Genomic DNA, 72,089 nt, shown 5'->3' on the forward strand with positions numbered 1-72,089 from the left:
TGAGCGTTAAGATGAAGCGTTGACACGACGAATGTGAACGATAAATGTCATGGTTTATGTAGTAATCGAACCCCACTATTTTGTGAGGCAATCAAGTATTATACCAAAGATCCACGCGAAGTCTTTGAAGTACTTTTCAAGTATACCCAAATATTCGTGAAACGTCAATTGTGGTTGCAGTTTTCGCTATCTAATTTTATAATTATTACATTCTAGCTCTTATGATACAGGTGTAACGTGTGGTTAGCGTCAGTTTCAGTTAGGCGAAGTACACTGAGGTTCATTTATGTAGCAGTGTCCAGGGCTACAATACTCACGAGTACCATCGTTTCATACTAGCTTATCGCGTCCAGTGTCACTAATATTCATGTCCTGTTGGCATAAACATCTGCAACATTTGAACGTATGCCTGAGCGTTCAACATTCCTACATATGTTTACCATCATTTCATAACGTGTCCCTTAATGAACAAATTACAACATGGTCACTTCCCTCCGGATGCTTCGCATAACGTTGATCCCCAAGGCACGGGGGATCTGCCGAATTTTTTTCGTGAACATAGGAGCACGAGTTTGTCCCAATTCTCTACGTTTGAAGTGGCGCAATAATAATAATAATAATAATAATAATAATAATAATAATAATAATAATAATAATAATAATAATAATAATAATAATAATAATAATAATATATGTTAGCAATAATGATAATAATCTTTTATTAGCATTTATAAAAACCATCTCAGAATTACAAAGTTGGCTTGCCAAAGCCTCATTGGGCCTGAAAGGCAGAACCGAATGACAGCAGACTACAAGACTTGATGCTTTCACGTAATACGAGAGGAGGAACACACAGACACTAAGATTTAATAGTCGCGAAGAAAAGTGGGTATGATACAAAGAACAGTCTCTTGGAGCACTTCGCCCACGTGTCCCTTTCTTAACACCAGATCATTATCTTGGCTTGGGCCCATGCACGACATACGCGAGGACGCGCGAGGCACTGTAGACGTCCACAGAGCGTCTCGCTGGTTTTCTTGGTAAAGATATTATCAGGAGCAATCTCTGCGGCAATATATATAGGACCACATAGATGCACACACGTTTTAGAGCGAAAGCTGTTGTGAGATCACAACACGGGTCGCGCGCAGCGCCGCTGTTGTCCGCCGGTGTCCGTATCACAAGAAATAAAAAAAAAAGTGCCGCCATATCCACGAAGTGAATGATGATGAATGGGTGAAGCTCCGGAAGTAAACCTGGTAAACGATGAATCTGCTGTACATTTTGTCCACTCGACTTCATTACAATGCTCCCCCTAGCGTACGTCACCGCCCTATATCGAACGATTGCCTTCCACCAATAACACGCGCCATATCTGACATCATTCCTATTTTATAACATCTCGCATCTTTCATCATCATCTACAAGTACCACCATCTACTTTATAAGATCGTGCATATTTTAATCATCAGCTACAAGTACCGCAATCTAGTGAACACTGCAAGAACTAAACGAGAGTTGTCTACATACAGGGGATAATACCGCCATCTAGTGAACTCTTGCCTTCCACCAATGACACGCGCAATATGTGGCATCATTTCTTTTTTATAACATCTCACATCTTTCATCATCAACTACAAGTACTGTCGTCTAGTTCATAACATCTTGCATCTCTTCATCATCAGCTACAGGTACTGCCATCCATTGAACACTGCAAGAACTAGACGAGAGGTGGCTACATACAGGGGACGCACAGCCCAAGCCTTAAAGAGCTTCGTCCCTAAAAATTAAAGGAAATTACCAAAGACGTGGTGACATATTGGGATTCAAACCAGGGTCCACTGACTGCCAGCCACGGATAATATGTACCGCTGAGCCACGCCGGTGCTTGAGAATAATTCGGAAACTTGCCTTAAGCAGGCTTGATGCCGCGAAAAGAATGACTTTTATATGAGTAATAAAGCGTTTTAGAACAGCAAAGGAACAAGCGGGCGTCACACAATGCCAATCACATAACAAGTGGGTCGCTCAATGATCCAACGCATTAGAAAAGCTAGTTCATAATTACGGCACATACCCGCTTCAGGCGTAATTCATCATTATCATCAGCCACTGAATGCAACACAGAATCGGCACAAAAATCGTTGCGTTTAGCGGATACAACACTTCTCCGAAGAATGACGAGCATAGCATAGTGAATGCCGGTCTACTACACAGAAATCATGATTACCTAGGACGTAGTGGGTACAAGCAAGTGTGCTTCTAGCATTTACCTAAGGAGAGTCTTATAAAGGCTCTGAAAGGCCGCTCTTCATGCTTTCGCTGTGACTACTAAGCGTTCCGCACAGGCCTGGCGATATTTATTTTTTTCGCGTATGTACCTACACAAAGTAAAGACGTGCTTGTACGGCAGTGCAAGATAAAATAAAACTGATACTGAGACGAGTAGCGTAACTCAGCTTGACATTCAATCATGCAATAATAGGACACATTTATAACGTATATTCAACTTACACTTCAGATTTGCGCACTGAGGTCAAAGGGGGGGGGGGGGAGTATAAGTAAGCGCAGCGCACCGGTTGGCATCGGGCGACCTATTAAATATATATATATATATATATATATATATATATATATATGTTTCATGACGTTTTTTGTCTGTGCTGCTGCTACTTCTCACGGCTGAGCTGCATGCGTTGCATTTCGAGGCTCATTGTCTCTCTCGTATTCGTGACCTAAATCAGAATGCGGGTGAGCGGAGGACGTCATGATTTTCCCAGAAACTATCCCGACGTTTATCTCGGTTGAAATAGCAGCTTGCGGAAAGGCTGAGCAACGGGCATGCCCACGTCTCAGAGCAATTTGGAGCTCAAAGTGCCGCTATAAAGTGGGGTTTTCGCAATAACCTTGTGTCTTTATTTCATTCTCGGTGACACAAAAGGAAATTATACGGAGATACAGTGCCTTCCGCGGCAAACATATCAGCGTGAAATCCGTGAATTGCTTGATGAAACTGCTTCTCTTCTCCACTTTATGCACTCCGCATACCATCCACCGTTTCTCTATAGGCCTCTACCATGTTAGTGCACAGTGGTGGACACCGTCGATATACTGAGGCACTTGTAAGACGTAGTGGCTTGCAGGTTTCGCCCAGTCCCAAGCTCATCACCACCCCCTATGATAATGTGTCAACTGCCACTGCAGCTGCCACGGCTGGTGTAGAGGGACGTGCGGAACGGCCGTGTAGCTGCAAAGCTACCTTCGAGCGCCGCGCGGTGGGAGGGCGGTGGCGATCTTTGGGCTGGACGGAGACGGGCTGAACGGTGCCCACCACTGTCCAAAAACATGGTATACGTCTATAAGCGGCCAACAATGGTGCTAAAAGAAACATAGCAGCGAATTGCGCAGTTGTCGCATGTGTCAGCTTTAACAACGGCGGCACAACGCCAGCCGATTAGTCCAATGAAGTCCATTAGCTCCATCATTCGCTCTTATATCTCATCCTCAGTTCACGGCTTAGACGTTAACAAGCACGGCGGTAAAAAAAAAAGTAAGCGCAGCAACGCCTCACTCCCAAACAGGCTATAGCCAAACAGCTGACACATGAATAATTACGCGTGGCCAACGCACTAGTCCAAAGAAAAATCTATTACTCAATCGCTGAACAGTCTCGGCCGTAACAAGGTCTCATCATTTCTTCTTCAGTCGTGAACTAAGAAGATTCTTGGGGCCTTTCTAAAGACAAAAAAAAACGAGAAAAAAAACACGTTAGAACTCTTAATGAAGTTTCACCACCTATCCATGTATATAGCTCTTCTCTCCGCGAAGGGTGGCGAATATAGTGCGGCTGTGCGTTTAACCACTCTGCTTTGCCCTGAATATATATATATTTTTTTTCTTTTTTTGAGCGTAAAGAACCTTATTGTCCGTTAATTATGCATGTTCGCGAAATGAGTGTTCGCAGTTTTTCGAGTTTGCCTTCCCTTTTCTATCCACGCGAGCACCATCTCGATTATAGGTAACCGGCATCTTGTGAAGCAAAACTCTTTAAATACCTTTTTAATTAATCCCATTGTATTGTTGCAGGCTGTGATCAGATTTCTTGGCATACGGCCATTTTTTATAAATCACAAAAGTTGCACGCAGATCGAGATATTCGGCATCGATTTTCGAGGGCAAAATCGAAACAGATCTCGCGCTCGAAGCGCCACAACTTCTTATTAGGATCAGAACTGCCCGTAACAGGGAAGTGACAAAATGTGAAGCGAGGCACGCCGCGGCTACCGTGGCCGCATGTTTTCGTGAAAAGCTGCCATGCTTCTCAAGCATGCCCTTATCGCCATATTTTTTGCGTGTAGTGCTTGTTGCTTACCCGTTCTATTTGTGCACACAAGAACAGCGATATCAACTTTGCAATGATATCTCATGTTTCTGACCACATTCTATTTGGTTCAAATTTTGTCACTTTCTATGATTGATTGATTTGTGCGGTTTAACGTCCTAAAACCCTCACATGATTATGAGAGACGCCATAGTGGAGGACTTCGGAAATTTGGACCACCTTGTATTCTTTAACGGTCACCCAAATCTGAGCACATGGGCCTACAACGTTTCCACCTCCATTGAAGGATGCAACGAAGTATTCACATCGAGGGAAGAAGTAAGTGTAGTCAGTTATATTGGCAACTTGAACAGTGTTCAGCTTGGACGTGTTTTGATGGCACAAATAGGCCCACAAGTTTTCTCAACGCAGCCGAAAGGTTTAACAGGTGCATTACGTTTCTCGGTGCAAGCTACTAAAAAGAAAAAAGTTCATAAAGCACACAACTGCGTTTAGGCTTCCTATTCGGAGCTCTATTCGGTATTAGGCAGTTTTATAAGATGGTACACAAAGTTTTTCATTAGAGTTAATCACCTCTGCGCATGCGTCACACCCTATCCTCGTGGGTACCCTTCAGTAACGAAGATAACGTGTCGCACAAAGCAGAAGCTATCTCAGCGTGTCCTATTCTGAAGCTGCTCATTCTTTCAAGACAGTAGTAGCAAAACCTTACAGAAGCATGTGAGAGCACAGAAAGCACGAAATGGGCCATATAGCGCTAAAAAAAAACCTTTCTACATTTAACATTAGGGGAGTGCAAATTGGGAAAAGTGCCGGCATTAGAGCTCCCCCTCTCCACTCAGTAAGTAAGTACGAGGGCAAAGAACTAAACCCAGTCTTCCCTCTCTTAGCCCCTCCAGAACAGCAAATCGTGAAATAAGAGGAGAAAAGTGAGAAGGAAATTCAAGCGAAGATTCTCTGTTACTTGAGTGTAAATCAAGCTGTGTGAAAACGCCAAGGCACAGAAGTAAAATTCGCTAACAAGGACGATTGGTGGTTCACATGAGCGAAGGTTTCGAAAACCATGACGCCTGTTCTATTCGCGTGTCATGATCCCAGTATCTATGTGGTAATGAAGCAAGGAACACTTCAGCCCTATATCAGCATAACTTTTCAAAGACAGTTACGGTACTAGTAGGGAATAGTTTTGAAACATAATTAAATTTGCGGAGGATATCAGCAAGAGAAGACTGATAGACAGGTGGCGGAAATTGGGGGAACACATAAAATAAAAGATTTTATGGTAACAGTGAAAAATAGGGAGATGGAGAATAGTCAGAATTGACCGCTTGGTACAAACTACATAACACATACAGGACCGATAAAAGGCTTCGTGACACCAGCCATTACCACAATTCAAAGAAAATGCTGCTAATATCCATCTACCCATTCGAAAACACCCGTATCTAGTGTTTCTCGGCTCCAAAACTGTTTTCGATACGTGCACTAATCACAGTCTCTGTGGTGAAAAAGAAAACTATTTTTTTGCTCGACCATACTTCGTGACATATTTTGATGGCACTCGTATGATGGTCTATACCACAGTTTTTTTTTTCAGAATTAAGAACTGAGAATTGCCCCGCCATGGCGATCTAGTGGCTAAGGTACTCGGCTGCTGACCCACAGGTCGCGGGATTGAATCCCAGCTCCGGCCCGTGGGCTCCGATTTCGGTGCACGTTACAAAACTCAGGTGGTCGAAATTTTCTTAGCCCTCCACTACGACGTCTCACATATACATATGGTGGTTTTGGGACGTTAAACCCCACATATCAATCATAATCAGGACTGAGAATTCATTCAATGAAGAAAAAGAAGTGCGAAAGTATCACGCGCCTGCGTCTTCTTCCTCTGCCACGTAATCGCGAGGCATCGATCCAGTGAGCGTGCTGATTTCGTTTGCAAGCGCTGACGTTTCTTTCTGCTTGGTTTCTTAAGGCGTGCACACCAGGAGTTTGCTAATCTAATTAATGTTACTACGGAAGCCGTACATACCTTGAAAAAAGTCATCCGTAGACGCTCATATGAAACACAAATTTGTCCTTGGATGACCCAAGGTTTATTAGGGGCGCTTAAGGCTAAAGAGTACTGGCGTCATAAGTGGAAACATGATAAGCACAATGCTCATCTACTACATGAGTATAAAACTGCTCGTAACAAGTTGGTAGCCATGTCACGTAAATGTAAAAAAGACTATTATTCGAAGCTTATTTAGCAAGCTTCCGGTAACTTGCGAAAAACTTGGCAAATAATAAACGAAGCAATCGGGCATACTCGTGCTGAAAAAACGCTGCCCGACAATGTCACTGAGGACACTGTCAACGACTTTAATACTTATTTTACAAATTTTGGTCCTTCGTTAGCCAAAATGCTGCCTATTCCTAACAAAGCGCTGTATGAACCAACATCCTTACCAAATAGCTTCGTTATAAACAACATAGAGATTAAGGAAATTCTGCTTATTGTGAGTAAACTAGTCTTTAGCAAAGCACCGAGTCCTGACGAGATTCCAGCACGCGTTATAAAAGAGAACATTGATTTAATTGGATAAGTATCATGTAACCTATTCAACCACTCGTTATATGCCGGTCAATACCCATCAATACTCAAGATAGCCAAAGTCACCCCTGTTTACAAAGAGGGAGATAGGTCCGATCCTTCTTGCTACCGCACGATATCTGTACTAAGTGTACTTAACAATATCTTCGAAAAAATAATTTCGAAAGGTATGCTTTCTTTTTTGAACGAATATCATGTGTTATGTCCGCAACAACATGGCTTCCGGCCAATGCGCTCTACAAGTGCAGCAGTGCTCACACTAAGCCAAGTTTTAAATACTGCCCTCCAAGATAACAAATTCGCCGCAGTGGTTTTTCTGGACCTCAGAAAAGCGTTCGACACAGTAAACTATGACATCTTACTTTACAAATTAGGTAGATATGGTTTTCGCAACACTATGTCGAATTTTTTCCAGAGTTACCCTCAAGGTCGACAACAGATGGTAATTATCAGTAACATTACTTCTTCTCTTCAGTCCATTCAAACAGGTGTGCCACAAGGTTCCGTATTAGGTCCGTTACTTTACTTGCTATACATAAATGACTTGCCTCTAGTACTAACAACTGCCGAGATGCTTATGTATGCTGATAGCACTGCCCTAATTATTACCGGCAAAAATCTGTCAGACATAGCAAAACAGATGAACACTGAACTAGCTAAGCTTGCCGATTGGTTTACAGCTAACAGGCTTACCATCAATGCCAAAAAAATATATATATATGTTAATCCACTCCCGTAGAAATCCTACTCCACATGATATACAACTCTACATCAATAATTGCTCCCTGGAATGTACTGATTCTTTTACTTACCTAGGTGTTGTTCTAGACAGCTGTTTAAATTGGCAGAGTCAAATAAAAGCAGTCAGCTCGCGATTAGCTTCGAGTTGTTACGTCCTTTTGCAAGCACGTGAATATTTTGACACTACAATTTTGCACACTTTGTATTTTACTTTAGTTAACTGCCACCTTTTGTACTGCGTAGAGTCCTGGGGTTCGATGTATGACTCTTATCTTGAGCCAATACGACGGCAGCAAAAACGGGCTATACGTACGATTACTTTCTCACCTTACTACGAACATAGCAAACCACTTTTTTTTAGGTTAAAGATCTTACCATTTGATTTTGTGCAGGAACTAAAATTAGCTACATGTACTAACGGTATCGTTAGGAACAATGAACCATTTCCAATTTCATTACTGTGTATTCCCCGACGCCAAACGAGGAACCAAACTTTTAAAAACTTCAATATATCGCCCACAGAAAAACGCCTATAGCAAACGTCTACTACAATATACCGGAGTGAATGTTTGGAATGGCATACCGCGTTATATAAAGAATACCCAGAACTTTTCCAGATCATTGAAAAAATACTCTTTTGAAGCAATTTTCTCTGCTTGAGTTGACTGATACATTAGGTTGTAATTTTTCATTATGTATATATCTTGCCCTTTATGTGCATAGTGTTTTCTTTGAAAGATGTTCCCTTTGAAAGATGTTTCAATTGCCTTGTTCTCTTTATTAAGCCATACAAGAGAACTACTATTGATACTTGAAACTACAAGTATCATTCTTCAGTTCTGTATGCCACTAATCACCAAATATTTGTGTTTACTACCAGTTATGTACTTTCCCCTTTTTCTGTGTTCAATCAAATTTAAGTGACTGTTGTTCGCAGATAAACACTACTTCTTGTATGATGATATCAAAATTGAATTGTTTGCTTTTGTTTATTTGTAATTACAACTATTACAGTTTCAGTTATGTATACTTTTAATGGGACCCGCACTAGCCTTTGGCTATGGGACCATACAGTTTGTGCTTATTTTGTATGACATATGAGTGCAATAAAGATCATTCATTCATTCATTCATTCATATGACCAAAATTTTCGTTTTCGTGACCACAGTAGCAATTCGGGGAGCTGTATTGATGTAATAGTGCAAGAAGCTGTTTGCATATGCTACTCCCAGTCGAGAGTCTGTGTAATAACCTCTCTAACTGCTGTAGGAGAGAGATCTTGAGTCGTCAAAATACTCACACAATCTCGATTTCATCTCAGGGTGTAATATAAGCAAAATTATTCTGAGAGAATTCGTGAAACGCAAGCAGGGAATAGATCGATACGGAGATTTGAACACCGGCAATGAAAAATCAAACGACGAGACGACGAGATGCAAGATGCCTGAACGTATATGTAATACCTTATTAGCTTAAGCGGGATAAAAACTACTTGTCGCCAGAGGGAATCCCAGTAATTAATCGACGCTTTCTTTGAATGAACTTGTTATAGATGGAAATGAAGTCATCATCATCATCAATGCTATGATTCAAGTGTCAGGAAACAAGCCGCGAAATCCATCCATCCATCCATCCATCCATCCATCCATCCATCCGTCCGTCCATCCGTCCGTCCATCCGTCCGTCTGTCTGTCTGTCCGTCCGTCCATCCGTCCATCTATCCATCCATGCTGTCTGTCTGTCTGTCTGTCTGTCTGTCTGTCTGTCTGTCTGTCTGTCTGTCTGTCTGTCTGTCTGTCTGTCTGTCTGTCTGTCTGTCTGTCTGTCTGTCTGTCTGTCTGTATTGCGAAAACGTTGTTCTTGGTCAAACTCGCACGCGTAATTTTTCGTTCGAAGTTCAAAAAAGTTGCGAACTTACGATATCTGCAGCTTGCTGCTGCCAAAGCATTATTTCCCGGGTATTTTATTCCCATAAAAAAATGTTGCTATCATGGAGGCTAGCACATGCTGCGATGCGAAAATGGTGTGTCAGAACTTTCAACGGGTTACGAAAGGACTCTAGTGATAGCATATTCCAATGTATACAGGGAGAATGGCGGGCAACAGAGGCCGGAAGGCACAGAAACAAAACTGAAAGAAAGCAAAAAGATGTACAAGCATAAAGCCACAGCCAAACACGCACACTCCAAGTGGCTCTTAAGCTTTTTCTTTATATAAATCTTGGATCTTAATGCAAAATCGTATGCTTACATTCCTTCCTAAAATTCCTAATCGCTGTGAAAACTTAGTGGTCAAGCTATTGCTCTGATCAGCTCACGGAGGTGGGTTCAGTTACCGGTCGGGGCCACCATATTTCGACGAGGACGACGTGCAAAAAACACCCATGTACTTTTGCGCGTTGAAGAGCCCCAGGGAGATAACTTTGTATTTTTTTAAACTCAACGTTATCAGAGATTTTAAAGAGTTTTTTTTTTTTATACCACAGCACAGGATGTGCCCTTACTCTCGCTTGTACCGCAATTTCCAATGCGGTGCCGTTATTGTGCTTATGAAACATCGCACCAGTCGCAGCCTGTGGGGAGCTTCTTAGAATTGTTAGGTAATTCTGCTACACCTATTTTGGAAGTACACACAGGTACGGTATAGTAGTGAAATGTTGTGTTATCTCGCTGGCACCGGCCCTTGTATGGCTCTTTCAGTAGCTGTATATACGGACTGCATGGTTTATGATGGCTGTTTATAGATAGGACTCTATTCGGAGTTTATTTCTCGTAAATTTACTATCCTCCGAATGACGGCGTTTAATTTCGAATTATGAGATGTTGCTATGTCTTCTTATAGAGTTTATTTCAAATGAAAAGCCGTTACATAGTTGTGCATACATAACCTTGTTTCTACACCCCCCCCCCCCTCTTTCTTGTTTCAGATGCTGCTTCTTTTCTCTGCTCATGAGGTCCAAAGTGTACTTTTGGGGGGCAGTCGCTAGGTAAGCTGCTTGTAAACTTTTTCTCCCAGCCATATTCATCTTATCGATGGAAAATAAACGACTATTGTTCCCAGCGCTCCGAAACCTTAGAATCAATTATATGAGTACACGAAAACACGCGGACATATTAGGTGCGTTTTAGATGTATACGGAGGGTTCGAACGCACAAACACATATATAACGATAGGCACCAATATTTTAATAAACCTTTGTTCGTATTACACCCTAAAGGTTGTTGTAATAAGCACAAGCATACTTTAAGATGTTGCTACCACTGACGGAGGAGTGCTTCATTCGATTGTTGATACTCAGCTTTGAAAATGCCCTTTGAATGTTGAAAACGCCCAGTTAAAATTCGAGTTTCTCGGGTAACATTGATCTGACAAAAACTATATTGGCAAACGTTTATCGACTTCTTTGAATTCACCCAAAAAACACGGAGTCCAGTAGCAGAAAAACTTTACACGCTGTCAGTAGTTCACAGATGCCATTTTTAAACTCTACTATAGTGTTTCTTTCTTTTCTAACTTTAATTAAACGTTGTTTGTTGACCCTAAACTTGCAGTGCTTTTTAAATAACAATTCCTCATATGCGTGCGCTGAAATATCATAAGTCCAAAATTAGTACAGCTGCCAATTGCACCGTTTCAGGGCACCTGAGGCGCGGCTATACCTACCAATATCGCTATATACTAGATGCCGTGTGTCGGCGTGCCACGTGTGAATGGATTGTTTCACTACTTTTCGTATTTTGTGCTTCGCATTTCTGACTGAACTATAGTCATGCTTCATATTCCTCAAGCGTCTGTGGTTGCTCTGAAAATAATTATGATGTTGTATTAGCAAATATTACACCACCATTCAGCCCAACATTTTTAAGTTTTCTCCGTGGCTGTGTAGTCCCGTTCGCAATGTTTTGTTTACTCTATAGAAAGTTAACTCTTAGTCGGGAAGCTATTAGAAGCAATGTGCTTTGTTTTGTAGTTACAGTGAGGGCCCTGCAGCATTTCTGTCAAAAAAGGTGTTACAGTGGTTAACTGCTGCGAACTGACACATACTTAGAGGCCTTCAGCATGCTTGCCGAAATTTCACTCCCCGTGATTGTTGACCGAATTCTTGCGGAAAAACCTCAGTCATTTTAGCAAGGGAGCGTTGTCTTTGCGTGAAAACAAATCTACACGCACAAGCGTTTTTTGTTTTGTTTTTCATCCCTCCCACCATAGGAATGCTGCCGCCACTAACGAGAGTGAAGCCCTTCACGACATCGTACTTAGTAAAAGAGCTCTACTGTCCCTCAGTCACTGCGGCTGGTCGCACGACTGTCAGAGGGTTTGCTATCAATCAAATACCGATTTCACGAGGCCACGTTCGCATCACCAGGTCAATAGCATCTCGATAACAGCTACATGTAGTCACCAGCGGAATTCAGTGCCAACGTACAAGTAGGGTCATCCTTGATCGCAGCGAAATACATAAGAATAAAGGGATGCAGAAGAAGCTGAAAATAAACTATAGAAAGAAATATAGTACACATTAAAGAACCGTAGAGATAGATACATAGCTGCCATTTTGTCTCTCGCATGGCTTGACTATATATATATATATAAGGAAAACAAGTGTATATACTTAAGCCCTCGTTTTTCGTGTTTTTACACAATATTAATGAGATCTAACAGACAATAATGCCAAGCAAAGTATAGAGGAAGTCATTAGGCCAATTGTAATGTAAATGAGAAGAAAGAAAAGTGGGTGAAAAGATAACTTGCCGTGGGCAGGATCCGAACCTGCGACCTTCGAATAACGCGTTAGATGCTCTACCACTGATCTACCACGACCGCTATCCCCCCAGCCACTTTATTGGGTATCTATGTCAATTTAACCTTGGGAGTGTCAGTCAGCGCCACCAGTAGCCATGGCGGTGAGTGTGGCACACTCTTTATGAGCCTGTTTGGCGTCACGTAGCACGTGAACTTCTTACTAACAGGCAGCTGACCAAAAGTCCCCCGTATACAACCTAAAGGCGCCAAGTCTGTCAGTACGAGACCCACGTTAATGAATAAGGGAAACAAATGTATATACTTAAGGGCTCATTTTTAATGTTCTTACACAATATTAATGAGATCTAACAGACAATAATGGCAAGGAAGGTATAGAGAAAGTTATTAGGCCAATTGTAATGTAAATGACAAGAATATGATATATATATTCTCTCTCTCTCTCTCTTTATCTATATATATAAATATATATATATATATATATATATATATATATATATATATATATATATATATATATATATATATATATATATATAGAGAGAGAGAGAGAGAGAGAGAGAGAGAGAGAGAGAGAGAGAGAATATATATATATCAGACAGAGATTTATCGCGATTATTGGGAGCACAATAAACAACTCCTTTAGTGCTAGTGCATACATCTGATTTTTACCTATCCGAAGCTTCTTCTTGGCCCCTTTAACGCTTAGCGATTCCCCCGACATTTAGAGCATGTTCAATTCTCTCTATCTTATACCTTCCTACATTGGATACCTAACACTTAATAATCAACTTCGAAAGCTCTGTTAGTTTTATTTTTTCTGTTGTGTTTGGGCTTTCATGCTTCGACAATCCTAATGAGGTTCTTCGTCTCCTGGGACAGCTTACAAGTGTCCTGTCTGACTACCCTGCTTCCATGGACAGGATAGTTGGAGAAGAGGAAGAGTTTTACAAAGATCTGCAGAGTAGCCGGGACGACCACGACCATATACTGTGAGAACTAGCAGTACGCCAGATGACATCCCACGAGCAAGGACAAAAGAAGACAGGAGAGCTTTGGAAGGAATGCAAGGAGGTAAAACTGCTGGTGAGGATCAGGTAACATAAGATCTGCTGAAAGACGAAGGACAGATTGTGTTATGAAACCGGCCACGCTGTTTACGAAGTGTCTTCTGACGAGGAGGGTACCAGGATCTTGGAAGTTACTAACATCCCCTTAATTTATAAGAAAGGGGACGATGAGGACTTGAAAAATTACTGGTCGATAAGCTTGCTTTCAGTCGTATACAAGCAATTCACAAAAGTAATTTCTAACAAAAATAAGACAGCATTGGCACTCAATCAACAAAAGGATCAAGTAAGATTTCGGACGGGCTACTCAACAATCAACCACATTCATACTTCAACCATGTGATAAAGAAATGCTCAGAATACAACCAATTCTTATACGTAGCCCTCGTAGATTATGAGAAGGGATTTGATTAGGTAGAGATATTGACGCGATAGCGTTAGATAGCTCGTGTCGTAGAAACTCTCCAACGGTGTTGGCCCCGCTGGCTGTAAGCGAGAAATCATCTGTGCGTCTGTGACCAAAAAATCAAGTTACCAAGATAGGCGCGGGAGGGCGCTAATTTCTAACAAAATTAAGACAGCATTAACTAGCACTCAATCAACAAAAGGTTCAAGTAGGATTTCGGACAGGCTATTCAACAATCAAGCACATTTATACTATCAATCAGGTAATAAAGTAATGCTCAGAATACAACCGATCCTTATACATAGCCTTCGTAGATTATGAGAAGGCATTTGATTAAGTAGAGATATCAGCAGTCACGCAGGCACTGCGGAACCACGGCGCTGACGAAGCATATATAAACGTTCGGGAAAAAATCTTTAGAGAATCATTTTCCACCATAGTTCCCCGTAAAGAAAGCGACAGAATACCAATAATCAAGGGTGTAAGACAAGGCGATACGATCTCCCCAATGCTATTTAACGCGTACTTACAGGAGGTTTTCAGAGGCCTAGGACGGGAAGAGTTAGAGATAAGAGTTAATGGAGAATACATTAGTAACCACTTTCCCAAAGTTAGTAACCTGAGCTTCACCGATGACATTGGATTGCTCAGTAACTCAGGGGACGAATTGCAATTCATCAATACTGAATTAGACAAGGAGAGCAGAAAAGTAAGTCTTAAAATTAATTTGTAGAAATGAAAGCGATGCACAGCAACCTTGGATGAAAACAGCACCTCGAGATGTGTAGCAGTGCCCTTTAGGTTGTAAAAGAGTACGTCTAACAAAGGCATTTGGGTAACCACGGAACCGAACAACGTGATTGAAGTAACTCGAAGTATAACAATGGGATGGGGCACATTCGGGAAGCATTCTCAAATCATGAATGGTAGATTGCTACTATCCATCAAGAAGAACGTATATAACAGCTGCAACTTTACAGTACTTACCTACAGAGCAGGTACCTGGAGACTTACAAAGAAGGTTCAGCTTGAATTGAGGATGACACAGCAAGCGATGAATAGGAAAATGATAGGCGTAACTTTAAGAAACAAGAAGAGAGCAGAGTGGGTCAGGAAACAAACCGGGAATACGGAGATCATAGTTGAAATCAAGAAGAAGAAATGGACATGGGCTGGACATGTAGCGTGTAGGCAATGGCATGCAGAATAACCGCTGGTCATTAAGGTAGATTGACGTGATTCCGAGAAAAGGCAAGCGGGTGAGGTGGAGACAGGAAGTTTGCGGGTATAAAGGGACAGCAGCAAGCACATCCTCGAGTTGCCTGATGGAACATGGCAGAGGGCTTTGTCCTGCAGTGGTCGTAATCAAACTCATGATGATGAAACAATTTTCTGTTACATAAAACAAAACTTCAATTTTCTTGGTGCGTACATCCGGCGCTTATTTTGCAAAAGAGTTGTGCAAATATTGAAAGTTTCGCCATCCTGGGAGTTTGTTCTCAATCCGACCATGGCGCCAGACTGTACTTGTTAGTGTTCCATGATTCTAATTTTAAAAGCCTTAAAGGAAAAGCAGCGGGCATAAACTGTTCCCTGCGAAATAGCTGCAAGACAGGATGGCGTACAGTCTGTTGCACATATATGAGCGCTAGGGGTGGGGGGGGGGGGGGGCGCTGCCTTACATAAAGCAGCCCAGACCCCCAGCCCCCGCGTACTCTCCTCGTCGTAGGTATCGCCACATTCCAGCTGGCTGCCACACGCATTAGGCAGGACGAAAGAAATAGCTATTCGCACTCTGGTGTCTGTGGAGCCAACATGTTTGTTTCCAGATAGAACGGAGTGACCATGCATATGCAAACGCCAAAGTGACTACGCAAGGATCTTCAATTCCGTTTTTGCTACTTTCACATGCGCGCATGGTATATTTTCACTAAGACAAAAGCTAAACGCCCGACATCGGAATTTGCCGCATCTATTCGCAAGTCTTCAGTTTTGTCACTGCCATTATGAGAGGACATTCTAGACTCCTAATACACCATGAGAAGAACGAAGACACACAGGAAAAGGGCGTCACTGCGCTTCTTATAGTTCTTCTCTTGGTGTTTTAGGTATATAAAATAAACCTCTCCCTGTTTACAAACAGTGTGACGTCACTGCGAGCACCACACCCACATTCCCTCCCTAGGCGCAGGGGCTATTTGGCAAGAAAGTTCCACTGATGGTATCTTTAAGCATATCAGGGCTGTTTGTGTCTGCACTCCTCCGGAAGAAATTTTGGCGAATCGTTGTTTTCTAAAGCCACTAAAATTAAGGGTCACTGCCTATGATGCATAATTCTGTTAGGCTAACATGTGGCGATTTGCTCGTCGTATAAGACAGCCATTAAAACAAATAATTTTCTTCTTCGAAAGCGAACGTTCTGCATGTTGACGGTGACGGATGCTATGAGAAGTACTGACATGGTATGAACGTAAACGTGTACTCAGTTTTCGTCGCCACATGTGTACTGCACTTTTAAACGAGGTACGGCATTGGCGGCAGCATGGTTTTCCGCTGCCGTACGAAAGGTCAGGGACAAGATTCTCACTCATGACACCTTGCGAAATTCTGATTGAAGATGAATGGAAAACAACAACAAGAAAACACTTTTTTGCCGTCCGTTAGGCTGAGGTTAACAAATCCTCTTGAAAATTAAAACGAAGTTGTCAGCGACGTTACTCAGAGCCCACTGAAAATTTATGCAATTTTGAACTCCATAACTTAATTATATACGCAATTTTTTGCGCAGTTACCCCGTTGCATCTGTCGCTGACAACGTATCTGCATACTGCCTCATTGCTCCTTCAGACCTGTCAAACAAACTTGTAGTGCGCATCGTCACTTCTTAAGTATCCAGCCTTAAAGGTACGAAGTGTATGTGAAATGAGAATCTCTGTTGTTTAATTGAAGATATATGATGCCTCCGATAATACGAGTCATACCTTTATTGGGTTTTCGCACTCGCCGATGCGAAGCGTATATGCGGTAAATATGCTTATATTTCATGCGTAGTCCCATCTTTCAGCCCCGAGATCATGTAATTTTTTTCTTCGGCACGCAGCGAAAACGCTGAGATGTTGACTGAAATTTCGAATCGTGAAGTTCCGTCGAAAACCGATTCACAATGAGTGCCACTGTTGTCGCAAACAAAACACATTGTTATTCACACTCCACACACCGGACACAATATTCTCAGTTTCACTGTCCCTAAAGGTGACCCAATATTGACAATACCTTGCAATGCAGACTATTCGTCACAATCAACACTGCACATTTTCGAAAACAATGCCGCTGTTCCACGCACAGGCAGCCACTTGTGTTGACTTCTTCAATATAAACACCCAGCCAGCATGGCAAATACTTTATCACGCTGTTTACCACATATCTAGGTGTTCTCTGACACATACTACAGCTAATTTTGCCTCCGTAACATGGTGTTTAACCTTAAAAAAAAACTTACCCCAAACATCGCACGACTGCACTCCGCTCAACCACCATCGCGGATACGTGTTTTGCTAACCACACCTTGCATGTGCGCCAGTGACGTCACGCTGTGACGTACCCCGGTTGATGTATATTTTCCCCCACAATGACGTAACAACTAGTCTAGCAACAAGTATTTCTATGTCACCGTCCCCATCTTACCACCACCCTGTTTCAGTTAAAAAAAAAAAAAGAACGAGTCCCGTGGCAATGGACAGTTTGCAGCCATTCTGAGCGTACTTACTAAGCCCTCTGTCACTGTGTTACGCACGGCGTACGCTCTCATAGTACAACAGCGCTCATGCATCTATTTGGGAGGATACAACAGAATACTCCGTGTATATAGGATGAAGGCGACATTTGCGCCATTCTGAGCGTACTTACTAAGCCCTTTGTCACTGTGTTACGCACGGCGTACGCTCTCATAGTACAACAGCGCTCATGCATCTATTTGGGAGGATACAACAGAATACTCCGTGTATATAGGATGAAGGCGACATTTGCGCCATTCTGAGCGTACTTACTAAGCCCTTTGTCACTGTGTTACGCACGGCGTACGCTCTCATAGTACAACAGCGCTCATGCATCTATTTGGGAGGATACAACAGAATACTCCGTGTATATAGGATGAAGGCGACATTTGCGCCATTCTGAGCGTACTTACTAAGCCCTTTGTCACTGTGTTAAGCACGGCGTACGCTCTCATAGGACAACAGCGCCCATGCATCTATTTGGGAGGATACAACAGAATACTACGTGTATATAGGATGAAGGCGACATTTGCACATCGTGAAGTTATTCTTGGTGAGTGTAACTATAGGTGTCCTGAATCCCAATTTGAAAAATGTCATAAATGCTCTAGGAAGAGCAATCTCCCACCTCATAAAGATAATCACCGAAATAATGTTTAAATACTAATTATGAATGAATTTATTTCGAGCACAGTGTTCGTAGTTTGATCCGTCTTGTTTTCCTTTTTCTGATAGTGCATACTCCTAAGGGGTCTGGCCAATTCGGGGATGGTACAAAGCGGACGCTAATTTGTTACTACGATCAGCAAATAAATGATTAAATAAATAAATAAATAAAAAGAAAAGACAGATTGAAATGAAAGGTGACTTACAAAAAGGTGTCTCGAAAATCGCCCAGAAAAACTAAGTTTCTCACTGCTCAGCAAACCCGTCTGGGGAAATGCCCAAGAAGAAATAACTCAAAGAAAATACGTCTGCGGAATCAAAACATTTTATTCAGTTAGCCTAAACCATAGATCGAGAATGCTTTTCCCTCACTATGGAAAGCGGTGACAGGATAAAAAAAAGTGCGGTCGATTTCCTCATCTAATTTCCACAATGACCTCAATGTGGAGGTCCCTAGGCGAGCCCTCTGATTGAATAAACTTTATTTAATGTGAGTCCAGCAGTTTCTTCGGGAGAAGCGTGAAAAAAGAGAGTGACCCCTGTCCCGTCTTACCCTCTGTCGATGATTACTGCACTGTAAAGCTTTAAGATAGCAAGGTATCCGACAATGCATCTCGTAAAAGTTTGTTCTGTTTATTTGATTCCAAAACATGTTTACGTACCAAAGAAACAGTAAGTGTCAATACTTAAAAAAATAGCTATAGTCATGGTTTCAAAAAACTGTTTAGAAGTTGCACGTTTTCTGAACCTGGCAGTAGTTATGTACGTAGAAATCACTGTCATTGTGGGCCGCTCTCACTAACCTGTCTTCCATCCAGTGTTGCCAGGTTTGACTACCTCGCGCCAATTTGGCTACTTTTCTTCCGGTGGTAGCAAAAAATGGTCTTGGCTATTTACTTGGCTCCTTTTTGGCTACTTTAATTTCTCTATGATGAAAGCAATATTATCCATTCCTGTTGACGTCAAAGCCGCTATTGTTTCAGCATATGTTACCAAACATGGCAGTCCAAGCATGCTTCTAGTTTTAAAAACTGAATTTAGCACTACGCAGATAATGACCTTTATTGACAAGGATGATGTAGTGTTCTAAGCAGGTGCAACGGTCAGCGGTGGCGTTCACAATGTGAATAAAAAAAAACTACATTTTAATAAACTGCCAGTAGAACAGGCTACAGGAGCACGCGCACGCACACACACACGCACGCATACACACACACATCAGTTACGAAGCGGCTTGCTTAATTGTATACAGCATGGTTTAAGGTTGTAATACGAATGAAAGTGTTTTGTATTCAAGCATTAGGGATATTTATGTACATGTGTTTGTGCATTAAAGCCATCTAGGTATTTCATATACACTCAGTGTGTTCACATGCTTTATTGTTAGATATCATTTCATTGAAGATTTTGGAGTCTTCAGCATAATAATAATAATAGGTTTCCATTTACCGTCAGGATAGTGAAGAAGACTGGAAGAAAAAGCTGAGGAGCAGCTTGACTAGCTCTGGCTGCCCAAAAGTAATCTTTCGCTAGCTTACAGCAGTGCAGAACAGCAGTTTTATTAACAGCATTACTGAGCTGGAAGGTAGAAAAATGAAAAGGTGGAGAAACAGGATTATCAGCAACTATGCAATATATTTTCACCGGAAATAAAATTATCAGGCACAGATTGCAATCACTTATTGCACAATATTACACTGCATTTCAAGGAAATGTAAATTGACAATAAATAAACTTAATTGTCAAACTTTCTCGAGAAACGTAAACTACAAAACATTTCCTGCAAAGTAAAAAAAAAAGTGAGCTCTGAAAAGACAGAGCCCTAATTATAACTCATACTGCTAACGGGTACTGCGAATTATTTCCCCGGGGTACTTCAACATTCATCAAAATCTAAGTGCTGTTGCGAGCACTATGACAGGAAACACATAAGCACGTGGCCAGTAGCCTGGAAGCCAATGTTGGGCACTTCCCGATGGACACTAATGCAAATGGTTCGAAAAATTTGGCCTGGTTGCACTGAATGTTGGCACTCCCCCCTTGCTAGTGCTGAAGCAAAACAGCACCTGACCGCGTGTTATCTTCTCGTGATTATAAGGCAAGGAAACTAAGCAGAGTACGACAACAGCCATTTATCTGCTCATCCACTACTTTGTTCACATGTGTGTGTTCATCACAACACAATAGTTCTTTCGGTTACAAGGCACTAACAGTTAAACATTCCACCTGTTGTAAAAGCAGATGCATGGTAGGAGTGACAACGATGTACGAAAAAGTATTACCCCTTCCACCTTATTTTTAATAAACCTGTGAGAGAATCGATCAAATTGTGGTTGCAGGCCATTCACCATGCACTTTCGTGTTTTGTCTTGTACTGCTTGTAATAGTACTCTGTGGCTCAACAGCACCTGAGCGCGTGTTATCTTCTCGTGATTATAAGGCAGGAAAACTAAGCAGAGTACCACAACAGCCATTCATCTGTTTATCCGCTACTTTGTTCACATGTGTGTGTTCATCACAACACAACAGTTCCTTCGATTACAAGGCCTTAACTGTTATACATTCCACCTGTTGTAAAAGTAGATACATGGTGGAAGTGACAACGATGTACCGAAAAGTGTTACCCCTTCCACTTCATTTTTAATAGACCTGTGATAGAATCGATCAAACTGTGGTTAGAGGCTTTTCACCATGCACTTTCGTGTTTCCCCTTGTAGTGCTTGTAATAGTACTCTGGTGCTCTTGCTCTGGGCCTCCATCGAAATATGGCCACGATCACCAGGAATAAAACTCATTTACTCAAGCTCAGCAACGTGACTTTGATAATGATTACATTATGATGGACTGGCAGCACAAACACACAGATAAAAGCAAAAATATAAAACCATAGGTCTAGCTCACAACTATACCTTTTATTTCAAAAAGAACAATTGGGAGTCGAACCATGTATGTTTCCCGCATGCACAAACAGAAAGAGCACACTACTATAGTGTAAAAAAAATAAATTAAAACCGTCGAGATCAAAGCCGAACGACAAGTCTAAAAATTTATACTCGCAATTGTGCAACATCACCAATAGTTCATTGATACATGAACCAGATTACCTCCCGATATAGTATGTCTCATTGAGTATATTTGATACGGTAGTAATTACACATGTCAGGTTTTAATTAGTCAGTTGCTATTAATTTCAGCGCAATCGCTGGTGCTTTCATGCATGTCGAAATGCACTATGCTGGTTGTATATTAATCTATTTAGAATGATGAAAACCATTCAAGGATGTTCTGATACACAAAGGTGTGGCTTGTGACCAGTACTAATATGTAGAAGAGTTTATAATAGGGAAACCTGGTCACAGCGAACATGATAAGAATAGCGTGTGTTAGTACAATGGTAAAACATTGCTTTGATACTGCAGACCAAAGGTGAAACTATGAATGCATGCGATCACATAAATTAAGAAAGGAAGTTAAAAATAATGTCTGATAGTCCTGTGGCACATATAACAAAGTTTATGCTGCAATAGATGGAGAACATTAGACTATGTGCAGTGGTACTGTGATACTGCATCATGTAATTGGACGAGTGCCTAATAAACGAGTGCACCACAATGCTTCAGTACAGTTTAGGTTCCAAAGTATTGTTTCAGAAACTTCACAGTTAGCCCAAATGAGTATTACAGCATCCAAACTTAATTGTGGTAACCCAGTTACTATTCCACATTGCACTTTCAAAAACTGAAGCAACAGGAGTCAGTCCTTTGCTTGCTTTGAGAGAGCCGGAACAGCTATCAAAATTCTGTGGTGCGCTGCAGATATATGGCAATTTGGAGATTATTTTCATCAGTGACAATGAGAAGGATGATGTCAAGAATTGTTGCCAGGTTCCTTTTGTGAAGCAGTTTAGGTTTGCATCGTTTTTACGCTGCTGTGTCACCACAGGTGACATATAAAAGAATACCACACCACATCTGCATACCATGTCGATCTACATTTCCAACATGTTGGCAATAGTTTTATTCAGGTGCATTGAAGGCCAGTCAGTGGCGCTGCAGATATATGGCAGTTTGGAGATTATTTTCATCAGTGACAATGAGAAGGATAATGTCAAAGATTGTTGCCAGGTTCCTTCTGTGAAGCAGCTTAGGTTTGCATCGTTTTTACGCTGCTGTGTCACCACAGGTGACATATAGAAGAATACCATACCACACCTGCATACCATGACGATCTACATTTCCAATATGTTGGAAATAGTTTTATTCAAGTGCATTGAAGGCCAGTGAGTGGTAAATTGTTTTCTTGTGGTGGCTTCTCTAGCTACATTGCAGGGTGCCTTAGGTTAGCTCTATCATAAAAGTGGTACTTTGATCGGAGAACTGTGGTGCATCATGTCGGAGCCTGATTACTTTACAAAAATTTCGCTACCATAGTGGCACTACCTTGGGCAGATCTTTTTCTTTGAAATCACAGTCATGTTGCTTCGTAGCAATGGTACTGTAATCCTGGTGGCTTTATCAGTGGTCTTGTGTATCATGGACAGTCCTATTACGTTTAGACATAATCAGCGACGTCATTATTGTGATGCAGGCTTTAAAATACCGGGAAAAGGTGCAAGAAACCGAATGCCCAGCAGTGACATTGTTACGCAGGGGCTACAAGCATCTCTACATAGTGCTAAAGGCACAATGAGAATGTAGTTGCATAGACTGTAGACTGTTAACAAGTTCTTATTTATGAGAATGTCATTTCATAAGTGAACTGAGGACAATGTACAGTTTCATATTCGGACAACTCCACCAGTTTTGCCTTGTAGGTACTTTACAAGGCTTTTTAGTTTTAAATCGGTCTGGTGTTGCTCAGTGAAGTCACCTGTGCTGACAATTGCAACAATAGTGTCGCAATCTTGTTCGTTTCGGTGCAGACATTTGCATCACAGTTTCTCCATCCAAATTTGTACACTATACCAGACTACCCAAAGTCCTGCCAATTTGAGACATAGAGGCCCCTTACCTTTGAAGGTCTTCTATATAGGCGAGGTTAGAACTTTGGTAAAGATAGTAGGCATTGTGTTCTCTTCCGATACGGCTGGCTTTGGCTTTCGATAGCAGTAGACTTGTATAAGCACAGACCATTTCAAGGTTTACTGTCCCCTGCATAAACATGGCACTGAGCCATATGCTTCTTGAGTTGGTGTAATATTGTTTCAGCAAGATACATGAAGACAGCTGGAAACATTGTCTTATCTTCATAAATGCTCCAATCTGTGGTGTTTTGGAAGTAAACTTGAAGTTGGATATTATTGTAACTGCAGAGCTATGGCAATCAAGGATAAGTTTTTTATCAATTGTCTAGACCAACCAAACAGGCCTTTGACTTTATACACTTCCGTGTTGTTGAAGAACTGCAACAGGATGTGTATAGTCAGAGCTCTTTTTTGTACCTGGGAAGACCCTCATCAGTATTGGCAGATTGTTCTAGAAATCCTGCACTTATCCTGTACTTCTATTGTCCCCAAAAATAATGAATGGTTGGTGACATGCTTTCAAAAGTATATATGATGTGCGTCAATGAATTCTACACAGTACTCTGAGAAACACCCACATGCCCTGTGTGCCTTGCTCAAGAAGCTCGGCCATTCACTATGCTAATGCTATGTGCTACTAGATATGGAAACATTTTGAAATTGAATAATTCAGCTATACATAAGCCTGCTTGCTCTAACATGCTTACTCATGCCTTCTTACACTCTTTATTAGTGGTTTACATCCATACTCATGACTGCTACCATTGAAGAGTACCAATTGCTCATGTTTATACTCAGGCATTCTCAGACTAATCAGTACTCACTAAGGTCTAGCTCACGCTCATTGGTACTCGCTCGTGTTCATGCATGTAAGTTGCCCTACCCGTCACACGACTAAACTACCCTATCCTTTCACTTCAATATCACTATGATCTGGATAATTTTGACTTGTTCAATTGTTTATATATGGATACAAGTAATTTGTGACGATATAAATCTAAATTTTAACTACTTGGCACTTCTTTCCTATTATGAAGGTTGTTACAGTTTGAAATCAAAACTGTTTTGTGTATTTTATGTTGTCCGAGTGTAGGTGTTTGTATGAAGGTAATGTGAATATTTTTTTTTTGTATTCAGTGTGTTTAGTTCAATATATTATTTTGAAAAATACAATGATGATATGATGTCTATAGGAACAGTATTCTGCTCAAGGTTTCTGTTATGCTGTTAGTTTGAATATTGAGTAACGTAGCATGACATTTATCATTCAATTCTTCACAATGTATACACTCTTGCAGTATGATAGTTGTGAAGTGTTAATTTATCTGTTTTGTTTGCCATGGTTCAGTAGCTGCTCCGACTTTTTCTTCTATTTTTGTTATGAAGTTGTGAACTAGTGAAGTTGTTCTAAACATAACTGTGTACAGGATTCCCCTTCAGGGGGAAAGGTTAATTGCAGCACCCACCCACTCTATCATGTCCATGTATAGGGCTCACATTGCACCCACCCTCTTGCCCACCTGCCACTTGTGCACATGCCTATGGTTCCCAAGACAGGTTTTTTTCACAGTCCTTTTCATAATACAAGTCAGAATAAACTTCAATTCATGTGATTTGTGGTTATGCCTTCTCTCATTTGTGATTGCCCCGCCGTGGTTGTCTAGTGGCTAAGGTACTCGGCTGCTGACCCGCAGGTCGCGGGTTCAAATCCCGGCTGCGGCGGCTGCATTACCGATAGAGGCGGAAATGTTGTAGGCCCGTGTGCTCAGATTTGGGTGCACGTTAAAGAACCCCAGGTGGTCAAAATTTCCGAAGCCCTCCACTACGGCGTCTCTCATAATCATATGGTGGTTTTGGGACGTTAAACCTCACATATCAAATCTCATTTGTGATTACATACACTCATACTGGTGTTTACTCACATTCTCATCATGCACTCGTACTAAGTCATGCCTTTTGAGTGAGAGTGACCGAGTGTACTCATGTAACCAAGCTCTGCTTCCAAGCAACAGAATATAAGTTAGAAAACAGCCCAAGTGGCCTGAATATAATTTTTTTGTTATGAGACGTTTTGGAATTGCAGTGTAAATAAAAAAGTACCAGTACCTGCATATTATAAGGCATGGGTTATTAAACTGCAGTCATTTATTAATGAAAAAAAGGAATCACTTTTGTTGCCACCCATCATGTGAAACCAACAAACCCAAACTGTTTATTTATTTATTTTTTATTTATTGTACCTCGAAGGCCCTCTACAGAGGGCTTTACATAAGGGTGTGTGCAAACAATATAGAGTTAATCGAAAAATTATTCTATTGCATTCCTAAATTTATCTGTTTTGGAATGGTCGATGACACTTAAGCGAAGATCGTTCTAGGGCCTGGCCGCCTGAGCAAAAAAGGAATGATGGTGCCATCTGGTGCAAGCAGGAGGTGGGCAGATAGCCTTGTGGGGCTGAAGTACGATGGGCTGGTTGAATGGGGCAGCTGTAATGAATCACATGATACATTTCTTGATACAAGGACAGTCTAGAAATCTTACAGCATAGGTCTAGGTTAGGCAAACCTGCATTACTTCTAAGGGCAGTGACACTGGTATGATATGAGTAATCTGAATAGATGAATCTAACTGTGCGGTTTTAAACTAGTTTGATGAACTTAGCTGACTTTGTGATGGGTCCCAAATGGCACATGCATATTATAATTTTGGGCAAATGAGGGTCTTGGTAGGCTAGTAATTTGACTGATGGAGAGGCAAGGTGTATGTTACAACAAAAGTAACCAAGAGCTCTGTTAGCAGTGTTAGCCATTTCACTTATCTGAGAAGAGCAGTTTAGAATGTGTAAAATGTCAACACTGAGATATTTATTACAGCTAAGGGAAGAAACTGTGGAGCCATTAACAATATAGACAGCATTAAAAAAGTTCTGGTGTCTGTGAAATGAAACAACTGCAGTTTTATAAGTATTTAAAACTATGAGCCATTTGCAACACCACTCGACAAGTTTTAGTAGGTTACGCTGGAAGGTGACTCTATCTGAAACGTTAGTAATGGGTTGGTACAAAACACAGTCATCAGCAAAGAGGCAAATGTTCGATTAAATATTACCGAGCAAGTCATTATTGTAATAAAGTAACAGGAGGAGGACCAGAAATGTACTTGTTGCACAACGGAGATTGTTAGAAAAGAATGAGGATGTATCATTAGCTTTTGAGCTCTACGTCATCTGATCTAATCTCGCACGGTATGAATTGCATGACGTGGTACACTTGAGTGCCCTCACATAAATATAAGTATGCTAAGCTTTTCGCAGCTTCTTTAAAACAGCCTTACGAGTCATCTTGTCACAGACCTCCATGACACCTATTTTAAGGATTGCTTCGGTATCAAATATTAGCAATCTCACATCGATTATTTAGGGCTCAATTGGTATCATAATCTTGTCTGTGGACAGCTTGGGCATGAAAGTTATCATGTATGCAGGAACATACTTCTGTCGTCAATGTCTCATGAAGCTACTCATATACCATTTAACTTGATATGACCATTTCAGCATTTCAATACAATAACACTTGTTTGATTTGAATGCACTAGGTAATATGAGTATTACAAGATAAATAAGCTTTCCCATGCACTATGTTAATGAAATGGGCCCAAGATTATTAGCTGCACCTCTTTACTTGGCTTATGAATTATTGGAACCCATGCAGTTTATCAATGATGTAAGCAACTGTCTTGCGTCCTAGCATTTTGATCAGGTTTGTGGCATTGTCGCTTCGCGCCGGCGCTGCGCACTTCAATGGAGCAGCCCGAGGCACTGCTTTAAAGGAGTGCCGTTTCTCGGGGGGGGGGGGGGGGGGAATTAAGTTCTGTGTTTGTCTGTTTCGACCTAAATGCCTATAACCTCGCGATACATGGCCTGATCCTCATCAGCGTGCCTCCCTTTTTAGACGAAACGCTTCCTAACTGATTCATCGAGTTTGAATGCGGAAACGTCATGTTCTAACAAGCTGAAGCGCAGGCACGTTCACTCACGGCGATGTCACGCATAACGCAACCTAGTGCAGATGGGCTGACTACATGCTAGATACAGCAGCTTTAGCGAATATAAACAATCATGCAGGTTAAGGCTCCTCTGTAGCATTTCTAACATCCACGACCACAACCATGCAACTCCCGCCGCTGAAGAACAGAACCCAACAGTGCACTTCCTATTGAAACTACATACGCAAAAGTACATGTTTTGTGTCGTCTGCTGATGATAGTCGCCACCGAACACCTCTGTTTCACCGAACGGTTGCCAGCACTTGGCGAACATCACGTCGGCCAATCAGCGTGCTCATGCATTCAGCTCGTGCGGCCCCATCGTGCATAGACTCCGTCTACAGACCGGCTGGAAACCGAAACGGTCCAGAAAAACGGAGCGGAACCGGGCGTGAGCCGTACCGTGTTAGGATCATTACACAGGCTTGTCACAGAGCTGCTTTGCATCTAATATTTCAGAAGATTCACACCAGTAAAGAAAAGCTTAAAAAATTATGAAATAATTGGAATACAAAAGAAAATTGAATGCAAAATACAAAGTACAATACACAAAGAAATATTAAAAGCGATAGTAATAGTAAAATACAAGGCAATAGTGATAACAACATGCAAGCACATTTAAAGTACTAGATATATGGGAGTAAAATAAAATAGAAAGCATAATACAAAGTACAATATACAAAACAATACAATATAATAATTGTTAAAGTTTAACGTCCCAAAATTACGATATGATATTGAAAGACGCCGTAGTCGAAAGCCCAAGAAATTTCGACTATCTGGGTTTCCTTAATGTGCACCAAAATCTCAGCACATGGGGCTTAAGCACTTTCATCCCAAATGCGGCCGCCACGGCTGGAATTCGATCCCATGAGCTCCGGGTTAGCAGTCAAGTGCCTGATTAATCAAGCCTGATGGGGTGACTAAATAGCCGATGCATACTGTAACTGTAAGTGGACAGGAAGGAGCCCTAATGGCGAAAATCAAAACGAAATAGACTTTATAATGAGTGCACACCCAGGCATCGTGCAGGATGTGGAAGTGGTTGGCAAGGTACGATGCAGTGACCGTAGAATGGTACGGTCTCGAATTCGTATAGACTTAAAGAAGGAACAACAGAAACTGATACGCAAGAAGCCAATCAATGAGCTAGCACTGAGAAGGAAAGTACCGGAATTCAGAGTCTCGCTTCATAACAGGTACTCGGCTCTTATTGAGGAAACCAACCTTAGCGTAGATACAATAAATAATAATCTGACGAGTATCATTACAGAGTGTGCAGTGGAAGTTGGAGGCACGGTAGTTAGACAGGACACTGGCAAGCTTTCCTAGGAAATAAAGAACCTCATTAAGAAGCGTCAAAGCATGAAAGTCTCAAGTACAACAGACAAAATGGAACTGGCAGAGCTTTCAAAGTTGATTAATAAGCGTAAGGTATCCTATGTAAGAAGGTATAACATGGAAAGAATTGAACACGCTCTGAAAAACGGAGGAAGCGTCAAAGCAGTGAAGAGGAAACTTAGGATAGGCAAAAATCGGATGTATGCGCTAAGAGACAAAGAAGGCAAGAAAACTACCAATATGAATAGGATAGTTAAAATAGCAGAGGAGATTTACAGAGATCTGTAGAGTAGCCGGGATAACCACGACTTCAATTCTATAAGAACTAGAAGTGACTCGACACCCCACCAGTAATGATAAAAGAAGTCAGAAAAGCCTTGGAGAGCATGCAAAGAGGCAATGCTGCTGGTGAGGATCAAATAACATCAAATATGCAGAAAGATGGCGGACGGATTGTGTTAGAAAAATAAGCCACCCTGCTTACGAGGTGTCTCCTGACGGGAAGAGTACCCGAGTCTTGGAAGAATGCTAACATCATCGTATTGCATAAGAAAAGAGATGACAAGGGCGAAGAATTATAGGCCGATCAGCTTGCTCTTCGTAGTATACAAGCTATTTACAAAGGTAATTGCTAACAGAGTTAGGGAAATATTAAAATTCAATCAACCAAAGGAACAAGCAGGATTTCGAACCGAACAGGCTACTCAATATTGACCACATTCATACTATCAATCAGGTAATAGAGAAATGCCAAGAATATAGCCAACCACTATACGTAGCCTTCATAGATTACGAGAAGGCATTTGATTCAGTAGAAATATCAGGAGTCATGCAGACACTGCGGATTCAGGGTGTCGATGAAGCATATATAAACATCTTGACGGAAACCTACAGGGGATCCACTGCTACCATAGTACTTCATCAAGAAAGCAACAGAATAGCAATAAAGAAGGGTGTAAGGCAGGGAGATACAATCTCCCTAATGCTATTTACCACGTGCTTACAGGAGGTTTTCAGAGGCCTAGAATGTTAACAGTTAGGAATGAGAGTCAATGAAGAGTACCTTAGTAACCTGCACTTCACTTATGACATTGCATTGCTGAGTAACTCAGGGGACGAATTGCAACTCATGATTACGGAGTTAGACAAAGAAAGCAGAAAGGTGGGTCTTAAAATTAATCTGCAGAAAACGAAAGTAATGTACAACAACCTCGGAAAAGAGCGGCGCTTCGAGATAGGTAATAGTGCACTTCAAGTTGTAAAAGACTATGTCTACTTAGAGCAGGTAATAACTGCGGAGCGGAACAACAAGACTGAAGTAACCAGAAGAATAAGAATGGGGTGGAGCACATTTGACAAGCACTCTCAAATTACGACAGGTAGATTGCCACTATCCCTAAAGAGAAAAGTATATAACAGGTGTATCTTGCCGGTACTTAGCTATGGAGCAGAAACCTGGAGACCTACAAAGAGGGTTCAGCTTAAATTGAGTACGACACAGTGAGCAATGGAAAGAAAAATGGTAGGTGTAACCTTAAGAGACAAGAAAACAGCTGAGTGGATTAGGGAGCAAACGGGGTTTAAGGATATCATAGTTGAAATCAATGATGATGTGTGGTGCTTTGTGGCGCAAGGGCCAATTGATGGCCAAAGAGCGCCATTTCGATAAGTAGGGATGAGACATTGAAATGTTGCGTGGCTGTATAGGGGCCTTAAAATTCCTCGCGATAATGCGGGTAAAAACATAAGTATTAAGATCATGACAGTGGCGTGATATGCATATTAAAAGGGGTGACAAGGATTTTGATAATAAAAACATGTAAAAATTTTTGGCACTAGCACACGTGCCTCATCAGCGCCCTTGTGTTCAAGGGCTGCGAGGCAAGTGCTTTTAAATGTAATCACTGCAGCAGCAACCTCTCTTGAGAGGTCACGCTACGCAATGCCTAGGTATATTACATAGTAAAAATTGACATCTCTTAAAAAAGCTAACAATGATTTATGGGTGAAAAGTGGTTCCCTACCGACAAACATTGCGGGGTGTAACGGTATATGTTGTCGGTAGGGTAATGGAAAGTGTTGTCTTCTTAGAGTGTCTAACTGTTTACATTGGATTAAAACGTGAAGAACTGTCAATGCCTCACCACAATTGTCACACAGTGGTGGATCACCACCGGACAAAAGATGTGTGTGTGTCGTGTATGTGTGTCCTATCCTGAGTCTTGTTAGTGTTACCTCTGTTAGACGAGATTTGGATACTGGTGGCCAATGTCCAAGGTGTGGCTTGATAACGTGTAGTTTGTTTTGTGTGTGTTTATCCCACTTGCTCTGCCAGTAGTCCCTGAGGTTTCGTTTGAGAGACGGCTTCAGATCAAGGACCGGGATTGATATGGGTGTAGGGGCAGTGTTTTTGTGGACGGATGCAGCGAGCTGATCCGCCCTCACGTTGCCTTGGATCTCACGGTGCCCTGGCACCCAGCACACTACAACATGTTGGTTGAGTGTGTAGAGTGTGCAAAAAATGGAGTAAAGTGAGACAAGGACAGGGTTTTTTTGTTTTTTAAGACTGTGCAGAGCCGTTACCACACTGAGAGAGTCTGTATAAATTACTGCTTTTTGTATTTGTCATTGTTTGATGTGTTTAGCTGCCCCAAGTATCGCTAAGCTTCCGCTGTGAAGATACTTGTGCCTGGATGTAGAGGGCCAGCATCCGAAAAGGAAGGGCCAACAGCAGCGTAGGACACAGGGGAGTTGGTCTTAGAGGCATCTGTAAAGAACTCAGGACGTGTGTATTTGTGTTGAAGTTCCAGGAAATATGTTCGGATATGGGCAATGGGCACATGTTTTGTAACTTCTAGAAAAGACACATCGCAGTCTATAGTCTGCCATTGCCACGGTGGCGGGTATGCTACAGGAGCCATTAAACTGTGTTCAAGTGAGACTCCAGTTTCCTCAGCTAGACTCTTCAGGCGAACTGAGAAGGGCTGCCTCATCGAAGGCCTGTTTTGAAACAGAATTGAGCTCGACAAATCATTAATAGTAGAGTATGAGGGGTGCTTCTTGTCTGCTTTTACCTTAAGGAAATAAACGAAGGACGTGTAAGTTCTCTGCAGATGAAGCGACCACTCATTTGACTCAACATAAAGGCTTTCTACGGGGCTGGTGCGAAAAGCACCCGTAGAAAGGCGGATGCCCAAATGGTGCACGGGGTCCAGCATCTTCAAGGCACTTTGAGTAGCAGACTGATAGACAACGGCCCCATAATCTAAGCGGGTGCGAATGAGGCTTTTATACAGGTTCATGAAATATTGCCTGTCACTACCCCACGTAGCACGTGAACACACTTTTATAACACTCATGGCTTTTAAACATTTTGTTTTTAAATACTTGATGTGTGGTACGAATGTCAACTTGTTGTCCAAGATTAAGCCTAAGAACTTATGCTCCGCATTGACAGACAGACGTTGACCGTTCAGTTCAATGTCAGGTTCTGAGTGCACGCCTCTCTTTCGGGAGAACAAAACACATGCTTTTTTCTGGGTTCAGCCGGAATCCGTTTTCCTCTGCCCATTTGGAGACCTTGTTTAAACATAACTGAACCTGCCGCTCACACATTGCTAGGTTGCATGACTTAAAGCCAAGCTGGACGTCATCGACATATGTGGAATAGAACATGTTGCGGGGGATGGACAGGTGCAAGGAATTCATTTTAATAATAAAAAGTGTACAACTAAGTACACCACCTTGCGGTACTCCCGTTTCTTGCACAAATGTTTGGGAGAGAGTACTGCCCACACGGACGCGGAATTTCCGATTGGACAAGTAACTCTCGATTATGGAAAGCATTCTACCGCGCACACCCAGGTGAGACAAGTCTCTTAATATCCCAAAACGCCATGTTGTGTCGTAAGCCTTCTCGATATCGAGAAACACTGAGAGGAAGTATTGTTTGTGGACAAAAGCGTCTCGGATCTGTGCCTCGATACGCACCAAATGGTCGGTGGTGGATCTACCCTCTCGAAACCCACACTGGTGCTGGTCGAGCAGATTGTGTGTTTCAAGGAAATGTAAAAGTCGGCGGTTTATCATTTTTTCGAAAAGTTTACAAACGCAGCTGGTTAGTGCAATGGGCCTATAACTTGAAACTGAGGAAGGGTCCTTGCCCTGTTTCAAAATAGGGATAACAATAGCCTCTTTCCAGGAAGCAGGGATGGTGCCTGAAAGCCAGATAGCATTGTATAAAGAGAGTAAAGTTTTTCGCGTTTCGAGCGGCAAGTTTTTCAACATTTCATATGTGACACGGTCGTAGCCTGGAGCGGAATTATTGCAAGAGTTTAGTGATGTTTGTAGTTCAGCTAAATTGAAAGGTTGGTTGTATTTCTCGTAATTTGTGCACTTGGATTCTAGTTTCTGCTTTTCTATCTTTGCTTTGTGTCTTTGGAAAGCTTCAGTGTAGTGTGACGAGCTAGACACCTGCTCGTAGTGTGCACCGAGGAAGTTCGCTTGATCTTCCAGGCTATCACCCAGTGTGTTTACGAGTGGGAGTGAGTGTACTTGTCTTCCTGCTACCCTACGAACCATGTTCCAGACTTTGGCCTCTTGTGTATATGAATTTATCCCTGATAAAAACTTGTGCCAGCTTTCTTTTCTGGCCTGCCGACGCGTTCTCCTGCCACGAGATTTTATTTTCTTAAAGCTCTCAAGGTTTTCCGCTGTCGGCGAGTTCCGCAGCAACCTCTATGCCCTGTTCTGTTCCTTTCGCGCATTCTGACACTCAGTGTTCCACCACGGAACGTGTCGTTTGCCGGGCAGTCTAGATGTTTGTGGAATGGACTTGGTTGCTGTGTCAGTAAGAAAAGCCGTGAAGTACTGCACAGCTTCATCTATGCCTAACCCGCATATGTCAGTCCAATTTAGGTGAGTAAGCTTTTGAAATCGTTCCCAGTTGGCTTTGTTTACCAGCCATATGGGAACATGTGGAGGACATTCATTTATTATTGGTGTACTCAAAACTAAAGGGAAATGGTCACTTCCGTATGGATTATTTATGACTTTCCACTGAAGTAATGCTACAAGTGAAGGAGATGCGATACTGAGGTCTATGGAAGAGTAAGTTTTGTTGGCAAGGTTATAGTATGTTGCCTCTTTCCTATTCAACAGACAAGCACCCGATGAAATGAGGAATTGTTCAATGAGACGACCTCGGGCATCACAGCGAGAGTCACCTTACAGACCATTATGTGCGTTCAGGTCCCCAAGGACCAGATAAGGTTCAGGTAGTTCGTCTATTAAAGACTGGAATTGAAGTTTTTCGAGACGATGGTGCGGAGGTATGTACAAAGAGCAAACAGTGACAAGTTTGTTTAGAATAACTGCTCGGACAGCCACCGCCTCGAGAGAAGTTTGAAGGGGTAATTGTGTGCATGCTATACCTTGGCTTACTATAACCGCTACACCACCGGATGGTAGCATGGCATCATCTCTATCCTTTCAGAAGATTATGTAGTTACGTAAAAAGTTTGTGTTAGTTCGTTTTAAGTCTGTCTCCTGTACACACAGCACTCTTGGATTGTGTTCATGGAGGAGTTCTTGTAAGTCATCGAGGTTTCGAAGAAGGCCTCGGATGTTCCACTGTAATATTTCTGTCTGCATATTTAAACAAGAGAGATGCTGCTGTGTGTACAAAGAGTATCCTGTGTTGGAGTGAGCTCGTTAATTCAGGTGGCAGGACGGTCGTCCGGCCCCGTTATTGGTTTTTTATTTTTCTTAACGCGCTCCAAGGAGGCGCGCCGCTCTTTTGGTACCAAGGGTACCGTTGTATCCATTGCCTCCCCAGAGGCACTGGTTGCCCGCACATGCGAGCTGGTGGTTCGGATTTTAGGCCTCGCCTGGTGAGGGGAGGCCTTGAGACCAGAGGACCCTGGAGTCTCCGGCCTCAATTCGCTAGGCGGCGGAGTAGACTGAACTACTGCCGCCTTGGGGGCAGGTGCCACAGCCGTCAGCTCGCTCTGCGCTGGCCGAAGGAGTGACGAGGGCTGGTGCGGCGTTGCCCCCTGACGCGCCGCATCAGCATATGTAGCGCCATAAAATGGCGACACTCTTCGTCTTGCTTCCTTGAATGTGACATTTTCTTTAATTTTAAATGTGATAATTTCTTTTTCTTTTTTCAAAAATGAGCAAGACCGTGAGTATGCGGCATGATTTCCGCCACAGTTCACACAGTGTGATGGTTCTTCGCAATTGTCAGAGTTGTGGCCTGACACTCCACATTGTGCACAAGTTTGGTGACCACGACAGCTTTGTGAGCCATGGCCATACTTCTGGCATTTAAAACAACGACGTGGGTTAGGTATGTATGGTCTGATCGACGTGTTAGTGTACCCTGTTTGAATACTTTCTGGCAGATTACTGGAAGCGAACGTGAGTATTAGGTGTTTTGTTGGTGTTACCTTGTTGTCTCTTCTAATGGTGATCCTTTGTACATTGGTCACATTCTGACTCTTCCACCCCTCCAGAAGTTCCTCTTCAGTCAAGCCGAGCAAATCAGCATCAGATACTACTCCACAGGTTGTGTTCATGGATCTGTGTGGCGTTATAGTGATGGGAGTGTCACCAAAAGTTGAAAGATTCTGTAGCTTTTCAAACTGTTCTTTTTCTCGAACTTCAAGGAGGAGGTCTTCGATGGCCATTTTGGTAACTTTGTACCCGGCTCCTAGAGTTTCTGTGAGACATCTGGCTACTACAAAGAGGGATACAGTTCTGGCTTGCTTGCTGCTTATCTCACTATGTATAACATGAAAATGGGGGAAGTTCTCAGTTGATCGGTTGAAAAATCCTAAGTCTTCGGTGCGTACGCGCTTTAAGGCGTTACGATCACTTAATAATGGAAATGCTCTATGCATGCCAGTTTAATTTTCTTCAGAAGCGTTGGCGGCCACCCACCACGGAGCCCAACGAGGGGACGCTACAAGTTTGCGGGTGCTAAAACCTGCAGACGCCAGCCGTACAACGCTACTATAACCCAATGCGCCTAGACCAAGGTAGGCTATTTGCACACTGTTAACCCTAGCCGCCAGGAAGTTTGGAAGTAAACAGAAGAGAGGAGAAGACAGGACAGATAAAAAGTGAGAGATAAAGACGAAGATGTAGGGAAAGAGAGATAGGAAAAGGCGACTGCCGATTTCCCCTGGGTGGGTCAGCCCAGGGGTGCCGTCTACGTGAAGCCGGGGCCAAAGGGGTGTGTTGCCTCTGCCGGGGGGCCTTAAAGGTCCAATCACCCAGCGTCGGCTCAACCCCCAGGATCCCCTTTTCCCCGGACACGGCAAAGCCACGCACGGCTAGGCGTGGGAGGGAGTAGAAACTCCCCCGTTAGCTCAGGTCCGTGGTGTCGCTACACACCAAACGCCTACTTGCGCAGGCGCCCCTGCGTGGATAGTTGAAATCAAGAAGAGGAAGTGGGCATGCGCCGGTCGTGTAGCGCAAAGACAGGATAACGGGTGGTCATTACGGGTAACTAACTGGATTCCCAGAGAAGGCAAGCGGGTTAGGGGGAGACAGAATGTTAGGTGGGCAGATGAGATAAAGAAGCTTGCGGGTATAAATTGGCAGCAGCAAACGCAGGACTGAGTTAACTGGCGGAACATGGGGAAGGTTTTTGTCTTGCAGTGGACGTAGTCAGGCTGGTGATGATAATGATGTTGACTGTAACTGTGAGAGAACAAATGTTTGATATGCGAGTTTACGTGTAGTTACGGGAGTTCCATGGAGATTCCATCTAAGATAACCTAATGTCAAGGTGCTTTAGCTGTTACTTTCTGTATATGACTGAACCACCAGAGATTATTAAAAAAATGAACACCGAGGTAGTAGTAGGAACAGGCAGGGGACACTATGGTGCTGTTCAGTGAATAATTGAAGGACGAGTTGGTCTTCTTGCGGCTGAATGAGATTAACTTGCACTTATCTATGGTAAGTGACATTTGCCATAGTTTGCACCAAGCGGTTACTTTGTCTACATCCCTTTGAAATTCTAGGTGATCTGCGGGTGAGCAGATTTTGCGGTAGATGATGCAGTCACCTGCGAACAAACTAATCTTTGATGAAATGTTAGATGGAAGGTCATTAATGTAAATGAGGAAAAACAAGGGGCCAAGGACGCTGCCTTGTGGTACAACAGATAATACATCGCTCAATGGAGATAAGAGATCGTTAGCAACTGTGAATTGCTTGCAACATTACAAAAAATTTATTAACCATGATGTGCTATTAAACGTGAATGGGCTACTCGGTCAAATATGTCTTTGAAAAGTCTACAACGCAACATGCCTGAATGATTTCTGCAGCAGTTCGTATTCTGCTGCAGTTCGTTAGTAAATTCTAGTAATTGTGTTTTGCACAAGAAACCTTTCTCAAAACGATGCTAGGTAGTGAAAAAGAACTCATTATTGTTGAGATGCTGCGCAACGTTTGACGCGACTATGTGTTCGAGGTTCTTGCATGCCACTGATGTCAAAGATATGGGTCCATAGTTGCATGGGTTAGTTTTGTCACCCGATTCGAAAATGGGGATAAAATTGCAAATCTTCGAGTCTGCTGGAATTTCTCCTGTTGTGAGTGATTGACGTAAAATGTGAAAAAGAATGGGGCTTGAATGACTAACAGTGTTCTTTAGAATTTTTGTATTTATATTATCTACACTAGAGCATGATGATATTTTAAGGTTGTTTATGCATGCAGCAATACCGGTCGTGCGAATTTATATGGGGCTCACGTATGAATAGATGTCATATGCTTGTGTTGGAAAAGTGGAATGGTCTTCTCGTGTGAACACCGAAGAAAATAAGTTGTTGAAGATAAGTAGGTATTCTTCTCCATTTTTTTAAGCACCGGTGTTATCTAACAAGTAAATGTGAGCTGGCGGGTCAGCGGGCGATATAGCTTTCCGGAATTTTTTCAGGTTGTTCGTAATAAGCGATTAAAGGTCATGAGAATAGTACTTATACTTGGTTTTACGGTTCCCTTCACAATATATTTTATCAGCGGCTTTGTGTTTCTGCCATAAAGCTGGTATGTCAAAGCATTTTGCCACGTAGAAAGGTCGCTTTTTCCTGTTTTTCATTGTGCGGAATGGTTTGTTAAACGAGGGTTTAGATGGGTTCATGTGAAATGAATGTAATGGCCTTATGTGCATTTGCATTAGTTTGTTCAAATTATCTTTAGATTTGAGCCAGTTGTCACTCGCCGAATGCTGAGAAAAACTCGGAAGGAACGTGTTGCAAGAACTCTGCAAGCTGAGTGTTGTAGTCTGCACCATGATAATCAAAGACACATTATTTATTGTTTCAAGCGTGCATGAGAGAGCGATAATCTTAAAATTAAGTAATGCATACTGCTGAATGATACTGAACCGGTTTCCCATATTGTTACAACGCGATGCAATTGTTCTGAGCTGAACAGTGAAACCGCTAGAATCGGTACCACGAGAATCAGCTGATAAGGAAGCACGGCAGCTTTTCAAGCCGGCAATATTGACTTCGACAGCACGAATCGTTGTAGACAGTGTCTTTAGTTCAATGTCTACAGACGCCTGTCCTTGTTTCAACTCCCGCAAATCGCTTCGAATGCCATCTTGGTTTGATATATTCCTTTGTATGGTTTCCAGCACTTTTGTTCCAGATAAAATTGGGTCCGGGATTAGTTTCCACGTCCCCGGCAAGCATTAAAAGCAGGCCTTTAAGTAACACGCAATACTTTCTTGACATATTTCTATAGCTAATAACTACTGCCTCGGGCATGACAGCAAAAAAAGGCAGCCATTCTTGCTTTTTAGGCAAGTGCAATGATCAAGGTAACTGACCTGGAACAGTATGAATGGTAAGCGCTCCATTGTCGACGTGGTGTCTTTCCCCAGAGGGGCATTCACGGGCAGCAGTTTATATTCCCTACGGCTGATGCTGATAGCGGTATCGGCGGTGGCAAACGACCAAAGTTGCCAGCCGAAAAACTGGTTATCACTCAATTGATTCTTTCGGTGCAGCTAAAGTCCCTGTACCTTCGGAGAAGTACAGCAATCTCTTGATCTACGCCGCTTCCTCCTCTCCACGCCTCTGATAGGGCGGCTGCAGTCACGTGGTAGCGCGCTTCCCTTTTCTCGGTATTTTGTTTCCTTCGCCTCTCGGCGCCATGTTGAAAGCTCCAACGTTCCATTTGCTGTGTATTCGCCCGATGTGATATGCACGAATCGTGAAGCGCATGTGTGCGTCTCACTCGTTTTGTCGCGATGCCGGGTTGCTGTGCGTTTGGCTGCCATAACCGTGACACCCAGGGAAAAAAGTTTTTTGCCATTCCGCGCGGAAAAGAGAATGCAGGTCGTCGCAAAGTCTGGCTCCACAGAATAGGTCGAGTAAACTTCGAGCCGAGATTGGCGTGGCTTTGTGAGGTAAGTGCTTGTGCGTTTTTACTTTTGACAGGCGCTTTGCTTTGCCGTGTGACATATGTGGTTTATTACTTATTCAATGTCACGGAAAAGTTTGTGTAATTTGTCATGCACCAAGACAGTCACTTGCTCGAGCAAGGGACTGTCTTGAACACCAGATGGTCGAAATTTCCGAAGCCCCCACTAGGGTGTGCCTCAATCATATCGCGGTTTTGGCCCGCATATTATTAACTCTGAAAGAACGAGTGTCATGCACTGCAACACTATGTTGTGTTTCACACATTCTACAAACCTTTCACTGTGATATGCAGATGGAAGGGCAAAGACAGAGCAAGCATCAGAATGAAAATGCGATAGCAAAAAAAAAAAACTGCGCGCAGAGTTCATCGAAGGCCATGCATTTACGTGCAGCTCCTCCATCATACTGTGTAATTTCACGAACCACTTCTGGGCGACAGTCAGAACTTTCTGCAAATTCGGAACATGAGCGGGGCTTTATTTCAGCGGACCACCGCTCATTGGCCGACGTGTCATCATGAATTAGCGCGTCAAACATTCAGCGCATAAATTTCAAAACGCTGCGGCAATTGCAGCAGAGGCCTCTTTGACGCGCAGTATATGAAAGCAATAAATATTCAATTAAAGCGCAGCCATGGGCTTATTTTAATAAACGTTTGTTCATGTTTAGAACGTTCTCCGACGCTTATGGTGTTTAGCTGCTGTGATAAGATTTCCACCTAACTTGTTTTCTTTTTAGGATCACTTTGAAAAAAGTGAGTTTGACCCACTTATTCTCAACAAACTTGGAGTCAAGAAGTTGAAGAAGAATGCGACACCATTGATATTCTGCACAGGAAGCAACCCCAACCGAGAAAGCCACCAGCTCAACGTAAGCTGACACGTTGCAATTCCTTATATATGTTGTGCAGGTGATACATCACGTGCTAGAACCTCAGAGTTAGGAGAGTCAAGCTGAGAAAGTAAGGGCAATATTCCAGAGCTAAATGCACAAGCATTATCATATAAATTATTTTTAAGCTTCTAAATACACCCTTTCCATCTGTGTCCTAGGTACTAACGTGTCTGCTACTACCTCAGCTGATTTGCATCTCCATATATCAGACAATGGTTACTGCTCAACACTCACACTTGCCTTTTATCTCACAACATGTATCCTTCATGCAGGCGCTGCGCAAATGGGGGTTCACAATGGCCTGAACCCTTCATCACCACAAAGTAAGAGGAGTTGTTTACTCTGTACATGACAGAAAGTTAACGTGCTGTCCTCTTTCTATGATCTTTGTAGCATTACTGGCTCCTGTTCTGACTCTGGCCAACCTCAGTATTCTTTCCTCGGTAGCTTCTCAGATTGAAGGTAGACTTTCTTATCCTTGAATTTGTACTGGGATTAAAGATAAATTTTTTCTTTCATTGAACCTAAAATTGAACCAGTAATTTTTTGTTTCATTTTTGGTGTAATAAGCCTAACTGACATATATCACCTGTGCTGTACTTTTGCAAAACATTTCGTATTGCATAAAAGTACGGAAATAAAAACATGTTTCAAAAAGGTATGCTCGTTAAGTGAAATTTTTATTCGAGCTGCAGCCGCTGAAGATGCCTGTTTGAAATTCGGCACTTCAATAGAACGAGGGGGTTAATGTCGTTGGTTTTAGCATATTGGTTTTAAATCTTTCTTGCCTCTTATTATTGGCAGAAAACATATGGTTTAATAACTTCATTTATTGTCAGTTAACATATAAGCGTTATGCATACGACAATGGGTGCAAGCTGTTCCGCACAGGCCAAACATCCCAGAACGGCGCATGCGCGCCATTGGGCAGGCAGGCAAAGGAGATAATAATGATACATGTTGTTTTTTGAGTCCACGATATGATTATGAGGCGCGCCGTTGTGTAGGGCTGTTTTGACCATCTGGTGTTCTTGAACGTGCACTGACATCACACAGGGCCTTTAGCATTTCACCTCTATTGAATTGCCGGGACCGAACACGCGACCTTCGGGTCAACAGGCGAGCGCCGCTACATCACCGCAGCGGGCAGGAGAAATAACATATAAAAAAAAACGTCAGGGAGTTTTGACATTCATGGGAATTGCAGACATTGCTGCAGTTATATATGATAGAGATAGTTTACAAGCACGGGAACTATTCCTTCCCAAACGGCGTGGCTTGACATCACAACTGCCACGTAAATATTTCTTACCGATGCAATAAATAGCGCGTCATGTTTACAGTATTTTATCTCAACCTTTTTTAAGTAAACCCACTTACCAATATCCGCGCCAGATATACAAGAAAACGCTTCGAAAAGAACCGTGAATGGCGTGCAGTTTGCTACAAATTGTACATCATTTGCAGCTCTCCTGACGCACTATAAGTGAGTTAGATGGTGTGCACACCCACACCAACTGGGAAAATGAACGCAGAAATAAAAAAAATCATTACACACAGCCGTATGCGAGACATGGCACGTGGCCACGGCTCGACTAGAAAGGCTGTGGCTAAAAGCGCGCAACCGGCCTGAAAGCTTCACGCATCCACATGAAGCGTTCGAGGCGGCGCCACCGTCGCTCGCGAAAGGCGCGCAGGAGAGGAGGCGGCTGAGGGGAGAGCAGTTGGCGCTACTTTTACGAAGTAGAAGGACTTTAAGAGCAGCTGATGCGCCCTATCCACGGGTTGGCCAGTATTTTGTAGAAGACAGGGGAAGACCTGGTTCATTGCCGACGAAATGAACGGGGAGCCAACCACAAGGGCAACCAGGAACAGTATGAATGGTAAGCGCTCCATTGTCGACGCGGTGTCATGCCCCAGAGGGGCATTCACGGGCAGCAGTTTATATTCCCTACGGTCAGTGCTGATAGTGGTATCGGTGGTGGCAAATGACCGCAGTTGCCAGCCAAAGAACTGGTTTTCACTCAGTTAATCCTGTCAGTACAGCTGATGTGTCCTATCCATAGGTTGGTGAGTATTTTGTAGAGGATAGGAGAAGACCTGGTCCGTTGCCGACGAAGGGAGCGAGGAGCCAACCACAAGGGCAACCTGGAACAGTATGAATGGTAAGCGCTCCATTGTCGACGTGGTGTCATGCCCCAGAGGGGCATTCACGGGAAGCAGTTTATATTCCCTACGGTCAGTGCTGACAGTGGTATCGGCTGTGGCAAATGACCGCAGTTGCCAGCCGAAGAACTGGTTTTCACTCAGTTTATCCTGTCAGTACAGCTGATGCGTCCTATTCACGGGTCGGCCAGTATTTTCTAGAGGACAGGGGAAGACCTGGTTCATTGCCGACGAAGGGAGCGGGGAGCCAACCACAAGGACAACATATTCGCACAGCGCAAGAATACGAGTAGTTACGACGTAACTACAGAAGAAGTGACAAGGACAAAAACAGGGCTTCTGTGCAAGGGAAACCTTGAAGAGCACAAGGACAACCTGGAACAGTATGAATGGTTAGCGTTCTTTTGCCGACGTCGTGTCGTGCCCGAGTATTGAATAAAGCATTTCGTTGGAAGTAAAACTACAGGTCAAATTTTGCAGTCTTTATTCTTGCTTGCCCTTCCACTGCTGTCTTGAATTTTGATCTGCGACCGACCAACTGGAGGCATTTTTCACGGATCTCATGGTACCGTTTTCAATACAAAAGTGATGAGGGCGCCTTTTTTTTAACTGACAAAATGAGCATTGCCAAACCAGCTCGTACTCCTGTAAGCTTCATCTCCATTCTTTGCTACCCCAGCCAATACAAAATCAGTTAGTAGACATCTACTGTTTGGCTCAATTGACCAAGCTGAGGATAGGTCTTGCAGCTTTCTTAATTAAGTTACACTCAAGCCTCAGGCATCAGAAAGTTGGCTAATAGCATAGCTAATGCCCCCTCCGTTTGTGGCTATTAGATGTCTTCACAAGCTATGTTGCACATGGTGTAGAGACACCTAGTGCTTAAGCAAGTTCTGGCTTATTAATGAATATTAGGGGGCCCCTACACCACCTAGGATATTTAAAAAATATTCAGGTAAACACACACATCGTGTTCAGATGCCATCATAAATAATGATGTTACACCTGACAGCACTACAAACCACGGGTGTACCACAAATTCCAAGAAACAATTGCTTCTCCTCTACGAGCCTGTTCAGCTCTCCCGGTAACACTAGCAACAAAACTATACTGCAACTTTGATGTTACTTTGCACCTGTGATGTTACTGACAATCAATCCTGTGATAGGTTGAACAAGAACCTACAACTTCCAGTAAGTCTGCAAGCAGCCGTTCCCGCTTGCTCTGCATGGATATCTCCCAATACAACAGAGCACTGCATGGACCCGGGCTGGCCTGAAACCCTCGGCCTGGCCCAACCCATGAGTGGGGCCCGGGCTGGCTAAGGAGCTGCGAGATCGGGCTTCGCCTAGCTCAGAATCATGAGCTTTGAGCTCAGGCTTGAGTCAGGCCCGGATTAGGTCTGGGTTTCATACATGTCGGCAGTATCAGAGCTGAAAATTTGGTAGCAGTCTGCCTGGTTGAGGTAAAAAACTGGAGAAATGAGATAACTCAAATGAGAATTTATTTTAGGTCAACCCGATGTTTTGAAAGTTCGACCGGCTTCTTCTTCAAGGTTGAGAAGGTCGAAGATATGCAGCACTTACATACGGTTGCTTGCCGTGCGTGCGAGTCTCGCCGTCACTCATCGTGAGCCCTGGAATAGAGGGAAGGCAATCCCCTCGTGGAGTGGATGATGTGTCCCGCTGTCTGCTGATGTGCCAGGATTCGAGAAGCTGCCAAAAAGGTTGCTTTTTTTTTTTCAGAATCACCGCGTCGTCAGGACTGATATGGTGGTTGAACTACTCGCAATGTTCTGGTAATGCACTCCTTTCACTGTTCAGTTTATGGTGGTCATTTTTGTGCTGCCGCGTTCTTTAGTAGAAGTTGTTCATTTCCCAAATGTAGGAAGCGGCTCAGTTGGTGCATGCGATCCGGTACATGAATGCCCTGAGCTTTTCCCACAGGTGCACAATCTTTGGGTCCAGAGATGAAGCTGCCGATGATGGTAGATGGCTTGTGGGTGACGTTGACCTCTGCCTTTCTGAATATACAGGCTATTGCTTCACTGGAACTGGTAATGTAGAAAATAGACACGTAGTGCTATTGCGGTGACGCATGTGTCATATTTGCTCCGTCTTTTCTCTCGCGCAGATGTCGGCGAATAAGCACTTTTCTTATAGCCATTGGTGTCATGGTCATGGATTATTTTTTCTCTTTGCTCATTCTGCCGCTGTGGAGATAGGATCCTCATTTTGAGGAGTTTTGTGGGGTGGAGTGCAGTCATTTCTCCAAAGTTTGTAGTTATGCAGGTATGCTAATGCTTTGTTACGTTAGTATATGAAGTTTAATGACAAGAAATGACTCAGGTTATGTAAGATGGCGTAGAGGAGGGCCCCGGATATTCATTAGTGTGCATGGAAATCGCACAGTACAAGAGTGTCTAACATTTTGCTATCGAGGATGTTACATCACCACAAGCTCCAAGCCTACAAGCACAACTGCGAGTGAAAGCCAGCCAGACTTCATTATCCCGTTCGCACCAAGGCCTTCAGCCCACCATGCAAGGCAAGCGACTCTCTCACTTTTGGTAAGTGTAGGGGACTGTGCTCTGGACACCCGATCTGCCAGATCTGGCTTGCTTTGAGAGGTCTATAGCACTGTGGTCATGGTGACTGTGGGAAAAAGGATGGGGAAGAGGACCCCCTTTTTTTCAGCACTAAAATGTAGTGTAGCAGTTGCGTGCAGAGGAGATGAAACAGCAGCCTCACGGTATATAACACTGCCTAGCATGGTGAACTCCTCACAGAAGCCCAGTTAAAACACATTTCCCCTCCCCTTTCATTCCATTGTTACCATAAACAAAGTTTCCAGAAGACTTTTTGCTGTTCTTACTCAACAGCCGCAGCTCATCAGCAAAGTACATAAACCCAATCAAACACTATAAATGCTCACCAATTTGTTGCTTAATGTGGGCATTGTGTTTCGTTGTTGTTTTTTTTCAAATGCTTTACTAAGACTACTTCGTTAGCATTGCGTACATGAGACAGCCAGCTGGACTCCTATTTATACAGTTGAACCCCTTTATAAAAGACACACACTGTGAAGCAATTTTTGTCCTTTATATGAGGTGTCTCTGATAATCAAGGTACCATGTTCTCATTTTCCGATTATCGCTATTTCAATGTTGGGCTCAGTGGTGTCTCCAGGCCCTTTAACAGGGGAGGTGGGGGCCCTAGGCCACACCCCCATCTTAAAATTTGAATGGAGTCGTGTGTTTTACTGAGGACAATAATAAACAGGTGTTTTTGAAAGCTTCCACCAGGTGGCCCTCTCTCCTCTTCTGAAAAATCTTTCTGGCTACGAGCCTGGGTGTCTTCTATACCTAGCCCTCTTTACAATATTATGTCATAAAGGGGTTCAACTGTATTGCTCTGCAATGTATTGCAAATGTATACAACCTTAATTAATGAAAAAATATGCAAAATATTCGTGAAAATCATGAGACAGCAAGAAGTTTCCACGACCCTCTGGAGTGAATATCTTATGTGTGGCTGGTATCGTTACAATAATTGAGGATTAGACAGCACCTCATTTATGCTCCAGGTATATTTGATTGAAATGGGCCAGGCAAAGCCAGGTCCAAATCTCTCGGGCCCAGGCCGCCTGCAATCCATATTCAAAAACACCAGGCCTAACTCGGAGCATGTCCCTTGCAGGCCGGGCCGGGCCGGGCTCGAGCCAGAAAAATCAACCCATGCAGCCAGAGGGTGGCACACTTACTGTGCACGTGCCCCCCCCCCCCCCCCCTCCTGAAATTTTTTCTTTTCCCAAGGCATAGAGAGCGAAAAATTGTTTTTTAAGAAGGTGCCTCTCCTGAAATCAAGATGGTGCCCCACCACCCCCAAAAAAAAATTTCTGGCTACACGCCTGCATGCAGCACCCTACCATACGGCTCAATGGTATTGGCAAACCTTTGAATGCGTGCGACAAAAGGTTCATACTGGCAAAATTCCAGGGAGCACAGGCCAGCACGGTAACAACAATGGTTAGCCGAGAAGCACCGAGTTGAAGGAGAAGCGGCAACACGAAGTGGACAATTTTTCGAAGAGAGCGTTTGCAATAATGTGCGTCGTGAAAGATTGGGAGGGGCACTCATCAAGAAGGGCTAAAGCAGCTTTATGACAGGAGACCTGCCGATGAATGGAGGATTATGAAGGAAAATGCAAAACGAATGATCACTACATTTTAATCAAGTACATGTTACTCTATTATCATGGCACTGTTTTGCAAAGTTTTCCTGGCTATGTAGTTTGTTGCAGACCCATGCACAACTGCCACACCACAATTAAATTTGAAACTCCGGATCACTTAGGGCTCGATCAAGGCATATAATCAGACAAAAACAAGAAAAGGGAATGACATCAGCGCTCACAAGCAATTTAAAGCTTCATTACGTCCGAAAGCACAAAAATATTAAATCACAGCATGTGTACCCGCCACGCATGTGTGCCATCTGTAAGTGCAAACAGAGTCCTATGCCGAATACTGCATGTTTTCGTCAAGTGACGCTTTCGTCCTCTTTCGTCAAGTGACGCTTATTCACGCGAAATTTATTAATGAGTAACTAATAACTCTCAGTCCCTTTATTACAAATGCCTCTTTCCTTAAGGAAGGAGGCAATGTGTAAAATGTGGTGTGAGGTTCTGGCACACGTCAAGTCAAGGCCCATGGTTGCTTTTATGAAAGGTGTACATAAGGTACAAGTACAGGTGTCTGAACATATATGCTGTTTCTGAAATAATGAAGCCATTATTTGATTAGATGTGCTTGTGCAGTTCTCCTTTCTGCTATGTGTCTTCGTTTGTGCTACAATGTTTGATGATTCAAAGTGAAAATGCATGCCCTCCATTGCCCCAATTACCATAACTCTTGGCATTATGGGCTTGGGAATAGTCTCCAGTGGATGATGTAGCACAATAATGTGTGGCTGCTGGAAATGTTTAGCTAGAGAACTGCCAACAGCAGACCTGATAGCTATGGCACGAAACTTGCACAGTGTGATACAATCACAGACATATTATTGCTGTAATTCAAATGTTGCGTGCACTGCATGTAACTCTATATATTATGTACAGTTGAGTCCACTTATAACGAAAACAGTTTCAACAATATATCAGTTATACATTGAGAGGCTGCAGTGCACCGTCAACTTTCATATGTCTGCTATAGTGAACTAACCCACTTACAGCAATGCCTGCATGCCACATTATCGAATATAAGAATGAATTCTGGATGTTGGGTGCTGTAGTGAAAAGTGACGAAATCCTTGACAGAAATGAAATGTAATGAAATGCAAAATCCTTGAAGAGGAAGAAGAAAACGAGAAATTGATTGATATGTGGGGTTTAACGTCCCAAAACCACTATATGATTATGAGAGACGCCGTAGTGGAGGGCTCCGGAAATTTAGACCACCTGGGGTTCTTTAACGTGCACCCAAATCTGAGCACACGGGCCTACAACATTTCCGCCTCCATCGGAAATGCAGCCGCCGCAGCCGGGATTCGAACCCGCGCCCTGCGGGTCAGCAGCCGAGTACCTTAGCCACTAGACCACCGCGGCGGGGCAGAAAACGAGAAGTCCAAGGTGCTGAATCCCTGCCCACAACTCCAATGAGCATGCCTTTAAGTTGTAATATCCTTCGCTACACAATGAAGTGGTATTGCGGCAAAGCTGACTTTTGAATCCACAACGCAGTAGTGGCGGCCGCTACTGTTTATGCAATTTGGAACATGCAATTTGAGTAAATTGAATTTCAGAATTGCAAGAGCTTTAGCATCTGAAACTTTAGACATTGTCATACATTGGCTCTATCTCGCTTGTGGTGGTCCCGTGAAAGCATACAAATTTTCCTGCATGTCTGAAAAATCAACAGCTTCGTCATATTTATCAGTGATTAGATAAACATGGCATATGGCATACCTCATTCAATATAATTTTCTCACAAGAACCTGCCACCCCTTTTTTTTCGCACAGACCATTTATAGCAGTTATTTGTTGTAGAAATAAAATTTTCATGGAACCTGGGTCTTATTATAAGTGGGTTATACTGTATATGGCCCAATTCAATAATGTATCTGCAATATCTGGCATATTAAAATAATCAAGAACAAACGACGACTGTCAGTAGCCATGCGTGTATATGTGTGAGAACCCACACACTCACCCACGCACACATGCACTACTTTCCTCTCCAAATGGTCAAGCAAATTTTTATGAGCAGCAATAGTCAATTACAAAAGGAAATGTTAATAGGAAATAGAAGCAAATTGTGCAAGTTCTGAAGCATGCAGTCTTTGAAAGCAGACAATCTCTCATATGATACGTGAACAATTTATTATAAAAAAAAAATGCAGTTAGTTTTGCATTTCATAAGGAGCCTAATTTAAGAACATGAAACTTTAGCGAAGTTGCTTTTTACTCTGAAAACATATAGAATGAGACCATCACCAGTCCAAATACTTGCTGCACTTGTCTCCTTGTGCTTTATCACAGTTAAAAACACCACCCCCAATAGCAGATGCCACAGATTCTCAAGACTCTGCACCAGTACAAAATGCATAAATTTAGTATGCAATATGGTATGATCATGAAAAGCAAAAGATCCAGTTAGTGCTTGTTTCGAAATATATTGCCTTAGCCTAAGGGTGAATTCACAGGGCATGCACTGAACAGCTACAGGAAATACACAGTTTAGCAAACAAAACTCTATCCAAATATTATTTAAAGAAAATAACCCCAGAAGATCCAGCGAGATCGCCCAGAAGGCTCGTGATTTCTTTATTAGAACTGTAGCAGCAACCTTTGTTTAGAGGACATGCCATGAATTTCATGAAAAACATAATGGTAAATATCTATGTACATGTATGTAAATCTTTTAGAAATACGAAAAGTGCCACATATGAAAACGGGTTCTCTGATAATGAACATAGCAGGATAAAGTGCAATTTGATGCCTGTATGATAACAGAAAATGCTTTCTTCCATGAACTAGTTCCCCATTCATGCATTGCAGCAAGATGTGAGAGACAGTTAGAGGCTCACCACATTTATTACACAAGAGTGAATCCCCACTGGATAAAAGTAAGTGTGTGTACTGAATGTGTCCTATTCTGAATCTCCAATGTGCTACTTCTGTGTGACGTATCTTTAATATAGGCAGCGAACTACCAGGGTATGGCTTAATAAGATGTAGTTTGTTTTGGGTTTCCCAATATAGAAACACTGCCAATAAGCCCCGAGCTTTCATTTTAGAATGTTCTTGAGCTGTAGTGCAGGGACCACTATGAATCTGTCGGTAGCATTTTGGTAAATGAGTGCAACTAGCTGGTCTGCCAACACATTTCCCATAATCTCACAGTGCCCCGAAAGGACACGGGGCAGAGCACCCCTAACAACTGATTTATTTGCAGAAATATATGTACATATATATTCTTCCCAACGACTGTACAGAAAACTTGTACGCATAATGGCCGTCAGATTATACAAGATCGATAAACTTTTTCACCGATTTATACAATACTACGTAAGTGTCACTTTGCACGTTGCCTTTTTTGTCAATACAAAATGCTTTTATCAATACTGTGGCTCTTTTATTTTTGATTTTGGCAATAATCTGCACATCAAAAAAGCGTGGCCCAAAGGAGCTTGAAGGACGATTCAAATATCCTGGGACAAATTTGGACTCTCCTAGTTTTCATGAATAATTTGTTCATGCTTTCTGATACACTAATTCAGACAGACTGGTTTGTCCTATCAAAGAACAGCTGCATGTCAGAAAAATCTCATGAATTACCCCTTGAGTACATCTTGTGTATGATACCCTGTGCTAAGTTGCACATCCTCTTATATTCCCCATTTCCTTCCCTTAATCCACATGAGAGCAAAGCCTTCCGAGCTTCCTAGAAGCTGCAAACACGAGTGGAATGCGATGACTGCTCACGACCTTCTTCAGGTTATGGGCCAGCTAGTGCACATGCAGCACGGCTACCAGTCTGACCTCTTCACAAGGGACTTCAACTACAGCCCTAGAAGCCCTTTTCTCCATTTCTTTAAAGAGACTTCAGCGACAATCAAACCAAGAAACCCAGATGAACCCAGTCTGACCAATTGGTTGCCAAAAATGGACTGCATATCTGATGGATACATGACTCCTTACTTGAGGGTAGATTAAAGAAAGTGACACAACAGACAAGGAGTAGTCTAGACTCAAAGGGGTAGTCATTAAGATCCCTCTCACATATAGGACAAATGAGTGGATGTTTAAATGGGCAGATCATGGACCATGAGTGAAATTATTGAACAAATTAAAGAGAGTGCAAATTTGCCTAAGCGTCTTAGGAATTACCACAAGCAAACATAAAACAATCAAAGCCCCGCCGCGGTGCTCTAGTGGCTAAGGTACTCGGCTCCTGACCCACAGGTCGCGGGATCGAATCCCGGCTGCGGCGGCTGCATTTCTGATGGAGGTGGAAATGTTGTAGGCCTGTGTGCTCAAATTTGGCTGCACGTTAAAGAACACGAGGTGGTTGAAATTTCCGGAGCCCTCCACTACGGCGTCTCTCATAATCATATGGTGGTTTTGGGACGTTAAACCCCACAAATCAAATCAATAAAACAATCCAAATGTGATGGTGTGTTCGCCGTGGTGGAGAAGTAGTTAAGGTGCTCACCTGGTGACTCGAAGGTCGTGGGTTCACTCCCAGTTGTAACCGTTCTGACCTCTTTCCAAGGTCTGACCTTTTCCCAAGGGACTTCAACTACAGCCCTAGAAGCTTTTTTCTCCATTTCTTCAAAGAGGCTTCAGCGACAATCAAACCAGGAAACCCAGATGAACCCAGTCTGACCAATTGGTTGCGAAAACTGGACTGCATATCTGATGGATACACGACTCCTTATTTGAGAACAGATTAAAGAAAGTCACACAACAGACAAGGAGCAGTCTAGTCTCATAGACAAGGGGTAGTCATTAAGATCCCTCTCACATATAGGACAAATGAGTGGATGTTTAAATGGGCAGATCATGGACCATGATTGAAATTAATAAACAAAATAAAGGGGGTGCAAATTTGCCTAAGCATCTTTGGAATTGCTACAAGCAAACATAAAACAATCAAAATGTGATGGTGTGTTCACCGTGGTGGAAAAGTAGTTAAGGTGCTCACCTAGTCGCTCGAAGGTCGTGGGTTCACTCCCAGTTGTAACCGTCGCATTTCGACGAAGGCGAAATGATAGAGGCCTGTGTGTTGTGCGATGTCGGCGCACGTTAACGAACACCAGATGGTCGAAATTTCCATAGCCCTCCACTACGGCATCTCTCGTAATCATATTGTGGTTTTGGGATGTAAAACCCCAGATAATATTATTATAAGAAGTCATGGTGTATCGGCAAAAAAGGTGACATGTGCATTAGTAACACTTCTGTAGTACTGTAAAAATCTGAAAAGAAGTTTAGTGAGCATCTGTTACCTGGCCACAATTGTGCAAACATATTTTCTGAAGACGTGCTGGGACGGATTCATGCGTACATTTATTTCTACAAATAAATTGGTTGTTATAGTGGTGCTCTGCCCCGTATCCTTTCTTGTGATCGTGTTTTCAGGCTTTAACCGCAATTGTGAACATACACCAACTCGCCCAACAAAGCGTTGTCCTAAATCACTTATATATGACTTTCTAGTCAGCAAGCAATGTAGTTACCGTATTTGCACGTCTATGAGGCACATCGTAAACAATCTGCACCACCTACTTGAGGATTATTTGACAGCTGTCAGATCTACGTAAAGAAAAAAATGCGCTAAACATTGCATTGATGTAGTGAACCTACGCACAGCTTGTTAATTTACGGACGTAGTCGGAGACAGCGATGAATTGCACGCCCTACTAACACATGTACGTTGATTCGGATTAGTCAACTTACTGTCCATGAAGGAGCGCTGGCGTATTCAGCCGCCGGAAAATAAAACTGCTAAATTACCTAAAAAATAACGTAAGACGTAGCAAGGAGTACACATCGGCGAACTGCCACCACTCACATTACAGCGATATCTGACGGCGTGCATTCCACTTTCACTGGTCAAGCACAATATCATGTTAAATTCGAAATTCCCAACGAAGCTCTTGAATCGGCACATGTATATCAACATGAAACAAATTGCTTCAACGATTCCAACCAGAAGCTTATCAACGAAAAAGAAACCTTGGCTGAGCAGCATTCTTACGCGCGTTAACTAAATAACAGTTTTTACTTAAAAGCAACTTTTTCGACTGCGAAACCTACACAAATCACTTACTAAAGCTGATGTTCACTCCATCCTACGATGCACAAAAGGCTGTCGGTACGCACAAGAAAACTTGATCCACAGAAGGCATGCGAGGCCGGCAGGCATGACACACTGCTGACACTTAGGACGCTTTGAAGGGCGCGCGTGATTCGCCGAGTGACGGCATCCAACGTTAATGACGTCACTAAAAAACTTTCTTGATAAAATGAAATTTCAAGGTGAAATACGCAATACAATTGAAGTGTAGAAACTAATATAATTACGCTTATTATTTAAAAAAAAGTTTAGTTTGTCGTTTAATACACTTGTTGCCAGATTTTTGTGTGGTTGTCGCCAAACTGTCGCCAAATTTGGCGAACGAGTTTGCCCCTGTAGTTGTGGCTGCTCCGAAAGAGACTGGTGTCGTCCGCGGTGCATTCAACGACTCCGTGAGCTACTTTAGCCTTAAGATAGTCATAGCGTCCAAACAGAACGACGACACAGAGACAAGAAGGACACAAACGCTCGTGTCCTTCGTGTCCTTCTTGTCTCTCTGTCATCGTTCTGTTCTCGCGCAATAACCATCGTCATGTCATAAAGTTCGCTTGTCCTTCTCCCTTGTGTTTTTTTTTTCGACAAGCCAAGCTGCCACATTATGTTGGCCGTTTTAATTACCAGAATGAACGTAAAACGAGCGTTTCAGAAGTCGAGGGGTGTTCTCTTGGTGTGTGCGCTGCTGTGCAATTAAGAGATTGTGTCTCAGAATTAGGGAATCAACGACAAGTCGTTCACCGTGCATTTCGCGAGTGCGCGTGCGATGAACTTGTCCGGGAGTGTGTGTGCGACGTAATTAGCGCAGAATGAACCACGCGCAGTGGCGTAACTAGATAGGACGGCGCCCAGGGCAAATATATTTCCGCGCCCCTCATTATGCCCGTGATAATGTTTGTTATTATTATTATTATTATTAATAATAATAATAATAATATTATTATTATTATTAATAATAATAATATTATTATTAATAATAATTATTACTACAGCTCCTATTAATAATAATATTATTATTATTAATAATAATAATATTATTATTAATAATAATTATTACTACAGCCCCCCCCCCCCCCATTAAAAGCGCTAATGTAGGCTTCCGCGATTGCCTACTGGCGCGCGGCGGGCCATTTCGGAGGCCAAGGGCCACCAGTTCTGATTTCGATGAGCTACGCCCGCGTTTTTGTATAGTATTTTTCTTTTTTTATTCAAACTTCCGGAAGTCCCTTACCCGTCATTGTTCTCTTCCAGTCCACACTGCAAAAATCTTGACGGCACGGGCGCTTCCCAGGCCCAAGTTTCTCGTACCTAAGCTTTCGCGCTATTTGTGCATCCCAAGGAATGCAGGGTGAGTACAAAACAAAGCAACCAGCTAGACACCGCGCCCTCGGGTCTGGTATGGGGGTTAAACTGGTCGGAGTGTTCTGCCGTTTCGCTCCGTTCGCTGTTCCATTGATGGAGGTCATCCTTGTGCGGCCGCATTCTTTCAGGGAAGTTCTTGGTTTCTCCAACGTACGAAGCGGGGCAGTCGGCACATGCTGTCGGGTACACTACGCTCTGCGCTTTTTTCGCAGGTGCGTGTTCTTTGGGCCAAAGGATGAACCTGCCCATGGCGGTGGATGGCATGTGGGAAACGTTGACCCCCGCCCTTCTATTGCTTTGCTGGCGCCCGCGATGCAGGGAATCAACAAACGTCGCCGTCGTGTCACGCTTTCTCCGTCTTTCCTCCAGAGAACTCTGCGAATAAACGCCTTTGTTTAGCCTTTGGTGCCGAGGTCACGGATTATATTCGCCCTTCCTTCCGCCGCTGCGTGGACGATTAGTCGTTGGACGATCGGCTATTTCGTTGGAGTTTTCTGTTCTTACTCAAAAAAGGTGCATTCGAACTTTTTTATTTTATTTTGTTTACGTACGTGGTTGGTTTCAGGGAAGCTTTCAGTAAGTGGTTTGGGAGGCTGGTGGGGTTCGCTGAAACTCATCTAACCCAGTGCTGCGGAGCACAAAACAAAGCTTAGCCGAGGGTCATGGGAAGGCACGGAGGTAGCGCAGCAAAATGAAAATAGAGGATCCTTTTCCCGATGCAAAAGCCATTGCGGCAACCCTTTCCTTCACCACCATCCCCACTTCCAGTCGTACATTACAACCTCGCCCCTCCCCCCTTCCAGGCGGTTTTACGGAAAAAAACATTGACAACCTTTCCAGGGGGCGCCAACCCGAGGACTCGGCTTGGCGCCCCCTCCCTAGTGGCGCCCGGGGCACTTGTACCCCCTTGCCCCCCCCTAGTTACGCCACTGACCACGCGTTGTAAATGTCGGGGCGCTTCTTGCTGTGTGCGCAGCTGTGCAATCAAGAGATTGCGTCTCAGTATTAGGAACGACGGGGAAACTGAATAGAGTCGCAGCAAGCGGTGTACTGCCCCCCCCCCTCCCCTTCTTTTTTTTTTTTCACAGCTGATCATGTTGCGTCGACCACGCGCCACGACGGGGACGCTACGCTTACGCTGTACATATGAAGAATAAACGTGCCAAGGCTGGGTAATTCGGGTACGTCAGATATGCTATAGATATACATACGCCTGGAAGGTTGTTTTATCGCCGCAGTTGAAGCGAATTAAGCGCGACTCCCGCGTACCTGTAAACGAGACCCCGCACGATGAGCCACCGTCGCCTGCAGCTAGGGCCCCACAGCCCCACATGCACGGCGGACGACGCGTTGTTGATTCCCTAACTCTAAAACACGATCTCTTGATCGTCCAGCAGCACACACAGCAATGTGAACGTGCCCAGATTTCCGCAACGCTCGTTTTACGTTCATTTCGTTAATGAAAACGGTCAACGTAGCTCACGCACTCGCAAAATGCACCACGGACGACACCAAACCCTCACAGAAAAGCCGCACCTACAAAGGCAAATTTTTTCGTCAAATTTGGTAGCAGTCTGGCTACAGTCACACTAAAGTCTGGCAACAAAAGTATGAGACGCTAAACAGAATCTTGTTTTATATTTACCATATTTTGTTATTTGGTGTTAAATTGTTGGGAATAAATTGTTAAGTGCTGACACACTCGCCGCACTAAGGCCTCTTCCTTTTTGCTAATTTGGCGCCATGTTCAAATCTACGAATTTGTTCATTTCAAGGCCTCAGCTTGCAGAAGCTTGGCCAAGTCGTCGCCGTTGCCATATGTCCATATACATGGAAAATCAGAACGCCCACTTCAATGTCTTATGAAAATAGCGTGCGCTTCTGCAGGTACTCTTGTTCAAAAAGGTTTTACAAATTCTCTTTTTTTAATCACGATCAAAAAAATTTTAAACAAGGTGTCTGTACTGGAACCGATGTTTCGACAAGAGAATTTTTATTCAGGGCTCCAAGTGTTGCAGCCTTGAAAAAGACAAGCCTGCTTGTCTAAGCATCGGTCTCAGCACATGCCCCCTGTTTACGAATTTTTCGTCAAATGTGAAGAGAGCGTTTCGACTCGTTGCCGGTTGCCGCTTCTCTTGTGATAAGTCATAAAACAGTTTTTGAAACCACCCATAGTTGCACAGTAATGCCGAAAGATAACATTTGGCACTTCCCTGACATAAGGATGTTTTACGGGAAACAACTTTAAGTGTAGCGGTACGAAGCAAGGGCTAATAAGCAATACCTGCCGTTTTCGAAACCACTTTGAATTTGGTTAAGCGGGCTATCATGAAATTGGCTCTAAACCAAGTCCTTTGCTGCCCTTTTCCCCTGAAGTGTTTTTGCAGCTTCTTAGCTTAAGCTCATCACCTCAAAAAACCAAGTTTTCCGCAGCATATTGTCACAGGTAGAGCACTGCACGGGCCTGGGGCGTCTGAACCGTTTTCCGGAGGTGGAGGGGGGGGGGGGAAACCAGCCCAAATAAGCACTTTAGTTTTCCGGCGGGCCCGAACCGTGATTGAAAATGCGGGCCTGGCTGGGCCGGGCTTGAGGCTGCGGACCACGCAGGACTCGGGTCCGATCATTAAAAGACCTAAGCAGGGCCTGCTATAGTACGCGCCAATGTTATGCATGGTCTAAGGTATTTTGTGCTAACTTAAGTGACACGTGCAAAGAGCAGGCTCTTGGTAAAGCTTAAGAAAGGAAATAAAAAAATACAGCCGAAGTTCCTTTTCTTTTTCACAAAAAACGAACGTGACTTCCACAGTGAAGAAAAATGAATTATACAAGAAAAAACCGCTCAACAAGCAATTTCTCCTTTACAATCACCGCTATTACACTCGATACTACTGCATTACTATAACGCTAATGCAAAGGGCTCTTGATGATCAATACTAGCGCGTTTTGTGAACGATTTCTATTTCATCTGTATTTGGTGGCTGTTCATCATATACAGGGTGATCCAGCTATCTTTAGCCAGATTTTTAAAATGTGCTCACAAACGCGATGACGACACGATCAAATGCATGTCGCTGATTGTTGCCTGGAGTAAGTCAGACTATTCTTTGTGTTCTCATTAATTGCCTCATTGGGTTAGTTTTACGAACTAACTTTTTAGGCAACAGCAATGGGCCAGACATTCCTATGAGAAAGTTGTTCATCGGTTTGAAAAGCAGCCGATTAGACAGTTTCGAGCTTTATATCTGTTAATTTTGTGTGTTTTCCAACTTACTTCAAATGCCCGCAAAATGCGAAAAAAAAATACCACGTGACAAACCCGCTCGCGCGCCAGTGCACACGATGATTTTAGTGCTCCCTAACGTGCCGTGTACGACCGACCATAGTATTTGCTCGATTCTCGACAGGGCCGTAGCGATGGCGGTGGCTTTGCGATGAACACGTTTCGCTATCCGCCACAAAAGCGATAACAGCAGTGGCTGTCATGAACCGGGGACAGGGAAGCATATCGTTCGTACGCTGAACGTTAGAAAGCACCAGCATCACGGCGCGCGTAGGCGTGCCAGTGGGTTTGGCACGACGGTATATATATATATATTTTTTTATTTCGCGGGTATTTGTTGTTAAAAGAAAAAAAAACACCAACATTTCACAGATATTAGGTTCAAAAATGTCTAATCGGAAGTTATGCAAACAGATCTACAACTTTCTCATTGAAATTTCTTATCCGTCTTCGTTTCTACAGAAGTTAGTTAAAAGGGTCCAATTAAACAATTGATCAGAACACAAAAAATAGTTTGATTCACTTCAGACAATGGTGAGCAACACAAATTTGGTCGCGTCGTAATTGCGCGTGTCGACATACTTTTAAACTCTGGCTAAAGTTACCTCAGCCACCCTGAATAACGTTAACTTTTTGTTTATTTTGTTGCAACAAATTATTAATCAGGAGCCTCTTTTAAAAACGTGTAATTAATGCCTCCGACGCGACCGTAGAAAACAGCATTAAACAAAATGTCCCTGGTTAGCTTCTATCCGCTTTTTAATGTTAGTTGTACACTCCTATTGAATAAATTCTGTTGTTATGTTTTATTTTCATTACACTGTTATTGTAATAACTTGCCACGTGCTATATAGGCAACATTTCATTTATATTCCCTGGTATTATGGGACAAAACAACGATGTGTAGTGGGGACTGAATTAATTTCCACCACCTGGAGTTCTTTAGCACGTACCTAAAATAAGTACACGGGTGTTCTTGCATTTCACCCCCATCAAAAGGCTATCACCGTGGGCAAAGCAACGTTGCGATTTTCGATGCATGTAAACATCGGATGTTCTGTTCGATCACCAGCTACAAAGCACAAGGTATGATTATTATTTGTCATCAACAACTAATATCCTCTAGCGGTTCGCTTTAGTAACGAACGCTTGGGGCCGGGCCGAGCCTGAGCTTGAAATCACGGGCTGGGCTCGGGCTTCATAAAGCGGGTCCGTGCACTGCACTAACAGATGTTGCACAGCCACGAGGATGAATAGTCTACACTACCCGAAATTGAGCAACTGAAACAGAAAGGTGCAGCAATACCGTACATTCACGATGTCTCACACAGGCTGAAGAACACCGGCAATAATGCAAATGTACGGGTCATCTTTTCAGCACTAATCTGCGCTCAGCCCGACCTGTGCGAGTCTAGCTGCCGTGGTTACGAGAAGCCCTGATGCGATAATAAGTACAAATAAAGGTTTATGAGCTTCCGTTTTGTTGTGGCACCATGCTCGTAGCCAGGGCGGGAGGGGCCTGCCCTTCCGCTAAATTCGGATAGATGGGGATGTTTTAAGGAGGACGAATAATAAAAACAGGTGAGTTTCAAAGTCTAAGTGACCACCCTACCCCTTCCCCCCGCCCCCCAAATAAAAAAATCCTGACTATGGGCCTGCATTGGACCAAGGAAAAAGTGCGCAAATGATAGATTTTGGAGAGCACATGATATGTAGACTGAAAGCGCCCACCATATCTCACCGTACATTGCAGGTGCGGAAGGTATTGCGGGCTCGTCCCCGTGTATTCAAAGTGCAGCATGATAGGATGAAGCTCAGCGCTGAGAACACGGGAAATAGGCCTTTTTCACGCCCACTAGCATGGACAACGGGCGCACAACAGCTTACGGGAAAAGTTGGTATACGCCGCAGCAGCAGCCGCGACGTGCCTGCGGACCTGAAGCTTCAACTTTCCGTTTGCCCCGTGCCAGCGCTTTTCAGATGAAGTGAACTCGGCAAGGTGTGATTTATGACTGCACGATTCACTCACAAACTTCAGTCTTAAGCCGCGATGGCCGGTGTACGAATTGCACTTGTCCCCCTGTTCAACGAGCTGAGTGGCTCAGAAGTGTCGGTTAATTATTAATATTATACTATAGCGTCAGTCCGCTTTCGGCATAAATAAAAAGCAGTACAACTTGGTGACCTTAAAGGTACAAGCACTGTACATAAATTCTCGGATGCATTAGAAATCAATGTCCTTTGACGGTGTTTACGAGTAAATGGTACGTTTCTGGTATATTTAAAGAGTCTTTAAAAATAACCGGTATTCTGTAAAATAAAATACATTCACTATATACCCCATGTGCATCGCTTGCACGATATACACATACACCAATTTTCCGTGGCACTTTAACTACAGGTTGGAATGAATTTTACAAGTTGAAAAGAAAGAAGTATCCAGGTAAGAAATATGCCCACCCAAAATGCTCACTCAAGACTAAAAGGTTATCGCACGTGTTGAAAAAAAAAACATATGTAAGAAAATGGGGGTGCATCGCGCATGTACCAAGGAGGCACAAAAAGCCAAGCAATCAAGCCGCGTGTTTACAGTTGATTAATAAAGTCAAGTTTCTTGTGTTGTAAATATAGCGAAAGTTGATTGACTTAAAGAAGGTGTGGTGTTCTTCATATTATGCATCCGATATTTCTCGCGTCATCCTGTTAGGGTGGCTGTGCAAGATTGTCAGACTTTCAAAAATGAACTTTGCATTTGCGTGACTTAAAATGCGAGGTGCGATAACATGTCGTCATTCAATGAACTTTGATGCTGTCTGAGGCGCGTGTTAATACATCGATTGATATGTGGGGTTTTGCGTCCCAAAACCACCATATGAGAGACGCCGTAGTGGAGGGCTCTGGAAATTTCGACCACCCATGGGGTTCTTCAACGTGCACCCAAATCTGAGCACATGGGCCTAAGACATTATGGCCTCCATCGAAAATGGAGCCACCTCAGCCGGGGTTCGATCCCACGACCTGCGGGTCAGCAGCCGAGTACCTTCGCCACTAGACCACTGCAACGAAGTGCGTGTTAATACATCAACCAGTCTGGCACATGTATATATGTGGACACAAAAGAAATTCGGTTAGCAAATCGTGCACAACAACTGAAAGAACAATTGGCATGCCTCTTATAGTACTTTTATTTGCCTACTGCGGACCCCTGCGACCTTTTGCGCTCCACAGCAAAAATGTTACTAGCACTAAGGCGCGGAAAACACGACCCTCACCTCGTATCGCTTCCAAATTTGCTTTCAGACTGTACCACAGTAGTGACACGTTCATGGTGCATGACGTAAATAAAAAGGGGTGCGCGTGCTCCCTCATGCTTTGTCCTCAATGACATCATTCCAGTAGACGGCCAAATAGACAGCTTTGCGAAGACAGCAATGGAGACAAACACGATGCAGCATACTTTACAGCCCCATCAGGATAAGTTAGCTGCAAGTAATCAATTAGCTTTTAAAATAATAAATTGTGCGTTGCGTTAATGTGGATGGGATGCTTTTTTCCCCTAACGCTCGTTTTTTACTACTGCTACAATTCCCCATTGTCGTCACGTACACGCATGACGTGACATGTCCTGGGAAGTTTTGAAGCGCTCTCGAGACCACATCAAGAATGAGAAAAACTTTATTGGCTTTAACCAAAGCAAAGCACATAAAAACACGTAAAAACGCGAAGTTTCGGAACCGACTGTGTTCCTTCCTCAGGGGGAACTGTGGCGACGTTGTAGCGGCGTTGCACACTGATATTCGTGTCGGGGCATATACAGCGAACGGCCTAAAACATCAATCGTGCCCCGTTGTGGTGGTCTAGTGGCTTAGGTACTCGGTTGCTGACCCGCAGGTCGCGTGATCGAATCCTGTTTGAGGCGGCTGCATTTTCGGTGGAGGCGAAAATGCTGTAGGCCCGTGTTCTCAGATTTGGGTGCACGTTAAAGAACCCCAGGTGGTCGAAATTTCCGGAGCCCTCCGCCATGGTGTCTCTCATAATCAAGTGGTGGTTTGGGGACATTAAACCCCACATATCATTCAAAACATATCGTTCCCTCAGAACCCTCACCCCAGTGTATGTACACTAACTGCGCTCCACGACCAAACGAGGGGGCTTGAAGACACCGTTGCCACGTCGCCAAAGCCCCCTCTGAGGCAAGAACCAAGTCGGTTCCGAAACGGCGGGTATTTACGGGATTTACTTTTGTTGGAGATAAAATAATTTTCTCAGTTTGCCTACCCAAATGAGACAGACTTTTCTCAAATGTTTAGATCAAAGTCGTATTAACAATATGTTACGTGACGAATTCGTAGCAACAAGCTATGGCATGGATGTTAGTGAATGTCGCCGAGTGCTACGTGTCACTGTACAGTGACGACGAATAGGCGCTTTAGTTTAAAAAGAAAACAGTATGTTAAAATGAAAAGTATAAGAAAGAAGGTAATTACAGTCAAACCCGACTAGATCGAGCTCGGGTGACTCACAGTATTATTTATATATAACTTTTTCGAACGTGTTTTCGAACGCGCATATGCTGTAACGTCAGTTCATGGGAAAATCTACGGACACTTCGAACAGCGGGAAGGAACACTTCCTACATCGGGCAGCGCAAAGTGCCCCAAAATGTGGGCTTTGCTGCACAAAGAACATGACTTTTAATTTTTTTTTTTTTTTTTTTTTTGAAGGAGAGCTTTTTGCCATGCGTTCTGATGCACGAGTGGCTCCGAGGTGGACCAGAGGCTTCAGGTGAGAGCTACAAGTATGCACAGTTGCTTATGAAGTTGTAGAGACGCTCTTTACCTATATACCATATTTTGGAAAGTATGACCTACAATCTCAAGTGTAAACCACGAAAAAAAGGAAAAATTCTAACACTAAGAAAAGATCCCTGTATTGCCGTGCCTTTGTTTTTTTACATGGTTATTAAAGATTGCTGTGAAGCCAAATTGATCAGCAAAGTTTTCATTACAAGCGTGCCAAACTCTTTTAAAAATCTACGCCGAACTATATGATAAGTCGAACAAATTCCCGATTTTTTGAGAGTTCCATATATGCCACTTTGCCTCAATGTAAAAAAGATTTCAAATACGAACAGCGCAACTTAAAAGTTGTTACAGGCGTAACTACGGAAGCGATACGGTAGCAATGGTGTACGGTTGTTCCCAGGTTTTTTTTTTTAATGTAGTGTAAAAGGCACGCCGCGGAGGTCCAGTAGCTAATGTAACATGGCGTTTAAATATAAAAAAAAACTTACCCCAAACATCGCACGACTGCACTCCGCTCAGCCACCATCGCGGGTACGTGTTTTGCCAACCACACCTTGCACGTGCGCCAGTGACGTCACGCTGTGACGTACCCCGGTTGATGTATATTTTTCCCCATAATCACGTAACAACTAGTCTAGCAACAAGTATTTCTATGTCACCGTGGCCATCTTACCACCACCCTGTCATAGCCGTTATGCCATCCTTGTCATGGGCCTACCCCTCACCTAACGGCCTCGTCACTTTCAGTTAAAAAACAAAACAAAAACGAGTCCCGTGGCAATGGACAGTTTGCAGCCATTCTGAGCGTACATACTAAGCCCTTTGTCACTGTGCTACGCACGGCGTACGCTCTCATAGTACAACAACGCCCATGCATCTATTTCGGAGGATACAACAGAATACTGCGTGTATATAGGATGAAGGCGACATTTGCGCATCGTGAAGTTATTCTTGGTGAGTGTAACTATAGGTGTCCTGAATCCCAATTTGAAAAAAGGCATAAATGCTCTAGGAAGAGCAATCTCCCTCCTCATAAAGCATATCACCGAAATAATGTTTAAATACTAATTATGAGTGAATTTATTGCGAGCGCAGTGTTCGTAGTTTGATCCGTTTTGTTTTCCCTTTTTCTGATAGTGCGTACTCCTACGGGGTCTGGCCAATTTGAAGATGGCACAAAGCGGATGCTAATTTGTTACTACGATCAGCAAATAAATGAATAAATAAACAAACAATTAAAAAGGAAAAACAGAGTGAAATGAAAGAAAGGTGACTTACAAGAAGGTATCTCGAAAATCGCCCAGAACAAACTAAGTTCCTCACTGCTCAGCAAACCCGTCTGGGGAAATGCCCAAGAAGAAATAACTCAAAGAAAATATGTCGGCGGAATCAAAACATTTTATTCAGTTAGCATAAACCATAGATCGAGAATGGTTTTCCCTCAATATAGAAAGCAGTGACAGGATAAAAAAAGGGCGGTCGATTTCCTCATCTAATTTTCATATTGGCCTCAATGTGGAGGGCCCCAGGCGAGCCCTCTGATTGAATAAACTTTATTTAACGTGAGTCCAGCAGTTTCTTCGGGAGACGCGGGGAAAAAAGAGAGTGACGCCTGTCCCCTCCCACCCTCTTTCAAAGATTACTGCACTGTAAAGCTTTAAGATAGCAAGGTATCCGACAATGTCATCCGGTAAAAGTTTGTTCTGTTTATGTCATTCCAAAACATGTTTTCGTACCAAAGAAACAGTAAGTGTCAATACTTTACAAAAATAGCTATAGTCGTGGTTTCAAAAAACTGTTTAATAGTTGTACGTTTTCTGACCTGGCAGTAGTTATGTACGCAGGAATCACTGTCATTGTGGGCCACTCTCACTAACCGATCTTCCATACAGTGTTGCCAGGTTTGACTACCTCGCGCTAATTTGGCTACTTTTAGGCCGATGGTAGAAAAAAATGGTCTTGGCTATATACTTGGCTCCTTTTTTGCTACTTTAATTTCTCTTTGATGAAAGCAATATGATCAATCCCTGTTGACGTCAAAGCCGCTAGTGTTTCAGCATATGTTACCAAACATGGCAGTCCAAGCATGCTTCTATAGTTTTATAAATCGAATTTAACACTACGCAGATAATGACCTTTATTGACAAGGATGATGTAGTGCTCTAAGCAGGCACAACGATCAGTGGTGGGGATCACAATATGAATAAAAAAAAACTACGTTTTTATAAACTGCCAGTAAAGCAGTCTACAGGAGGGCGCACACACACACACACACACACACACACACACACACACACACACACACACACACACACACACACACACACCAGTTACGAGGTGGCTTGCTTGATTGTATACAGCATCGTTTAGGGTTGTGATACAAATAAAAGTGTTTAGTATTCAAGCATTGGGGATTTTTATGTACATGTGTTTGTGCATTAAAGCCATCTAGACATTTAAAAGACACTCAGTGTGTTCACACGCTTTAGTGTTAGATATCATTCCATTAAAGATTTTGGAGTCTTCAGCATAATAAAAATAATAGGTTTCCATTTACCATCAGGATAGTGAGGAAGACTGGAAGAAAAGGCTGAGGAGCAGCTTGACTAGCTCTGGCTCCCCAAAAGTACACTTTCACTAGCTTACAGCAGTGCAGAACAGCAGTTTTATTAACAGGGTTAGTGAGCTGGAAGGTAGAATAATGGAAAGGTGGAGAAACAGGATTATCAGCAACTATGCAATAAATTTTCACCAGAAATAAAATTAACAGGCACACATTGCAAACACTTATTACATAATATTACAGTGATACTGCTAACGGGTACTGGGAATTATTTCCCTGGGGTACTTCAACATTCATAAAAATATAAGCGCTATTGCGAGCACTATGACAGGAAACACATAAGCACTTGGCCAGTAGCCTGGAAGCCAATGTTGGGCACTTCGCGATGGCAACTAATGCAAATGGTGCGAAAAATTTGACCTGGTTACAATGAATGTTGGCACTCCCACCTTGCTAGTACTGAAGCGAACCAGCACCTTACCGCGTGTTATCTGCTCGTGATTATAAGGCAGGAAAACTGAGCAGAGTACCAAAACAGCCATTTATCTGTTTATCCGCTACTTTGTTCACATGTGTGTGTTCATCACAACACAACAGTTCCTTCGATTACAAGGCGTAAAGTGTTATACATTCCACTTGTTGTAAATGTAGATTTACGGTGGGAGTGGCAACAATGTACAAAAAAGTATTACCCCTTCCACCCTATATTTAATAGACCTGTGAGAGAATCGACCAAAATGTGGTTGGAGGCCGTTCATAATGCACTTTCGTGTTTTCTCTTGTACTGCTTGTAATAGTACGCTGGTGCTCAACAGCATCTTATCGCGTGTTATCTTCTCGTGATTATAAGGCAGGAAAACTAAGCAGAGTACCACAACAGCCATTTATCTGTTCATCCGCTACTTTGTTCACATGTGTGTGGTCATCACAACAACACAGTTCCTTCGATTAAAAGGCGTTAAGTGTTATACATTCCACCTGTTGTAAAAGTATATGCATGGTGAGAGTGGCAACAATGTACAGAAAAGTGTTACCCCTTCCACTCTATTATTAATAGACTTGTTAGAGAATCGACCAAACTGTGGTTGGAGGCCGTTCATAATGCACTTTCGTGTTTTCTCTTGTACTGCTTGTAATAGTACGCTGGTGCTCAACAGCACCTGACCGCGTGTTATCTTCTCGTGATTATAAGGCAGGAAAACTAAGCAGAGTACCACAACAGCTATTTATCTGTTCATCCGCTACTTTGTTCACATGTGTGTGTTTATCACAACAACGCAGTTCCTTAGATTACAAGGCGTTAAGTGTTATACATTCCACCTGTTGTAAAAGTATATGCATGGTGAGAGTGGCAACAGTGTACAGAAAAGTGTTACCTCTTCCACTCTATTTTTAATAGACCTGTGAGAAAATCGACCAAACTGTGGTTGGAGGCCGTTCATAATGCACTTTCGTGTTTTCTCTTGTAGTGCTTGTAATAGTACGCTGGTGCTCAACAGCATCTGACCGCGTGTTATCTTCTCGTGATTGTAAGGCAGGAAAACTAAGCAGAGTACCACAACAGCCATTTATCTGTTCATCCGCTACTTTGTTCACATGTGTGTGTATCATCACAACAACACAGTTCCTTCGATTACAAGGCGTTAAGTGTTATACATTCCACCTGTTGTAAAAGTATATTGTCACGGGGTCGTGACGTGGCCGAAGACAGGAGACTTCGTGTTGGGATTTAACTGTTTATTTGGGCGAACCTGTGCCCGGTAAACGGAAAGTCCAATTACAGCAGCAGTCTCGCACAGATAGCAGTCTCGGACTGATAGCGGCGAACGGAGCGTCGGCCTTCGATCAACTACTGACAAGCGGCGAAGCGCGTCGGCATTTATACTCTTGCCGTCGAATGTTCTAGCGCTATTGCTGGTGGCGGCGTGCGTTCCAGAACAATCTGTACCATTCGCACAGTGGGCGTGATCTTATCGAAATGATCTACTACAGTCCGGAACCCTCTAGAAAACTGCAGGCGCGGTTTGCGCTGAGAATCGTGTGGTGTTTTGGGACGATAACAAACTTGGGAAATGGAACGTGGCATTGCCCCCCTCTGAAAAAGGCATAGTCTCGATGCTTTAACTAAAGATGAAGGTACAATAATAATGCAAGAAAGTACAATGAATAAATTACGATACAACAATAATACAAAAAAAACACTGTTTCAGTTTGTTAACGCGCATGAAACGGCTTGAGGCGTGCGACATGGACGACGTCAGGTCGCGATCGGCGTCGTTGAGAGTTCGTGATGCCGTCGGGGACAACCTCGTAATCTAGTGGGCCGAGACGTCGAACCACCCTGTACGGTCCGAAGTACCGTCGCAGAAGCTTTTCACTTAGTCCACGTCGGCGTATCGGCGTCCACACCCAAACACGTTCACCAGGCTGGTATTCCACGAAGCGTCGTCGAAGGTTGTAACGGTGGCTGTCGGTCGTCTGTTGATTCTTGATACGGAGACGCGCAAGTTGTCGGGCTTCTTCGGCGCGTTGAAGGTACTCGCTCACATCGAGGTTTTCTTCGTCGGTGACGTTGGGTAACATGGCATCGAGCGTCGTTGCCGGGCTCCTTCCGTAGACCAATTTGTATGGAGATATCTGCGTCGTCTCCTGCACCGCCGTGTTGTATGCGAAGGTCACATACGGAAGAATGGCATCCCACGTCTTGTGTTCGACATCGACGTACATTGACAGCATGTCGGCGATCGTCTTGTTAAGCCGCTCGGTGAGGCCGTTGGTCTGTGGGTGGTACGCTGTCGTCCGGCGGTGGTTTGTTTGGCTGTATGCCAAGATTGCTTGAGTTAAGTCGGCAGTGAATGCCGTTCCTCTGTCGGTGATAAGGACCTCCGGGGCGCCGTGACGTAGGACGATATTTTCGACGAAGAACTTAGCTACCTCGGATGCACTGCCTTTTGGCAGGGCTTTTGTTTCGGCGTAGCGGGTGAGGTAGTCGGTAGCTACCACGATCCACTTGTTTCCGAAAGCCGACGTCGGGAACGGCCCCAGTAGGTCCATACCAATCTGCTGGAAAGGTCGGCAAGGTGGATCAATTGGCTGCAGAAGTCCCGCTGGCCTTGTCGGCGGTGTCTTGCGTCGCTGACAGTCCCGGCATGTCCTCACATAACGAGTGACGTCGGTAATAAGACGTGGCCAGTAGTACCTTTCTTGTATCCTCGCGAGCGTGCGAGAAACACCGAGGTGCCCTGCCGTCGGATCGTCGTGCAGGGCCTGCAGGAGTTCTGGTCGCAGAGCTGAAGGCACCACAAGGAGGTACTTAGCCCGAAGCGGTGAAAAGTTTTTCTTTTGTAGAAGACCGTTTCGTAGAAAAAACGACGCAAGTGCGCGTTTGAATACCTTCGGGACTTCGGCGGTCCTGCCTTCGAGGTATTCTATTAGGGCCTTAAGTTCCGGGTCGGCCCGCTGTCGTTCAGCGAAGTCGTCGGTAGTTATCGTTCCTAAGAAGTAGTCGTCATCCGGGTCATCGGGTAGCGGTTGGTCTACAGGCGCACGAGAGAGACAGTCGGCGTCGGAGTGTTTTTTGCCGGACTTGTAAATGACAGTAATGTCATATTCTTGAAGTCTCAGACTCCATCGTGCGAGGCGACCTGAAGGGTCCTTCAAGGTGGCTAGCCAACACAATGCGTGGTGATCGCTCACAACTTTGAAGGGCCTGCCGTAGAGGTAGGGGCGAAATTTTGACGTAGCCCAGATGATGGCGAGGCACTCCTTTTCTGTTGTGGAATAATTTGCTTCTGCTTTGGATAGCGATCGGCTTGTGTAACTAATAACCCTTTCAAGTCCGTCAGTCCTCTGCACAAGAACGGCGCCAATACCTACGCTGCTTGCGTCAGTATGTATTTCTGTCTCGGCGAATTCGTCGAAATGGGCAAGTAACGGAGGCGTCTGGAGGCGATGTTTAAGCTCCTGGAAAGCGTGTTCCTGCGGCGTTTCCCACTTAAACTCCACGTCGGCCTTGGTAAGGTTAGTGAGAGGATCGGCGATGCGGGCGAAGTTTTTCACGAACCGCCTATAATAGGCGCACAGGCCCAGAAATCGGCGCACGGCTTTCTTGTCAGTGGGCGGCGGGAAGTCGGCGATGGCGGCTGTTTTCCGTGGATCGGGACGAACTCCAGACTTGCTGATAACGTGCCCCAGAAACAAGAGCTCTTCATACGCAAATCTGCACTTTTCTGGCTTCAGTGTGAGTCCGGAAGTCTTGATGGCTTGAAGTACAGCTTCAAGGCGCCGAAGATGCTCGTCGAAACTTGAGGAAAACACGACGACGTCGTCCAAGTACACAAGGCAAGTCTGCCACTTCAATCCTGCCAGTACTGTATCCATAACGCGTTGAAAAGTTGCAGGCGCTGAGCAAAGGCCGAAGGGCATCACCTTAAATTCGAAGAGGCCGTCCGGTGTTATAAACGCCGTCTTCTCTCGGTCTCTTTCGTCGACTTCGATTTGCCAATAGCCAGTCTTGAGGTCCATTGACGAAAAGTACTTGGCGTTATGGAGCCGATCAAGTGCGTCGTCTATTCGTGGGAGAGGATACACGTCCTTTCTTGTGATTTTGTTCAGGCGGCGATAATCGACGCAGAAACGTAGGGTCCCGTCCTTTTTCTTCACTAACACCACGGGGGATGCCCATGGGCTCTTGGACGGCTGGATAATGTCATCCCGCAGCATTTCATCAACTTGTCTCTTCATGGCCTCACGTTCTCGCGTCGAAACCCTGTACGGACTCTGACGGAGTGGTCTGGCATTTTCTTCGGTTATGATGCGATGTTTCGTGATTGGGGTCTGCCGAATTTTCGATGACGACGAAAAGCAATCTTCGTATTGCAGGAGCAGGGCCTTGAGCTGTTCTTGCTTATCGTTCGGAAGTCTGGGATTGACGTCGAAAGCTATGGGAGGGGCTTGGTTCCTCTGAGCAGGTTCCGCAGAATCGGCGAGGGCGAAAGCACTGGTGGCTTCGACAATTTCTTCGATGTATGCGACCGTTGTTCCTTTGTTCACATGTTTGTACTCATTGCTGAAATTCGTGAGCATAACCGTTGCTTTGCCTCCCCGCAGCTCTGCAATTCCTCTTGCGACGCAAATATTTCGGGTGACCAACAGATGCTGACTGCCTTCAACGACGCCTTCCAAGTCAGGTGATTTAGGAGCGCCGACTGAAATAATGACGCTTGAGCGAGGCGGAATGGTGACTTGTTCTTCCAGCACATTCAAGGTATGGTGTCCTGACGGCGTGTGCGGCGGTAGTGCTTCTTCAGTGGATAACGTTATCGACTTTGTTTTTAGGTTGATGACAGCACCATGGAGGCATAAGGAGTCCATGCCAAGGATGACATCTCTTGAGCAACGCTGTAGGACTACGAAGTCTGTAGGATAAATACGGCCGTTAATGGTGACTCTCGCTGTGCAGATTCCTGCAGGCGTTACGAGATGACCTCCGGCTGTGCGGATTTCAGGGCCTTTCCAAGCTGTCCTGACTTTCTTTAACTTCGCGGCGAACGACCCACTGATAACAGAATAGTCGGCTCCAGTATCGACGAGAGCGGTCACACTGTGGCCGTCGATAAGAACGTCGAGGTCGCTAGTTCGCCGTCTCGCATTACAGTTAGGGCGTGGCGTCGGGTCACGGCTGCGTCGGCTTGTTCCGCTGCTTCCATGTTGCGTCGTCAGGCCACCTTCAGTAAGTGAGCTTTCGCCGTCAGGGCTTTGCCTGGTTGGCGTTGTGTTCGGAAAGCTCCGTCGCGGCGTCGTCGTCGCCGGAGGATCTTCGGTAGTGCGTCGCACAGCAACCGCACCTCCACCGGTTGCTGCCCTTAGTTTCCCGGATACGGGCTAGGTGACCGGCCCCGCGTTGGGCCAGAGTACTGTCGGTGGTGCGGTGACGTGCGGCGGCTGGGCGACGGCGAACGCGAAGGGCTTCGTGGTGTCCACCGAGTTCCTGTCAGGTAGTCGGCGATGTCACGTGGTCGTTCTCCTGGCTGCGGACGTGGTGCATCGACGGCGAAGCCACGCAGTCCCATCTGTCGGTACTGGCAACGGCGGTAAGTGTGCCCGGCCTCGCCGCAGTGGTAGCACAGTGGGCGGTGGTCAGGGGTGCGCCAAACGTCGGTTTTCCTCGGCGCACTGCGCTGGCCTGCTGGTGAACGGTAGGTCGTCGGTGGGGGTGGTGGCGGCGGTGGTGTCTGGCGACGGAAGTGCGACGGGGCGGCGTTTTGGCGTGGACGGGGAGGAGCGTTGTGGCGCACTGCAGCGGCGTAGCTCATAGTTTCTGGCTCGGGCAGCGGTGTATGGGGAATTCGAAGTGATTGCCGAACTTCTTCTCGCACAATGTCGGCGATCGAATCCACTTGAGGTTGCGCCGAAGGCAACAGTTTGCGCAGCTCTTCCCGCACGATCGCTCGGATCGTTTCACGCAGGTTTTCGGAGTCACTGGTTTGAGCAGCAGCGCATTCTGGAGTCAGGCGACGATTATACTGTCTGGTGCACATGTCAAGGGTTTTTTCGATGGTGGTCGCCTCGGATACAAACTCTTGGACGGTGTTCGGTGGATTCCTCATTAGTCCCGCGAAGAGCTCCTGTTTGACCCCTCGCATGAGGAAACGAACTTTCTTCTCCTCAGGCATGTCTGGGTCAGCGTGACGAAATAGGCGGGTCATCTCCTCTGTGAAAATTCCAACCTTCTCATTCGGTAGCTGAACCCGGGTCTCTAGTTGAGCAGCGGCCATTTCTTTGCGAGCGACGCTCGCGAACGTTTGCAGAAATGCGCCGCAGAAGACATCCCACGTTCGGAGCGTGGACTCACGATTCTCTAGCCAGGTCCTTGCGGTGTCTTCCAGGTAGAAGTACACACGCCGGAGCTTTTCTTCGTTGTCCCAGTGGTTGAGGGCGGCCACACGGTCGTATGTTTCTAACCAGGACTCCGGGTCTTCGAACGATGACCCATGGAAAATTGGTGGTTCCCTGGGTTGATGCATGACCATCGTGGGCAGGGATGCGGCGGTTGTCATTGTCGCTGCAGTCGCGGTCATGGCCTTGGTCTTCCGCGCCTTGTCTTCTAGAATCCCGTACTCCGGTGGTAGCCCTTGCTGTCGGCGGCTTGTTCGCTGCTCCTGGTTGGCGTCGGTGTCTTCTCCGCGACGTGGGCTGGGTTCACGGCTTGACGGGGGCGTGCGGTACACGAACGAAGCAGCACCTCCACCAGATGTCACGGGGTCGTGACGTGGCCGAAGACAGGAGACTTCGTGTTGGGATTTAGTTGTTTATTTGGGCGAACCTGTGCCCGGTAAACGGAAAGTCCAATTACAGCAGCAGTCTCGCACAGATAGCAGTCTCGGACTGATAGCGGCGAACGGAGCGTCGGCCTTCGATCAACTACTGACAAGCGGCGAAGCGCGTCGG

At 43.9% G+C, this 72,089-nt stretch overlaps 1 long non-coding RNA gene across 1 annotated transcript; it reads right to left on the reverse strand.

The window, feature by feature from the left end:
• Positions 1 to 25,584: 25,584 nt before the first annotated feature.
• On the reverse strand, positions 25,585 to 52,737 carry LOC142776925 (uncharacterized). The gene is made up of 2 exons (XR_012887874.1): positions 52,610 to 52,737; positions 25,585 to 25,864 (listed from the first exon to the last, which is right to left on the reverse strand). It is a non-coding gene; the product is annotated as an uncharacterized LOC142776925 (long non-coding RNA).
• Positions 52,738 to 72,089: the final 19,352 nt, after the last annotated feature.

Source organism: Rhipicephalus microplus, chromosome X (genome assembly GCF_043290135.1).
Source record: "Rhipicephalus microplus isolate Deutch F79 chromosome X, USDA_Rmic, whole genome shotgun sequence".
In the NCBI taxonomy this organism is placed as follows: domain Eukaryota; kingdom Metazoa; phylum Arthropoda; class Arachnida; order Ixodida; family Ixodidae; genus Rhipicephalus; species Rhipicephalus microplus.